Source organism: Trichomycterus rosablanca, chromosome 25 (assembly GCF_030014385.1).
Source record: "Trichomycterus rosablanca isolate fTriRos1 chromosome 25, fTriRos1.hap1, whole genome shotgun sequence".
Classification (NCBI taxonomy): Eukaryota; Metazoa; Chordata; class Actinopteri; order Siluriformes; family Trichomycteridae; genus Trichomycterus; species Trichomycterus rosablanca.
Window position 1 is genome coordinate 15,845,623 of NC_086012.1, and position 72,089 is coordinate 15,917,711.

Consider the following 72,089-nt stretch of genomic DNA (forward strand, 5'->3'; position numbering starts at 1 on the left):
GTTTAATTATTTTTTTTCCTTGGTTGCAAAATCTTAAAAAAAAAAAAATACAGAAATGAACATTCCTTTTATTTGCTGCATTTATTAAAAAAAAACCTAAATATATGCATTTTACTAGTCTAACTGCATGAACACTATATAAATAGAAAGACAATATTAGTCCAGGAAGTGTAATTTTAATGGCAAACAATTGCTGGAAGCTTAATGGCACAAATGTTTACAGCGTTTGATGAGATGTTTCCTCTTTTCATTTCTGACCAGTCTCTTCTTTCCTCTGATTAACTCATTATAACGTTGTAAGTGTCAGACTCCAGGGACCGCCCGCCTTTCATCTGCGGGCCGGTGACAGTCCTCGGGTTTGATTTTCCCATAGGAATCTGATTGTTGGGGATTTCCTGGGGGGCTCAGAACCGCCCTCCTCATTAGTGATCCGTTGATGGATAGCGCGGCTAATTGTGGACCTGAGGATCAGCTCCGGAGCTGCCCATCTGCTCCGACCCTGCAGCTGTGGACGCTTATCAGTTCGGAGGTCCTTCAGTGGAGTTATTCCAGCTGGGGTGTCTCTCTCTCTCTCTCTCTCTTACACACACACACAGCGGAACTAGGTGATTGCATTGTTGTGCACTGTAGCCCTGTCACGTCAGATGTTAACTGTTCTCACGACATTCATCCATTTATTATTCCATGTCACTAACAACTTCATACTGATCAGGATCACAGCGGGTCCAGCCCCACCATGAAACACTATGCAGCATTCATTCCAGGGCATTATGCACAAATTACTATCTAACACCAAGGGATGATTTGTAGATCAATTAATCCAGGGTGTGTTTCTGAGAGGAGAGGAGGAATACTCCTTTGCCCACAAGGAGTAACCAGAGGTAAGGTTGGAACCCTGGTCCTCAGGCCCACAGTGCAGTGCAGCACCCACTCTGCCAGCTGTGTCCCTGTGTTCCCCTTTCTCATGTCAGGGAAGGTGTCCATTATCATATATATGGTTCCTTTCTGAAATTTTCAGCAGTGACAGCAGGTAGTTTGGTTCCTGCACAGCACCGGTGTCCTGCGGGCTTGAGTTCCAAGCTCACCTCAGTCACCGTATGTGTGGAGTTTGGCATGTTCTCCATATGATTCATGGGTTTCCGAAAAATTTGCTACTTAAATTCCCCCTAGGTGTAAATGAATAAATGTTTATTGCCTGAACAGGGTGTTCCTGCCCTCTGCCTAAAGTTTTCAGGTGGTGCCGAACCACACTTCGAACTCTGAATGAAGTTGAAGTACACGTCTCTTACAAGTGCAAGGGTTCTTCAAAATGTTTCCGCACTTTTTAAACTCTATTTATTAAGAATTTTAAAAACATGACATGACTTTTCTACACAGTCGCCTTCTGATGTATTTTTCCTAGCATCGTACCAACTTTTTAATGCCATCAGCTAAAAATGTCTTTGGTTGAGCGTATAGCCACTGATGCAGCGCTGCCTTCACATCATCATCACATGAAAATCTTCGTCCGCTTAAAGCTTCTTTGAGCATCCAAAAAAGGTGGAAATTACATGCCGCTAAATCCTGACTATAAGCGTCTCTCAGTCCCTCAGACACGACCGATTACTTCTCCTTCAACAATAATGTGAAGATCCCTCGTATAACTAACAGAGGATGAGCACTCACAAAACTCAATTTTTGGTCAGAGCTTTACTATAATTCTACATTTTAAATAAAAAATGTGACTTCTTAGATATCCAAGAAACATCAATAATTAAATATGAATCAATCTATGCCGTACAGGCCTGAAGTACAGACGCGTTTTCTCCTTACGAGCTTTAAGCTCCGTCCATAATCACTTCACACCACATCAACTTCCCTCAGACGTAACAGTCTATAACACTAAATTGTTTTTGTTCTACAACGAATCTCACACCTTAGCAGATGAGAGATGTAAAGAAGCTAGACAAAACCACTGAGGTCTTTTTATTTGGCTCGTTTGTGCACCAGCCGAGGTTAATGGCTGTTAGCGAGAGTTGTTTGACGTTCTCAGGCCCGGGTGAAGCACTCTATCAGACTCGATTTGGACTCGGTCAGGGGAATCTTGCAGCTGAATGTCACTTCGCCCCTACGATCGGATTCATACTTTTCTCCCTCCTCTCCCACTCAGATACACGGAGAGGTATAAGAGAGAGAGAGAGAGAGAGAGAGAGAGAGAGAGAGAGAACACAGGGGAGCACAGCTGCACTCACATCGCTCACATTTTCTTTTCCTCTCTCTCTGGTTTGCTATTAATGCCTCACTTACCCCAACTAACACCAACACCATTAAACATGACTAGAAAAGGCATGTTGAAGATGATCTGGAGCTCCAAATAATCCTCAACATGCATTTTTCAGTCACATTTATTGACTTCATTCTAGGTCATTAAATGTGGAAGCCTAGGGGTTAAAGTACAAGACTAGTAAGCATAAGGTTGCTAGTTCAAACCCCACCAATGCCAGGTTGCCACTGTGGGGCCCTTAACTCTCAAATGCTTAAACTGTATACTGTAGGTCACTTTGGATTAAAGCATCTGCTAAATGCAAAAAAAAAAAAAGCAAAAATACGTATATTTACACTGACCAGCCATAACATTAAAACCACCTCCTTGTTTCTTTACTTACTGTCCATTTTATCAGCTCCACTTAGCATATAGAAGCACTTTGTAGTTTTACAATTACTGACTGTAGTCCATCTGTTTCTCTACATGCTTTGTTAGCCCCCTTTTACCCTGTTCTTCAATGGTCAGGACCCCCACAGGACCACTACAGAACAGGTATTATTTGGTGGTGGATGATTCTCAGCACTGCAGTGACACTGACATGGTGGTGGTGTGTTAGTGTGTGTTGTGCTGGTATGAGTGGATCAGACACAGCAGCGCTGATGGAGTTTTTAAACACCTCACTGTCCCTGCTGGACTGAGAATAGTCCACCAACCAAAAATATCCAGCCAACAGCACCCCGTGGGCAGCGTCCTGTGACCACTGATGAAGGTCTAGAAGATGACCGACTCAAACAACAGCAATAGATGAGCGATCGTCTCTGACTTTACATCTACAAGGTGGACCAACTAGGTAGGAGTGTCTAATAGAGTGGACAGTGAGTGCACTGAGCGCTGCTGTGTCTGATCCACTCATACCAGCACAACACACACTAACACACCACCACCATGTCAGTGTCACTGCAGTGCTGAGAATGATCCACCACCTAAATAATACCTGTTCTGTGGTGGTCCTGGGAGAGTCCTGACCATTGAAGAACAGCATGAAAGCGGGCTAAAAAAGCATGCAGAGAAACAGATGGACTACAGTCAGTAATTGTAGAACTACAAAGTGCTTCTATACAGTAAGTGGAGCTGATAAAATGGACAGTGAGTGTAGAAACAAGGAGGTGGTTTTAATGTTATGGCTGATCGGTGTAAGTTTATGAACTAAGATTAATACCTGCCCCTAGACTTCTGTTATGAGTGTATTTCAGTTCTGTTCCATTTTTATTCAAACAAATTGTGTAATAAATATAAAAAAAAAAGATCTGGCAGACTGAAGTTAGGTTGAAAGATGCTGGTACATCCATTTAATGTATGTGATGCTTTACTGTAAAGTAATCTCACAATACAGGTTATTTAAATGTACTTATAAAATATTTACACATAATTCATTCACTTTCCACGATTAAAAATCTTATTGCGAATAACAGAACAAATGCACACGTTTATTGGTACAAAAATGTAGAAAAATCCTCATCACCTACACTGAAAGAGCTCACTTTACCCTCTGCAGTAATTGAATCCAATACCAGAGGATTAAACAGAACCCTGCGGGAGCCGTGATAACAGTGTAGGATTTCAGAGGGGATTTAACCCTCGTTTAAGCCCTCCGAAACAGTACCAGTCTGAAGCATTTACTCCAGGATGTCGCTGAACATCTTTCTCTTCTTAGACTCGCCGGTCTGGAGCTCCAGCCAGGCACCGCGTCTCTTCTGAAAGTGCGTCAGCCCGAATTTCGCCCAGACGTGGCGCGCAAACTGATCCGACCTCAGTTGGGACTCACTGGGGACTGAGAACGAAGAGGTGCAGGGATTAGTCCAATAATCTCTTTGGTCAGCTACTGCATGTTTTCTAGATGCTGTATATTTTACGATTTATTAGTCTTGTTCACAGAGCAGTTTTTCATTTCTATTTTAAGCCACGATTAGAACAGATTTCCATGTTTCCAGATTTATTAAGCTTATTTATTGAGTGATGTTATACCTCATAGACGTCAACTGACAACTGATAGCTAAAATAGATTAAAAGCTGCAGGTAACTCACCCAGCTGCTCTGCAATGCTCTGCCTCTGACTAATGGGGGCGCTGTTCCACACAGCCTCTAACAGCCGACTACCATATCTGGAGCAGGCGAACTGAGTATACAACCCCTAATGAGGAAAAAAAGATTAAGAGATCAGGGGGTCAGCAACAAACTATTTTTTTCTGATATTTTCTCCACCTCACCTCCAGCTTTCTCAGGATCTTGCCCTTCCCCTTGTCACTGGACAGCGTAATGAGGGCTTGCAGGGCGTGGCTGCCCGTCTGTTCGGTGCCCAGGCTCACCAGATTGGCCGGGCTCAGGCCGTGCAGGCTGTTCATCAGGATGGAGCGATCTTTGAAGCGGGCCAGCGCTTGGACCAGACGCGAGCCGTGGTAGCAGATCGTGAGGGGGCGCTGTGGATGAAATGGACCATCATATCGTTCCACTCTAATCTCAAGGCCAGCTGGCTAAAAAAACAGGTGCAGGTGTTTGACCACTATGTGTTCCAGCACCCACAGACACATACCTCGTAAACAAAACACAGAAATCATGCAGATGTGCTTCATATATTTGTGGTCGGGGGTGAGAACATATGCCTTTAGTTTTTGTTTATTGTATTACCTAAATACAAATTAATACATTAATAAATGTTCAACATTACACAGCTAAAATCAAAAGTATACATACACCTGTAAGGTACATAACTGTCATGGTTTGTTTATTATTATTAGGATTTTAACATCATGTTTTACACTTTGGTTACATTCATGACAGGAACGATAGTTACTCATTACACAAGATTCATCAGTTCACAAGGTTAACGAACACAGCCATGGACAATTTTGTATCTCCAATTCACCTCACTTGTACGTTTTTAAACTGTGGGAGGAAACCCATGCGGACACGGGGAGAACATGCAAACTCCACACAGAAAGGACCCGGACCGCCCCACCTGGGGATTGAACCCACATAATTGTCATGGAAGTCTGGAACTCTGTAATAATTAGACATTTTAATTCAGTGGGTGCCTTCCTCAAACTGTTCTGATTAAGCATATATGGAAGCTTTTTTTTTTTTAAAATAGGTGTGTCCGAGACACTTAAACCGAATCACCTTGAGGTGCGTCCACACATTTTTGGTTATCACGTTGATAGCAGTTTTGTTTTAAGAATAAAACAAGATTGCGCCTCCCAAGTGTGTTTTTAATTGTACGGTTCCTCGTGCTCGACCAGCCTGACAGCATGACAGCACACAACAAGCTGCTTTTAATTTCTATCTGGATGTTCTTAATCACTTCATTAAGTTTTCTAAATTATAAACATGGAAAAAATGCTGGACTGTCACAGAACAATTCAGATTTCGGCAGATTTATAAGAATTCTGTCACACTATGACATGATGGCAGTAAAATCTTGGATTTACAACGTTTACATTTTCGGCATTTAGCAGATGCTTTTATCCAAAGCGACTTACAGTACTGGGACAGTATATTGTCTAAGCAATTGAGGGTTAAGGGCCTTGCTCAAGGGCCCAACAGTGGCAACCTGGCAGCGGTGAGGCTTGAACCAGCAACCTTTGGATTACTAGTGCAGTACCTTAACTACTAGGCTACAACTGTCCATCAACATAAGAAAAGTGCATTCTGCTTAAATCAGTCAGTGTAATCAGAACTTGGTAATATAAATGAATATAACATATCTGGGTTTTTTTTTTTTTTATTACTTTTATGTAATTTAAATCTCACCCCCATTTATCTGGCAGAATTAATAACCACATTTTCTTTACCTGCAGTAATAAATATAAGAATTTTGGAAAAAGATTAAAGTGAATGTCAGTATTAATTTGATATCCTGACTTTTTTATAATTCATAATAACTGAAGTCATATTTTAATGCTTAAATATTTAAAACACATTTATCTATTCTCTCTTTTTCCTAATAACACCACAGCAAACTCAAGACTTATGTAGCTTATTTTACACATTGGTTAATATTCTGTTGTGTGTTTCAGCAGTGGCGGTGAGATTCCTGTAGGTAATAAAGACCTGTGACCCTTGTGAGGGCGAGGTGTGGGGTACCTGAGGGGCAGCGTCACCCTCTGCTGCCTCTGTGTTGTAGTACACCTCATAGGTCAGTAAGGACAGGAACAGAGGAAGACAGGAGAGGTGTCGGCTTGCTGGTTCACTGCAGTGAAAAGCCTGGAAGAGGATCCAGTTCATATTATTTAGTAAACACACACGAATATTGTTAACATGTGTACACAATAGCAAAGTGTGAATCAGGCTTTAAAAGTTTGCCATCACATTCAATATTTTTTAGTTTAACCTGTTATAATTATGGTTTGAATTATAATTTTTTACAGTACTATCAATAACAATAATAATAACACTAATAAAATAATTCTATTATTATATTTATTAGTAGAAGTTTTATTTCTTTGAGTATGAATCTTAATATCCAAGACAGTAAGGTATACATCTTTATTCATTAAACCTGAAATAGGTGGTTACAAATTTTTTTTTTTTTTTTACATTTGTATGTAAAAATGCCCCCCAACCCCTCACCCATCATAACAGAGCCACTGAGACTGAGGTCAGTTCAGCCTTCCTGACGTTTATGAACACAAATCATGGTGGGATGTTAATGATTATATTATGCAGCTCTCTCATGGACACATCTGCACTCGTCATGTCTCTCTATTAATATGTTCAGGATGTTTCATCCCTTTCATCTATTACTTATCTATAGAAAAATTTAATTTCGTTTAAAGTTTTTGCACGACCAGATAAAATTTCAAATCTGTATCAAGATCCACTGTTTGGCACCAGACCTGAAGCACGAAGTGAACGTAACTAGTGACATCTGCTGGTGGAGAGTGGTAATGCATGTAACGCTGTAGACTGAGGGGAAAAGCTTGATTCTTTAATAATAATAAAAACATGGTAGAAAATAAGAAACTATTTACGATTTGGACTGACAGTGAAAATTACTAATGGCACTTAAGGTGATCAGTTCATTGTTCTTCATTCACATGGGAAACTTCAATATCGTTTCTGCCAGTGCATGGGTGGCTTAGTGGTAAATAACACAAGCCCACTACCGCTGGGACACAGAGATTGAATTCCCAGCTGTGCTGTCAGCCGATTGAGCGTCTACCTATATACATGATTGGCTATTTTTGGGAGTGGGGGGGGGTCCGAGCCCTGCAACTGATTGATGTCCTCTCAGACACCCTGACCCACCACAACCCTGACCAAGACAAAGCAGTGGTAAAACATGTCTTACGATAGGAATGTCAACTTAAACTGATAAGATTCACACCAGATCTGGCTGTTCAGACTGAGATCAACCAGCTGTAAATTGACTATGTGGCACATGTTTTATGTTTGGTGTCTAGTGACTGTCAGTTTACACTGTGATAAAAAAAAAAAAATAAAAAAAAAAAGACAGATTTGGGTTACATATAAAAATAAAACAAAATGCAGTTTGAACTCAGTTTTATTAAACTACCTGTTTAAGTGGTTGCAGAAGTGTGGTAACAAGGTCTCACCTGTAGGAGCCAGGTCAGCATGTCAGCCTGTGTTTCCTCTCTGTGTACACAGCTCTCCACTAGCTGTACCATCACCCCCATATGTCCCGCCGCCAGGATGGCCTCGAACCCGGGTGACAACTCATCAAACACCTTCAGGAACTGACAGAGGACAAAAAGAGAAAGACAGAAGAGTTTCAGGTACATCCATTAAAACTGTTTCCTGTTCCAGCATGACAGGACCCATAAAGGCATGGTTCGGCAAGTGTCCACATACTTTTGGCCAAACTGATAATGATAACGTTACTAGTTCGGGGTGTATTAATCTGCTTTCTGTATAAATCTGAGCCTACGTACCATTTTACAATTAACCGAGGCTGCTATTAATGACTGGACGGTGTAGTTTGCGAATGGATGAAGGGCCAAGGGCATCAGCTGGTTCTTCAGGTGGTTCCTGTAGGTCTCTCGTAATAAGGCTTTATGGGAGAACTGGAACACTGTCTGAATGAGTCGACTGCAAGACTGGTCCTTCAGAAACACCAAGAGTGGACTGCACAGAGAGAAAAGGAGCCAGATTGTGGACAAAATAACAGAAACACCCAGTGAAAATGCAGCTTGCTTTTATCCAAAACAACTTACAGTTGTGACTAAATACAATTCAAACAACTTAAGATTAAGGCTTTGCTTGAGGGCCCAGCAATGGCAACGTGGCAGCAGTGGGACTTAAACCTGCAGCCTTTTAATGACTAGTCTGGTGCTTTAACTGCTGAGCATCCACTCCTCTACAACTCTACAAATAATGCAATTTTCAACAGGCCAAACCACGAGTGCCCTGATTAGAGTTTCATCAGTCCCAAAAAACTACATCATTATTTCATTTGTTAGGAAAAGCCTCAAAAGTTATGACAGCAAAGGCCAAACACAGGCAAACAGCATCAGCCAAGAGGATCAGTGGTCACATGGAACTAACTGACAGGAACAAACTGCCCAAAAAGAACAGCCACATCGTAAACAGAGGGCCGAATAAGCACCACAATGACCCGGCATCAACACAACTGTACAACATGAGCTTCACCAAGCTGGAATTGATGGAGCTGATTAAAAAGATACATGCCTTAGTGTAAGGATGATAAAACCCCTGAACAATAAAAACAAAACTGAGATGCCATTTAATTTTTTTTTCTGCGTATGGATAGATTCATGTTTTAAGAAAGTTAAAGTAAGTGTTTATTCACAAATGTTTGCTGCCACAGTTTCGTATTGTGGTGATAATCTGCCATCTGGAAGAAATAATAGGCTTCACCACACGGTGAAATGAGGTCGCCGAGTACAGAACAGCAAAGGCATTTTGGAACACAGACGTAAATATCTACATCTGAGGAGGGATGTCCAAATCTGTGATTGACTGGCTCCCTGTATTCCTCCCTGGCGCCCAGTGTTTCACGGTGGAACTGGACCTGCCTCAACCCTGGACAAGATAAATAAAAATAATATTCTGCTGGCACACCAGCGCTGAGATTCTGAAAACTTCGCTTTGAATCTTGGCTCTGCTACAGGTCGGCTGGGCAATTGGCAGTGCCTGTAGCAGACAAAATTGGCCACAGAGTCCGCTGGGTGGCAAAAAGGCCGGAGTAAGTGGGCCGGGTCTTCAAACACTGTGCAAGGACCCTGGTTAGCAGACCTAGACACATGAAGCTCATCCACTTCTGCACAGTTTAGGACTGTGCATGTGTCAGAAAGGGTGTGGATCAGGCAAATATACCCTCTTCAAACACAATCAGGATTCCCAGCAGCGGAAGAATAATTGGGTACACTAAATCAGGAGTAAAAGGGAGAAAATGCAGAAATAAACAGATATAAATAAAATTTAGAGGTTCTATGACTCTCAACTTCAACTGACCTGATGCCAGGCGCTGAGCTGAGAGAGGTCAGGTATCCCATGATGCCCTTGTTCAGTTTCTTTCCGAGTATCGGCCTCTTCCTGTGGCAGACTGTCAGAAGGGTCTGGAGCACGGCGCTGGCGGTGGGATTGGTGGCACAGACTGGAAAACGACAGTGTAAATTATCATCTAAAGAACATGCAAAAGTTCTAAAAACAACTCACATGTTAATACTTGTTTTTTTTATTCCACATTGTGTAGCATGTTTTACCACTGCGCCACCTAAGTGCCCTAATTTTTTTCAATTTAGGAACGTAAATTAAACTGGTAAACAATGATCTGGACTCACCATTTACATTTTCCATCAAGGAGTCTGAAAGATATTTAAACTCCCACCAGAATGATGACGGTGCTTCAAAGTCTGTCAGCTCTGGTTCAGCTTTTTTCTGCTTTTTAGCTAAAAGAACAAGGTCATTTTATTTATATAAGAAGAACAAGTAAAAAGATGATTTAATTAATTTTTAGACTCTTTACTAGCTTACAAAATTGGGTCCCTGACCCCCATGGTGGCCAACAGCAATTTGACATAAATGTAGTCGCTGTTGAAAACAATTATGTGCAATTGGCTGAAGATGTGTGTAGGATCAGGCCTATAAAGTGTTTTCCATCTATTTTTTGTGTAAACTTTTTTTTTTTTTTTTTTTAATGCATTTTCTCCTCATTTAGTGACTCAAGTTTGTCTCCCGCTGCTGAGAGATACCAGATTGCATCCGAGGAGAGCACGTCGCTGTACACGCCTCTTCATACACGTGTACAGCCCTCCTCTTCTCGCCCATGCATTCTGCACAGGCGTCTCTTCCGCCAATCAGGGTCCTTACACAGCGTATAAACACCCACCCACCCACACATAGTCCGGCCCCCACCCTGCAGATATGGTGGCCAATTAGTATCTACTTAGTATATGCCTGCCAGATGGCACCCAGACATGGGGAGAACATGCACAGAAAGGACCCAGACTGCCCCACCTGGGAATCAAACCCAGGACCTTCTTGCTGTGAGGCGCCATGTAAAGACTTTTAAAGGTAAAAGTACCAGCGTGTGTAAAAGTGTTGACCCACCTGGACGTGTATCAGGCTGCTCTTGAACTGAACAGCCTGCGAGGACGTGTATGAGTGTTCGGAGCACGTGGGATCCATGAGGGTCTTTGATAAAATCCTCGATGTTTTCTCTCACCACTCCGCACAGAGTTAGTACCTGAGCCTCAAGAATCCCACAATCCTCAGCTTCTGAGTCCACTTGTTCGTTTTCACTGCTGCTCTTTTCAGACTGACCGGCCTCTATGGTGAGAGGTGCAAAAAGCTTCAGTGCGTTCTAAACTGTAACATCCACATTATTTATAGTGGGTTTGAAATGTCTCGTGCTTACCCGTCCACCTGGCCATCTGTCTGAGGGCACTTTCAACAACATGACCACCACATCGGTCACATGACACAGTTTTAAACTCTGTTCCCGATTCTCCACCCAGTTCAGCAAGCACCTCGCCAACCTGGTGGAGTTCGGCTAATGAGAGCAGCTTCTGGAGAGTCAGGCTACCCGTCATATCCATGCTGACCAGAGCAGCTTTTTCTCTCACCTCCGTCAGAACATTCTCCACAAACAGAACTGATATAAAGAAAAGAAAAAAGTCAGATCAAAGGGGTGGTGAGAAATGCTGCACTACTACAAAATCTACCTGGTGCCTAAGTCCATCTTACCTCGTTCCTCATCATCTGCGAATTCTTCACCGAGTCTGTCACTGACCCGGCGAAAGTAGCCCACCGTCATGGCATCCAGACGCTTCCTTGGTCCTCTTTCCTCACCAAGGCGTCCTTCTCCACCTTTTCTACCTTTATCAGGCCTCTTGTTCATCTTCTTCTGTCCTTTCTCTGAAAAATATCTCTTGTCCTTCGCTCCCATCTTCAACACCATCACTTTGGTTTAATCCGTCGAATACAAAAGCATGGGATGACTGCAAAGACCTGTACAGCTGCTTGGATGTGTTCAGTTACACCTGCATTTATGCTTCTTCTGGTCCTCCTTCTGAAAGTAACATTTACATTTTATTAGCATGAATACACTTGAGTGGATACGAACATACACAGCTGGATGGAAAAAAATGCTAGAATGGCATTATAAATTGCAACTCAAGAGAGTTCAAAAGAGGCTTTATTGTCATTTCAGCTCTATACAAGTACATTTTGAAGAGAAACAATGGTCCCCCAGGACCAGAGTGCAACAGAACAAAAAGTGCAAGACAATATGATATACACAGTGCAATAAAACACAGTATGATAAATACAAAAAAACATTTCTAATCTAAAAAGTAATTAAAGGAGACAAGACTAGAGACAGATGTAGTGTTGGCCAGTACATGGCCAGCAAGGCTGATGAGATTGCATCCTGGAAAAGGCTTTAACCCCAACATAATATTACTGATCTTAAAACATTCTGCTAGTCTGTATGACCTCAAGGTGGGTTACTACATGATTAAACTATCTGAAACTTAAAAACACTCTTAATCAGCTTTATTTTTGATATATAAACACCAACCAGAGATGTGTTCAAGATTTGTTGAACCATTGGTAAAGACTAAGGAGATCCTGACTTAAATCCTTATAAAAATAAATGTAAGACTTTGACATTTTGAGCCACTCGGAGTGACACTGGGAGAATTAATATTTGGGTCAAAATAAAAGCTAATTATTACTCACTATAGAAGTCTGCAAGCTTTAGATGTACACATCAGCTCTGCAAAACTATTAATGTTATTAATCTGTAATCTTTGAATGTTTGAACTTTTAAATACTTTTTTTAATAACCGATCTGTTATTGTTTATGAATACGCAGTATTTTCTTAAATGTACTTATTTAATCCAAATTCAGACCGTATGTGTAAATAATTAGTACATACATGCACTAAAGGTCGATAGAATAAACAAAATAAGCGCTGTTAATGATTTACTGAAGGATCTCCTGATTTAAAAGTACATTTTTACTACTAGTTTTGTTATTTTAACCAATCTCAGTGTGTAGATCACTAATGCGATTATATAAAAACAATCAACACATTTCCTGTAGCTTTAAATACAGACTGTTGTGTATAAAACCGAATAAAATAAAACTGAACAATCACCTGAATTTTACACTCATCCCAGACAGGAGCTGCTCACATGTGCAGCGGTGAAAACTGTCGCTCCATGATGACGATGATTTTGATCTTAACACAAACCGGCGCAAAAACAAAATAAAAGTTTCTACAAAATAAAAGACTCAAATCTTAACATTCACTTTAACCATCTGTTAGATTTATATGTAAATTATATAATGCAGTTAAACAGTTACATATTTTGTGTTCATTACAATTGCTAATAATGTCGTCTCTAATGTTATATTCATGTTTTATGCATGATTATTAAAAAATACAAAAATAAATAATGTTATTTATCATCTTTATAACCTGCTTTAACATCCAAACATTAAAACAGTTTAGAATTCTTGAAAAATTGAAATTATATTTACAAGCTGCAGAAGTTAGAAGTTACTTGTCAAAAGTGGCTTTGCTTTTGTGTGTGTGTGTGTGTGTGTGTGTGTGTGTGTGTGTGTGTGTGTGTGTGTGTGTGTGAAACTATTTAACGTTTTGTTTTTTGTTCCAGTGCAAAGCAAATACTGTATTTTGATTGTATAGATAAAAAAGATAATTTAATTTAAAATTTTTTGGGTATAAATGTTAATTTATTTGAATAAAATGCAAGTGTATGTATATTCTCAGTCTGTATAAACAATCTCAGTCGGGCTACACAAACAACGATTGGCTTATTTTTCATACAGGGTGGGAAGCGATCTCTGCTGGCTGATTGATGGTGCCTGCACAAGGTCGAGGGATAATGTGTTGATCAGGGTGTGTCTCTCTGTACACAAAGCTGATCCACATATGAACTCGCCTTGTGCAGGTGAAAAGAAACACAAACAAAAGGGGCGTGTGTCAGTCTTGGCTCTCCTCAACCAGGGTGGAGATCAACATCAGTAGAGAGAAAGCGTAATGCAATTGTGTAATTGGATACAACTATGTTGGGAGGAAATTGGGAGGAAAAAACAAAGACACAAGACCTTCATACTGTAGTAGACATAAGTAGGGATGTAACGATTCACCACAAGACAGTTAATAACCGATTGAAAAATGTACATGTAAAAATGACATGTAAAATGAATCAATATTCACTTTAAACAGCAGAGGGCGCTGGCGCTATACATCTCGCCTGGTTGACGTAACTGGCGCTATATGCCTGGTTGCCAAATTTGGGGTTTTTTCAGCCAAATCGAGTTTAATTCAAAATTGTTTTGCATAGTTTGCACCTACCTCATAAATAAAAGGGAATTCCTTATTTAGATAAATAAAAGATAATCACAAATACAGTATTTTATTTTATTTTTTAAGAGAAATATTAAAAGGAAACTTAATTTGTCTTCAATTTCAGATTAAAAAAATCGGGGAAAAATCGTATCGTGAACCCAGTGTCGTGAATCACATCGCATCGTGGGTCGAGTGTATCGTTATATCCCTAGACATAAGACTGTAGAGTATCTGCTTTGCTTTTCATACTTTTAAAGAAATCTCCCACTCACTTCAGACCAGCTCCAAGTGCTCTTTAATATATAATGTAATATTTTCTTCCTGTCTTAGAGGCCTCTATGGGTCACATCCCTTTCCTCTTTTGAACTCAAGAGAATAATGCAATATCCTGAGGCTTGTTTTATTAGGCTATTGTTAACAAGTTATGATGGAGTCATAAAGCTGTAATTACAGTGTAAGTATTATGAGGAAAGTTGGGTAGTGAGGTATAGCTTAATGTAGACAGTTCTGAAGAGGTCTTCATTTTATTGGTGTGCACTATGACATTTGTCCTCAAACACACACACACACACACGCACGCACATGTACAGTTACTTCTGGCAAGCAGAGCCTACACACACACACACACACACACACGCACATGTACAGTTACTTCTGGCAAGCAGAGCCTACACACACACACACACACACACATACATGTACAGTTACTTCTGGCAAGCAGAGCCTACACACACACACACACACACACATACATGTACAGTTACTTCTGGCAAGCAGAGCCTACACACACACACACATACATGTACAGTTACTTCTGGCAAGCAGAGCCTACACACACACACACACACACACATGTACAGGTACTTCTGGCAAGCAGAGCCTACACACACACACACACACACATGTACAGTTACTTCTGGCAAGCAGAGCCTACACACACACACACACACACATACATGTACAGTTACTTCTGGCAAGCAGAGCCTACACACACACACACACATACATACATGTACAGTTACTTCTGGCAAGCAGAGCCTACACACACACACACACACACACACACACACACACGTACAGTTACTTCTGGCAAGCAGAGCCTACACACACACACACACACACACACACACATGTACAGTTACTTCTGGCAAGCAGAGCCTACACACACACACACACACACACATGTACAGTTACTTCTGGCAAGCAGAGCCTACACACACACACACACACACATACATGTACAGTTACTTCTGGCAAGCAGAGCCTACACACACACACACACACACACACGTACAGTTACTTCTGGCAAGCAGAGCCTACACACACACACACACACATACATACATGTACAGTTACTTCTGGCAGTAACTGTACATGTGTGTGGGGGGGTGGGTGTGTAGGGGTGTGTGTGGGTTTAAAGAGCACCACACAGATCGGACTGTTCAGTCAAACCCACTTGGTGATCAGACTGTGTGCAGCAGAATTAACGGAGGAATCACAGCAGATTGCGGGTAAAGTTTCTCGTTTTATTTATTTGTCGGCTTTATTATTTGGAAGTGAAGTTTTTGATATTTTGTGCACACATGGAGACATTCAGCTGTAATCACGTCTCAATTTCCAGATACTTTCCTGGTATTATAAGAGATTTAGACTTTAAATAAGTTAAAGCCGCGCAGTAATGTTTTCTTTAAAACCTCTGGATAAGTTTTGCGCTCTTTCTAACTTCTTAAAGTTGAGTAAACACGCACAGGGAAGGAATTTGTGCAGATTTAAATGCACATTTACTGTTCATTTCATTAATTCGCTTTCATGTTCGTCCACCGCGTTATCCTGGTCGTGGTCGCGGTGGGCGAAACGCAGTTTTATTTATTTATTAAGATTTTAACGTCATGTTTTACACTTTGGTTACATTCATGACAGAACAGGTAGTTACTCATTTCATCAGTTCACAAGTTTAATATCAAACACAGTCATGGACAATTTGGACGTCTTTGGACTGTGGGAGGAAACCCACGCAGACATGAGCAGAACATGAAAACTCCACACCTGGGGATCGAACCCAGGACCTTCTTGCTGTGAGGCGACAGTGCTACCCACTTGCACGTCTTTGGACTGTGGGAGGAAACCGGAGCTCCCGAAGGAAACCCACGCAGACACGGGGAGAACATGCAAACTCCACACAGAAAGGACCAGGACCGCCCCACCTTCTTGCTGTGAGGCGACAGTGCTACCCACTGAGCCACCCTGTCGTCCACGCTAATGCTGTAGCACATCCCGTCGAGGAGCCTCGATCGTCACCTTCCAGACACAACCAATCATGTCTGTCTGGCTGATAGCACCACTGGGCATTCGAACCCTGGATCCCAGCAGCAGTGTGATAGCACAATTTACCCCTGTGCGCCACAACTGTTTATTTGCACAATGTAACATATTGGATGAAATAAAACATAACCCCAAAAAATTTTTATTAAGAAATTGAAATGTAAACAGTTTTGCCTTTATTACATAGAAAATAGGAACTTATTTTCACTTTCAAATTCAACAAAACATGGAATTCACCCAGAGGTGCCCAAACGTTTGCATAAATCTGTACTTTTTCTTTTTTTTTTGCACACCTCACTTTTCTTACACCAATTTATTCAAAACGATTTGATTGAATCAGCTTTTGAGGTGTTCCATCAATGTACACCATGTAGGGTTTAAATCAAAGTCATTAAAAAGAAGAACACTGCTTGCTATTTTAAAATACTACCTAGAACATTATGTGATTTGGGACCCAGCAACTACAGTACATAATAACACAGGGAACTGGACAGTTTCATATAAACATAAATAGTTTTTATACTTTATTAAATTATTAACAGGGCAGCACGGTGGCTAAGTGGGTAGCACTGTCGCCTCACAGCAAGAAGGTCCTGGGTTCAATCCCCAGGTGCGGAATTTGCATGTTCTCCCCGTGTCTGTGTGGGTTTACTCTGGGTGCTCTGGTTTCCTCCCACAGTCCAAAGACATGCAAGTGAGGTGAATTGGAGATACTAAGTTGTCCATGACTGTGTTCGAAATAACCTTATGAACTGATGAACCTTGTGTAATGAGTAACTACCGTTTCCTGTCATGAATGTAACTAAAAGTGTAAAACATGACGTTAAAATCCTAATAAACAAACAAATGATTAACAGTGCAACATATTGTATGTGACAGTAAAATGAACAAAATCACTGAGCAGAATCAGATTAACATTTGATTTTAATAATAGCCAGTAGTGTACAGTTAATTCCAAGTGCTAACTAAACATGCCAATCATGCTGATTATAATTAGTAGAGATGCAGTCAGTTTAACAAAGCATTTCCTGACAACATGTGTGTGGTTATTATAAAATGATCATCACAGTTTTACTGGTGCATGATGCAAAATATACTCATTATCAAATCATATTAAATCACAAAGTTTTAGTGTTTGGATAAGAATGGCAGGGCTTTTTTCTAAATGTGCTTGAACACAGGCGCTGCGCACTGTGGGTATGAGGGTGCTTCTCAAATCAACAGTCTGAACTTTAACACAAGCTCCTCTCTCAGTTCAAATCAAGCTTTAGCTGTGAAATTTTTTTTGAAATTACATTTTTAACCAACAGTAAAAATCAAACAGTGACTGTCGGTAAGGTAACTAATCCTTTATAAACATCATAGAGAAAATGGGGCTAATACCACTGGTGTAGCATAAATGTAGTAAAAAACACTATGTAGTAAAAACAATGTGCTTTACTGAGAAGAATTAAAGGCTACACGGAGGGTAGGGAGTGCAAAAGGTGGAGTGTTTTTACTGGGACTTATCTCTACACCCAGCCGTGCTCTCACAGATTCCAAAAACAGGAATGGAGCTCAGCTGACCAACATCAACACCCACTGGATAAGACAAAAGGCAGAAATCAAAGATTAGAAGAAAAGTTAAATGACGGAATTAAAAAGCAGAACTGAGGGGTTGCAGAACATAAGGAACTGTGGTAGCCTGTTTGTTGTGGATCTGCGCCTATGACCAGGTAGTTTAGATATATCCAGATGATGGAGCAGAAAATATAGGGAGAAAATAAAGTGTGTAAAGATTTCGACTGCATGTGTTTTCGGTGTAAAGCTATTTAGATCTGAGCAGAGAGGTAAAGGGCAACAAAGAGGTTAAGATTAACAAAAAAATGGACTGTCAAAATCAGATGCAAAGCACAGAAGTCTATTATGCTATGGCTTAAATATTAGCTGTGCTATCGACCAGCCAGGCGACCACACTGACATGATTGGCTATGTCTGAGGGGGATGGCCATTTCACCATCTATTGTACATAATATTGTAAAAAAAAAAAAAAAAAAAAAATAAATAGATTCAGGGAAACAGAAAGAGGGCAAGAACAGAAACCACCGCTTGTGCATGTGTGTGACCTTCAAGCCCTCAGATGGCTTTGCATGAGAAACTGTCCTGTTACTGTGATAAATATAGCCTCATGGGCTCTGGAGTGCTTTAAAAATTGTTGTCACTTAATACAGTCGGTTGCTGCATCAAGAAATGCAAAATGCAACCATGAGTCCTGCATCAGTTCTGTGTTCTCTGTGTCAGAGCTCAGTTCAGACAGACCAAGACACAGAGTAAATATGTGCTCATCCTCATTTCCCAAACTATTAAAATGTGTTATTAATAGGAAAGGTAATACAACACAGTGGTAAACACGCCTCCGCCCCGGAGTAATAGCACAGATTTCAACACACATCCTCGTACACCCCTTGTACCCATGCAGCAGCTCCGTTTGCAAGCTGCATTCAAAGATTCTGATGCAAACAAGCAATTTTGCATGAATTTATATTATTTAGGTAATATTCATTTATTCATTTTTTACCACCACTTTATTACAGTCATGGTTACAGTGGGTTCAGTTTCCACAGAATCTCTGGGCTCAGTGCAGTAACACAACCTGTACAAGATGCCAATCCATCATGGGGCCTCCGCCAACCTCCCTCCCTCAGACACAGCCAACCATGTCTGTATGTAGATGCCCCAATCGACTGATAGTATCTCTGGGGATTCGATCCACGGACCTACTTTCCCGGGTTTTTTTTGTTTGTTTTAGTATTTATTTATTAGGATTTTAATGTCAGTTTGGTTCCATTCATGACAGAATTGGTAGTTATTGGTTACACAAGATTCATTAGTTCCCACACAGACACGGGGAGAACATGCATTTGTTTAATTCATTCATTTTTATTTTGTGTGTGTGTTTCTTCATGTTCTTTTTGAACCCCCCTATCTTTCCTGTGTCCATTTAGTTATATCCACATGTGCCCCCCCCCCCCCCCCCCCCCCTACATGTGAATCTATCACAGTGCTATTTAATCGTGGTTAGGTAAGCTTACTAATCTAAGTTAGGCTTTGAGAATGTGTAGCATGTCAGTGTGTGTGTGTGTGTGTGTGTGTGAGTGAGAGAGAGAGAGAGAGAGAGAGAGAGAGAGAGAGAGAGAGAGAGAGAGAGAGAGAGACCTGGCACTGTAGCAACTGCAGTCAGGAGGCAGAAGATCAGCCAAGAACAAGGCATAGATATTTAACCCATAATGCACCTGGTTTCTAACCTTTTTGTGGCAAACTGGTGGTGGAGCTCATTGATCTTTGTGTGCCATTAGTGGACTGCAAGTGTTTTCCAGCTGGTAAAACAATGGCACCATAGAGGATTTAGTAGCTGACAAGGGATTCCCCAGATTGAGCAGTAATGGACCAAAGGAGGGTCAAGAGTCAGTGAAAAAAAGGTCCTCTGTTCAGTTTCACTTTTTGTTCAGCCGTTTAGTCACAACACTGGACATACCTAAGATTAATGGTGCTATCCTGTAGGGATTATAAAATTTTTTTCCTCTGACATGGTGCAGGTGGAAGCAGTAAAGATTTGTAGCTAACTGTCATGTTTGAGTAGGTGGTACGTATTAAAGTTACATCCAGACAAATACCAGGAACCTTGCTTTTCCAGCAGAACATTGACCCGAGCATCACACCACCTCCCACATTCTTCCCCAGTGCATCCTGGTACCAGCTCTTCCCCAGCTGAGCAGCACACATCGTCCATGTGATATAAAAGAAGACGTGATTTAACTGACCAGGTTCGTCGACTTTGATTGCTCCATGGTCCAGTTCAGACGCTCATGTGCCCATTGTAGGCTTTTTCGGTGATGGACAGGGGGTCAGCATGGGCACTTTGATTGGTCTGGAGCTGCATGGTTTCATACTTGATGTTCCGACACCTTTCTATCATAGCCAACATGAACGTTTTCAGGGCGGCACGGTGGCTAAGTGGGTAGCACTGTCGCCTCACAGCAAGAAGGTCCTGGGTTTGATCCCCAGGCGGGGCGGTCCGGGTCCTTTCTGTGTGGAGTTTGCATGTTCTCCCCGTGTCTGCGTGGGTTTCCCCCGGGTGCTCCGGTTTCCTCCCACTGTCCAAAAACATGCAAGTGAGGTTAATTGGAGACACTAAATTGTCCAAGACTGTGTGCGATATAACCTTGTGAACTGAAGAACCTTGTGTAATGAGTAACTACCGTTCCTGTCATGAATGTAACCAAAGTGTAAAACATGACGTTAAAATCCTAATAAACAAACAAACATGAACGTTTTCAGCAATGCATGCTACAGTATTCCGACAGACTAGGGTGTGCTTCCCTTTTGGGTGGGCTTTTGGCACCTGCCGCTGGTCACCGGTTCTTCCTCTTTAGACCACTGGGAACACCCACCAAGACCTGCCAATTTGTAGATGATCTGACCTAGTTGTCCAGCCAGTTCATAATTTGGGAAGAGTGTGAGGGGTCAGGACGCCTCAGCTAGACTTCTGTTCTCTGAGTAATATAAACTAGACTAGTCTAACTAGTCCCAACTTCATGCTTGCTTTACGGTCTACACAGGAAATCAGCTGGTCAGTGCTGTATAAAAGGCGGCCAGTTCTGAGGGGAATTCTGTTTGTGGATTACTGAAGGTATTTAATAATTGCTCTTTGTTCAGGAGCCAAGAAATCTGTTACACAGCCACTGCAAAAACACTCTTTACCCAACATGCCCAACCTTTGCTATGCAATAATTCAATTCAGAGTAAGTAGTTAATTATTGTTTGGATCTACTATGGGCATGGTTCTCTGTGGTCAAGGTCACTAAGGGAGCAGTTTAAATCTGCATACCAGGACTCTCATAAATCATGACGTGGTCATAAAGACACACAAACATGGACACTCCTCAGACTCTGCTCCTCTATAATGCAAGAAGTTGAATTTCTCCACTGAAGTTGCACTGGTCAGTTTTTGAATTGTTTTGCTGTTTAGAAAAAAAAAACAATAAAAGAAAGAAAGATATAAAACATATAAAATCGAGTGGACCGTATTACCCTTGTTGGACCCCTTCTGTGAATCACAATGTTGACTTGTTCCCAAAAGCCCTGCATTCCAGCAACTCAAACATCCTTTACTTCTGTGCTAAATGGTCAACGTCAGCGGAGTAACTGAGGGTCTTATGTACCCCAGTGCAACTAAAATTAGACCCAACATGCCCAAGTGCACCAGATACATCACAGCGAATAAAATCCTTGTTACTTTGTGGAAGAATTGTATTCTATTGATCAATTCACAATCTGTCTGTCTGTCTATCTCTATCTATCTGTCTGTCTGTCTGTCTGTAAAGATCTATCTATCTATCTATCTATCTATCTATCTATCTATCTATCTATCTATCTATCTATCTATCTATCTATCTATCTATCTGTCTGTCTGTCTGTCTGTCTGTCTGTCTGTCTGTCTGTCTGTATTTACATTGCATGTTTGGCATTAAGCAGACACCTTCATCCAAATACTCTGACAGAATATAGTCTACGCAATTGAGGGTTAAGGGCCTTGCTCAAGGGCCCAACAGCAACAACCTGGCAGCGACCTTCTGATTACTAGTCCGGTACCTTAACCACTAGTCTACAACGTCCCTATATGTGCTGTTATGCTTAGTATTATTTTACTGTGCATTCCTGTTGATTTGTAAGAGGTTGAGATCTGTTTGGAAAAACTATGAAAATACAGGGATTGTGGGAAAAAATGTTTAGAGAAAACACACAAAAAACCCCAACAACAGAAACAGAAATGAAGGGATGTAGAAGGGTGGGAGGTCTGTCTGGAGAGAGAGAGGGGGGCAGATACAGGCTGGTGAATGGAATACAGAACTGTGGACTGAACTGGCACACACACATGGTTCTCATTAGCCACAGTTTAACCACAGTTCTGATCCCGTGGCCTCACGAGTCCGCTGAGGTTTAATGAATGGCGTATCGGTACATCAGCGTGTTTTCTTTCATGGTGAAATGCATCATTATGTGGTGAATCAGATATTTACTGATTATTTACAGATAAACACTGTGTTGACCATACTCTTTCTAGGGTGTAGAGACTTTTTAAGACACACTTGTTAAAGTCTGTAAACACCCCACTGTTTATATGAGTCGACGCATGAAATCAAGTTTATAAGTCGCAGGGAAAAAAGCAATTATGTTCGAAACTGTGCCGAAACAGCAGCTGCCGATCGGGTTCGGTTTAATACTGGCAAAAAGTAATGCTTTTGGTTTCATTTTGCTTTGTTCTGCTTTTATTAACAATAACATTGAGGCACGTGCTTAATGTAATCTGTGGAAATAAAACTGCAAATTCAACAGGACGGAGATCAAGTGATAGTTTTACTTGCCTCAGCCATTGGTGGCCAGGAGTCCTAGGAAGCACAAATTGGCATGTGTATTTAACATGCCATCTCTGTCTTATGTATTGATCGGTGCAAACCTGGACAATCTCGGGTATCTGTGAGCTCATATTTTTAAAAGAGAGTAGCAGGTTTCTGTAGTTTTATCAACAGGGTTAAGAATCTAGTCACACATCGTATAAGCCATGGTGGCTCAGTTGTTAATGGACTAGCTTAGTAATCTGATGGTTGCCGGTTCAAGCCACATCTGATCCTGAACCTCAATTGCTGGGATTGTAAGTCACTGAATGAATGTGCCCATTAAATAACTCTTTTCCAAGGATCCAGAACTTTCTATCTTTATAGATTTGTACTCTGCTTAGATCATTTCCCATATTGGTTATCATGGTTTGACCCACAGATGCTCTTTAGGCAGGTTTGAGAACGTTCTTTCCTTATATAGGTGCTGGCTCCACACACTCTTCTCACACAGTTTCCAGTACATCATATTCACATACGGGTGTGAATAAAAACCTTACACATGTATGAAGTACACATGTATTCACCATCAAGTTATGTTTAGCCAAATATAGTCCTTCAAATGCCATGAAAAATGTAATACTGGACACTGAACAAACACTTACTGTAGTTCTTTGTTCTACCTTCAGAATGCCCAGCTCCAGGTCATCAGTCAGAGACGGTTCAACCATTGGGCGCTTTCATGGCGCTGAAGCGAGCAACGGACGAGCAGAGAGAGACGACGAGGAGCCAGAGAAGGACACGCCCACCAATACCAAGAAGCAGAAGGGAGGCTGGTTATGTTGCTGTCGGCGACAGAGCAGCTCATACGAAGACACGAATGAACTGAACCCCGAAGTCACCAGAGAGAAAGAAATACTGGTGCCGACCCCAAAGCCTCCTCCACCTCACACAGTTAATGAAGAGCTCAAGGGTGAGAGCTGAGTTTAGTTCCAACGAAACCATTGTTCAGCTAAACCTCTGTATAAAAATGGTTATATGATAGTAATTACAAGCAACATGACCGCTTCTGTTTATTATGACATTATAAATGTGGTGTGGTCAAAGTCCAGACAAGACCCATCCATCATCAGTGTCTTAGATCTCAATGCTCTTTGACTAAATAGGCACTCGGACACATTCCAAAAATCTCAAATAAGCCTTTCTAGAAAGTATAAGGCTGATATATGCTCAAAGGGGGGGCCAGCTCTCAATTAATGGCCATGGTTTTTGAAACAGAATATCTGACAAGCCCATGGTCAAACGTCCTCATACTTTTGGCCATAAAATGTGTAGGTTATGCCAGGGTTGTATGTATCTGCATATCTACAACACCTGATAGATACACTATTATATTTGACTGTAATAATACTCTACCCTAATATCCAATTCTCATACTTGCGTTTCTTTCAGAGTTCAGTCTGATCGTGTGCTCTGTGGATCTGCTCAGCTCAAAGGTGGGTCAGAATCGTACGGAGCACCACACCGACCAATACCACGGAGATGAGCTCATCATCCGACGAGGCCAGACCTTTCAGATCGTGCTTGACCTCTCCCGCGCTTTTAACGTCAACACAGATAAAGTGCATCTGGAGCTGAAGACAGGTCAGTATGAGGCATTACACACTTTATTAAGAACATGCACATCTGTGAAGAACAGCTACCTAAAAGAATCCATTAAAATGTCATGGAAATTCAGCTGGGTCAAAAATGTACACACATTAACTAGGATTATTCATTTAGTGGGGTAAAAAAAAGTCTATAATTTCAATTCCCCAATAAAGCTAGTGATTTTTTCTGCTCATATGAATATGGGCAGTTTGACTGCACCCATTATATTCTTCATTATATTCTTTATTGAATACGAGTCTCTTTCCATGGTCAAGGAAAAAAACCTCCAAACGGTCTCCTTATGATCAAAGGAAAATTGTCCAGATAGTCAGAATATAAGCTAATAATACAAGTAATACAAGACCCACCTGAAAACAGGCCCTTTACTATACTGAGACCGCTGAATCATGAGTGACAGTGTCCACAGTCAAGCTTAACATTGGCATGTTCTTAGAGGCTATAGATGTTTCACTTCAAATTTATTTTGTACCTTATTAGTTTACATTATTAGAAATTATTATTAAATTACATGGGGATTGGTGGTTCCGGTTAGATCCTGTTAGTAATTCTACTTTGCCTAGTAGTTTGAACACTTAAACCTTCAGCAAATCAGGGCGTCTTTGTATAAGTTAAGAAAATAAATATTCCTGTCATCAAAGCTTTTGGAAAGTACAGTGGGAGACAAGGGCGGTATTCTTTGCCTGATAAGGCCCGATAAGTGCGTGCTTTCAATCGTCAGCCTCTTGAAAACTTTTATTCCATGTGATACACCCTAATGCCAAAAATAATGCTGTCCTGTCAGAATAAAACAGTAGAAAAAAGTTCACGGTGGTTTCTGCTGGATGACTGTAATTCTAAGCTGTGTAAACATACAATTTGCCAAGGTGGAAGTAGCCAAAACTGTACTTGATTAGAAGCAATTATCCAAAACAACTTTAATAAAAATAAAAAGTACATTATTTAACAAAAAAGTATGTATAAACACCTCTTAATTAGTACGTTTGTCCATTCCAGCTGCACACACTGCACATTTTTTCAGTTTGGGTTCAGGTTGGACTTTAAGAATAGATTTCCTGTCAGTGAGTGTGGGGAAGTGGAGAAAGGAAGGGTGGTGAACTATCCCCTTTCTCTCACTTGTGTAATAGTGAGGCGCATGTTGTGTTAAACTTGACTCATTTCCCACACAGGCATAAATCACACTACTACGCCTTGATGCAAACTGGAAATGATGCAACGATTCAAATATTTAGCTGCATTTATTGCATTTGGTAACACCAAGCTGCGAATCCAAGTAAATCAGGTATTTGAGAATCGAACTTGGCACATTTGTAAGCTGTTCAACAGAAGCAGATTTATAGAGAACATGTTTGCTCCAAAAAATCAAAAGATAAGATAAGATAAGATAGCCTTTTATTATCCCTCAGGGGGAAATTTGTAGAAAAGTAGAGAGTAGAAACGTGTTTGAGCTTCAGGCTGTAAAAATTATATGAGCTCAGTGCATTTACACTTGGGTCTCACTTGAACCTTTTCCTTCAAAGGATTGCTGCCGCTGGTGTCGAAGGGCACGCACATAATCATTCCTCTGGTGGAGGAGCTGGAGGATCTGTGCTGGGAGGCCAAAGTTGTGGAGCAGAACGCCAATCAGATCAAGCTATCCGTCAACTCTCCAGCCAATGCAATAATCGGCAGGTTTAAGCTCACAGTCGTAACCAGGACTTCAGAGAGCGAGTCCGTCACCACACATGACCCTGGAAAAGACATCTTCATGCTTTTCAACCCCTGGTGTGAAGGTAAAACATGCTGAGAAACTGGAAATGGTAATCAGTAATGGTTTGATTAGAGGTAAACTACTGTATACGGCCAAAATATTTGTTTACAAAGCAAGGCCTATAAAGACCTGGTTTGATAAGAAAGTTGACTTTGACCCTACTTTTGGTAAACATTTAATTGTAAACCAGGGCTTCTTGCCCTACATCCACCTCACAGATGCTGAATGGGCACAGATTCACATAAACACAGTCCAATATTTTGTGGAACGTTGCACAATCCATATAAATGGTTATGGTTTTGGAATGTGCACAGAGCTATAGTAGCTATAGAAATATAATAACACTAAATAAGAAGGCCATGCAATCAAGGATGCCATGATACATGATACGTGTCCTTTACAAATGTACACTGTATGTAATGCTGTCAGATTTAGCACTGTGTGCATCTCTCATGGTCTTGTCTATTTCTTGTACACCCTAAGTGCTAAACCACAGTATTTATCTTTCACACCAAACCCTGTGGTTCGGGGTCTATGTAGGTCTCTATCAGGTATTTTTGTATTATTACTGCCAAATGCCAGAGTAGTTAGCTAACGAAAGGGGACGCTGCTAAATCTCAGGGGGAAAAGCCCTAATCGGCACATCCACTGCATAACCTTTCTGTACCGTCTGATTTCTTTCACTTCTTTCAGCACTCGTGTTTTCCTTGAATTAAAATCTCCCTCTCTGCCTGTTTTCTCCTCTAGATTTCTGTTTCTATTCCCATCAGAACTCTTGTCTAGCTTCCTCTAAATGTGCCTCTTCCTGTCTTAGCCATCTGACTTCACTTAGTAACTTTCACTCAGCTGATTTCCCAATTGTCCTTTTTTTTCTTTAATTTTGTCATATTTTTCTCCCATCTCCCATCCCTCTTTCTTTTCCCCCGTGCTTTATGTTTGGTACAGTACCCAACATCTATAAAATATGGACAAATACATGTGGAAACCTGGCCGTGAGCTTGTTGGACATCTCATTTGGAAACAGTTGGCTTGATTTTTTGCATTCTTTGCAGTAATAAGAGACTCCGATCTTCTGGAAGGCCTTTTTTATAAGAATTTGTAGAAATGTGTCTGTAGAAATCTGTGTTCATTTAGTCAAATGAGCTCTGAAAGTCCATACACATGTTTTATACACAACAACTTAATGCTCAGGTAGGGACTGTGGCATAAAAAATACGCCAATGTCGACCTAATGACTTAGATTTTGATATTATTATCCTGTCTCCTTCTAACAACTTATGGCATAAAAAATACGCCAATGTCGACCTAATGACTTAGATTTTGATATTATTATCCTGTCTCCTTCTAACAACTTATCTTTTATCAACCCTTTGACAGAGGACACAGTGTATATGGACGACGAGGACGAGAAGACGGAATATGTGTTGAATGACACCGGAAAGATTTACTACGGCACTGAAAAGCAAATCGGTGGTCGCACATGGAACTTTGGACAGGTACAGTGAGCGAGATTAAGCTCTGGGTTAAATACAGGTCCATTACAGTAATCTAAGTGTTTGAACTGCAACTGTTTTTAGCTGAACATTTTGTAATATTAAGTAAATACGTGTGTGTTGCATTAACTGGATGTCAATAGACAAAACTGTTACTTACTAAACTCCAAGCTGTTTCTAGCTTTAGATAAAGTCAGTGTTTATGACTCCAGAATATGAAAGAGATTAGGTGAAAAGGAGACGCATGGAGGAGAATCAAGGAAGAAACCACTGCCAACCAAGAGAAACATCAGAGCTCATCTGACATTTGTGATAACGTTCTATGGATTGACAATCTGTGGTCTCATTTTGTCTGGCAAAAGTAAAATACAGCAAATCATTTTCAGTTTATTAAAGGAAACAGGAGTAATCAAAAGAAACACATGTTGACAGAAAATATTATATATATTTTTTTAAATACAGAACACAGGAGCTACAGTAATAAGCAACATTTTGCTTTTGAAATGATCTACAGCACGTAAAATGTGTCACATTCCTCTGTGTGTGTGTGTTTCTCAGTTTCAGGAGGACATTCTAGAGGCTTGTCTGTACGTACTGGAGAAGAGCGAGGTGCCTTCATCAGGCCGAGGAGACCCAGTAAATGTGGTGCGAGTTATCTCAGCTATGGTAAGTAATACAGAGCTATAAGCTATGTAAGTTACAGAAGTTTGTACTTCATCACTGCCAAGTTGTCACTGTTGGTCCCTTGAGCAAGGCACAACTGACCAGTTGAACCCCGTGAAGTCACTGACCGATTTTGTTTATAGGCTTAAACCCGCTATCATGTAATTGTAATAGGAATAATATAAACCCTTCATGCTAGATGTAAACTGTCCTGCTTTTTTATACTGCCAACTGTGTAAGACAGATTATACTATGCCCTCTGTATTCCTTTACCACTTGTGCTGGTGCCTTAACAAGACAGTAGGAGCTGCAGTTGCAGCAGCAAGATGGTGACACCCTATTCGACCTTTCCTCCTTCAGACATTAATCATGGTGTCCAGAGACAAACCTGCATTTTGTAAAACTACACTCATCATTTTAAAGAGTTGGTGTTCGGAGTGAATACTAATGTAATTAGTAATGAGTAAATACTCTTACAAATTTGGTGTTTACCACTTGCTTAATGACACTATAATATGATATATCATTGTTGAAATTGATCAGAATATATAACAGAGTACTGCATTTAAAGATTAAATAAATCTTTTAAAAAGAAACACTTTTCACACTTAATGCTCCAGATCAATTCGCCCGATGACTGCGGAGTCCTGATGGGGAACTGGTCAGGAAATTACCACGGTGGGACATCTCCTACGGCCTGGAGCGGCAGCGTGGACATTCTCAAGAGATATTATAAGACTGAAGGTGTTCCCATAAAATACGGCCAGTGCTGGGTCTTCTCTGGGGTCACCACCACAGGTGTGTGAGTGTATGAATGTGTGAATGAGTTTGGAAGCTCAGGGCTGTATCACTGCTCAGGCTGACCCTGGCCTATGAGAACATACCTTACAGGACCCTGCTAGCTTCTGTCCTAAAATACCCTGACTGCATTCTAGCCATTCTGTCCTGCTGTGGTACTGACTCATGTGATGTTGGTGGTGGGTGGGTGTGGGTGGGTCTACCCTCTGTTAACCCGTGACAGCATCTGAGTTATGTAATTATCTCATTAACTCTGTATTATATTAACAATCTCAACTTCTCTCTCTCTCGTCCAGTATTGAGGTGCCTTGGTATCCCTACCCGCAGTGTAACAAATTTCCAGTCTGCCCATGACACTGATGTCTCTTTGACCACTGATGTGTATTTCGATGAGAATATGGACCCGATTAACTCCATGAACTCTGATTCTGTGTGGTGAGTCTTGTGTTTATCCCATCGCTGGTCAAGAATATATCGCAAACACTGAACTTACTTTTACCACCTTCTCATTAAGAGGTTTTTCTTCCAAAATGCTAAACTTACTTTTACAGTGTCTATTAAACAATAAATGGAACAGTGGTCTCTTCTAAGATTTGGGGAAAAAAACAAGTCTGTATCTTTATGCTGAGAGGAAATTAGTCCAGTTGGTGTTCCAATATTTGTGATATTCCCGCCCACCACTAGCGGGAACAGCAAACAAAGGAGACGCTGATAATGGCATGCTCAAACAAAGGGAGACAATAGTAAATAGTCCAACACAAAATTATCCTCAGTCTTAGGACTGGAAACGCTCCTTTAACTAAAATGTTTGTTTTTTGAGAAATAAACCTAAAGACAGGGAGCTGAACCCTGTAAGTTCAGCTCACACTTCTAACACAGATTTTCTATACTGAGTTTATACCTCAGTTAGTCCGTCTATGTATTTTTCTGTTTCAGCTTTCTGTTCTTTCTCTCCCTTTTCTTGTACTTGTTTGTTGTAGCTTTCTTTTCTTTTTCTTCTTATCTTTTACTTTACTTTTACTTTTCTTCACTTTTCTTTGGCTGTTCTTTGGCAGATTTACACTGACATGGGCTTGGAGATTTTGTATTAAACTTTAAATTGAATATGGACCCTCTAGTGGAAGAATCCACCACTGGCCAACATCAAGAAGTGGCTGTTTACTTCACTTGCTGAAAGGAGCGAGTGTCAGTCTGCAACCCTTCTTGGCCACTGAGAGAAAATCAACAGTGACTAAATTGGAATGAAAAGAAAGTAGTCTTGGCTTACAAGCTTTTCAAAACAACAGTGAAAGAAACCATAACGATCCATTTCTTAACTCCATTTTTGTCCTTTTTTTCCTTCAGGAACTTTCATGTGTGGAACGATTGCTGGATGGCACGTCCAGATTTGCCACCCGGTATGGGAGGCTGGCAGGCTGTTGATGCCACCCCGCAGGAAACCAGTCAGGGGATCTACCGCTGTGGCCCCGCCTCTCTCATGGCAATCCGCACAGGCCAGGTTTACCTGAAGCACGACACACCTTTCATCTTTGCAGAGGTGAGATACAGTCATGGCAACTGGAAACTAGGTTTGGGCACTTGAATGCTCGGATGAAGACGTTTGTGTTCTAGTCATTCAATCACAGAAAATCAGAAGAGATGAAGCAATTAGTCAAATCCTACAACAAGGGTATATAAACCTTTGATTTAAAGACAATGCTTTTCTTACACCACCTAGGTAAACAGTGATAAGATCTACTGGCAGCGGAACTTGGATGGCACCTTTTCTAACGTCCACATTGAGAAGAACGTTGTGGGACACTGTATTAGCACTAAAGCTGTTGGCTCTGACCAGCGTGCTGACATTACCCACATGTACAAACACCCTGAAGGTAAAAACACAAAGACAAACATCATAAAACACATGTACATTATTATGAAAACTGTAAATTTGTCTTACAATTATAACAAATGCTAACATTTAACATCCTACACAGGTTCTGAAGAAGAGCGCATTGCTGTTGAGACCGCCTGTCGGTACGGTACCAAGCCGAATGTGTACCCGCAAGCAATGGTGGAGGATGTGATCGTGGAGGTGAAGGTGGAGGGTGAGGGGCCGAGCATGGGCGCAGATGCCCATCTTAAGATTGTTGTGAAGAACCAAAGTTCACAGCCACGGAAGACCACGCTGCACAGTCAGGTGGCGGTTATGTACTACACTGGTGTTTTCAAAACTGCAGTAAAGAGCGAGAAGCTTTCTGTGCAACTGATGCCTGATGAAAGTAAGTCAAGTACCAAGCCATCAAGATTTATATAAGACTTCTATAAACAGAAATGTGTGATAGAAGTATGAATGACTTTGTGGCTTTGTGGTTCAACTCTAACAGAGAAAGTCATCGACTGGGTGCTGCCATACCGGGACTATCAGAATCAGCTGGTGGACCAGGCATCTCTGATGCTCACTCTGTCTGGACGGGTCACTGAGACCAATCAAGTTCTGGCCTCTCAGACCACCTTTAGATTACGCTGTCCAGATATTCACATTGAGGTGGGAAAACTTTTAATATCACTTTCATGTCATTAGCTTTAATCCCCATATAAATATACAGAGCAAATATATCATTCTTTGTACCTTCTTTTGGTTTTGTTGGTTTATTCAGCCTCTTGGAGAGACCTATGTTGGGAAAGAAGCTTCGGCCAAGCTTACTTTTACCAACCCTCTACCATGCATGCTGCAAAACGTGGTGCTCCGAGTGGAGGGTCTCGGACTAAGGAACCTCCATCCTATCACAGTGGGGTAAGAAGCCAAAAATGTGCACACAATAAAACTGTTAACTTCTTATATGGTGCCATAAAGCATAGAACAATTTTGACTCATTTTATTTGTATTACAAATATTTTAGTATCAAAATATTATAGTTTGAAAGCTAATTTGAATAAAAATTAACATCCATATAAAATATATATTTTTAGTATATAAAAGCTATAGCATCTATACAAAAATGTATATTTTCTCAAAAAGCTGTATCATATTATATCCAAACAATAAGAACTGTGAGCTAATATCATTTTTGTTTCTGGCAGTGACGTGGGAAAGCATGCTACAGTGACGGTGACTGAGCACTTCATCCCAACTATAGCTGGGACGAAGAAACTGGTGGCCTCCCTGGACTGTAAACAGCTCACATACGTGCATGGTGTTGCCGACATCATCGTACACGAGAGCCAGTGAACGCGCCATGTCCAGTGTTTCCAGTGTATCCCTTATATTGTAGTCTGCTGTCCTGTCTTGCTATTACACACAAACATACCACTGAAGTGCAAAGTGTTTATACACTAATGGACACTTTTGTGACTGAATCACCAAACAAACACACAAATTAAAGTTATTTTATAAGCTTATTCTGGATTTTCTACTGGCTTATTGAACACATAGTGTATCATTATGCATACAACTACTTTCATTTTTATTGTGGCCCTGTAGAACGTTTTATAATGTTGTTTTACTCTGCGCCCTGACCTCATAATTCCTTGTGTATGATTATCATTGACTACAGCTGATGACTTCTAGAAGTAGAGGGGCTTTGTGTGGTGCCCCTGGAGCCTTTTCATATTTCAGCCAGTGACCCATCATCTCTAAACAATCTGAGCTTTAATTAGGCTGAATTGTTTTGATCTTTAATTAACCCAAAGCTCTGCCACCACTGCCCTCTAGTGGAACTTAGAAATACAATTAAAGACATTATAGAGGAGATACAGCATACAAACCTGGATTTTAATATTGTTATAAAATACAATTAAATCTTACAATCGAGGATTATTTAATAAATGAGTGAAGGACATACTGTTGGCTAGCAAATAAAACATCAATAAAAATAGTCACATGCAAATCAAATCAAAACAGACTGCAGACTCAAAGATAAATACAAAATTAAATTAACATATTAGAAGTCAACCTTTCTTACATTTTTAAATTTCTTATAAAGCAATTGAGAATTGAGCAATTATGGCACAAAATAAGTAAAAGATTTTACAGAGCAGAACTGTGTTTAAAAATGCTTCTTAGTCACCAACAATGTGCGTCATATACAAGTCCACTAAAACCAAATGTGAGGAAGGAAAGATGTGAACGTTTGTGCGTAAATGAAGCATGAGAACAAATTTTGCTTTAAAGTAGATTGTGTAGTTAGTATAAAATGACAGGTCTGTTTTAATTAATGGAGCTTATTTACAGCTAAAGAGTAGTATACCTCAGGATGGGCATACACCCCAAAACTACTACGGCAATATTACAAATAAAAGGAAATAATTAGATGATTTATTGGCTTTTCTCCTAAATGGCATGAACAACCTCTCCCTGCCCTCTCACTGTTTTTTTGCACCAGCTGTCGACCAAAACTGGCAATTATAATGAAAAACTATCTTTACACACTGGGGCAACAGAGACTTTGACCCTAAAGTCACTCTTTAGTGATAACTTCAGCAATGTCAGCTAAAGTGACCTTAAGCACCGATTTTTGACTGATTCTAAAAAGTTGGTGGAACAGATTTGTTTAAGCATAAATGTGGGAATCTTGAAATATTCTTTTTTTTTTTTTTTTTTTAATACAGAGGTCTCAATATGAAACACTCACAATCTAGACTGGCACATTTTTTTTTTCCTGTTCTTTCTCTCACACTCAAACAGACAAACGATCACGATTAGACGTGTAGTTCAAAATTCATTGTTCAGTGTTGCAGATGTTCTCCACTACTTGGTTGAACTTGTCAGGTTGGTCTGCATATACGTGATGAGAAGCATCATCGATCAACTGGGAAAGAAAAGAACAGAATAAAAATAGTGAGACCATTTAGCTTAAAAGAAATTAAAGTAAAAACATTACATGTATTAAAATGATTTGGGATTTAATAATAAGAAATAATAAAAATAAATAGGCCTTTTTTGTACGTCTATTGTGAGTTTTCTTGCTTTCGTGACTTACCACCACCTGTGTGGGGCTCTGCCCTCTGATGTTGGCAACATGTGTCCCGCTGTTGCTGTCCACCCAGGAGCGTGCACCATAAACCAGCGTGATGGGCATCGAGGGCGGCAGCAGGTTTACTCTTTTTATCATGGGTTTCTTTGCCCAGCCCAGTGATTCACACATGGCTCTGAATCCAACCTCACCACTGAAAACCAGAAACAATGTTTTAATAAATCATTTAAAGTGAGCTTGGCTCAAAACCTTATGAATTTGCAGCTACTTGTACACGATGTATAGTATTCAAAATAAAAAATGAACACCTATGCATCTGTATGTAGGAATGTTAGTGATTTCCAAACCATGGCTATTAATATGGTGCTTCCACATTTCTGGGAAGATGTTCCACAGGATTTGTATTTTCAGAACTCTTGTCTTTAGGGTTTTGTGAGGACAGAAAGTATATTCCTCCTATATTAGAGTTCCTCCTATAGCTAGTCATGTAAATGATGATTTCTATATGATTTCTAGGATGGTAAGGGGGTACAGAGGGTAAAGTGTATGCTGCTCTAATGAATACAATTTCTTTATATGTCGAATATACGTTTTATATATTAATACACTGGACAGGGTGCCAATCTACTACAAGGCTTTTGCTAAACCCCCCTCAGACACAGCCATTAATGTAATCTTTTTTTCTCATCATGAAAGACTTGTAATGCCAAAGTGAGGTGATTTTCACACCTTGATGTTTGGCAAATGTGAAGATTTTAACAACCTACTAAATGATTTTATTACTTTTTGTTTAATATGTTATTATAAGTCCTAGTGGTGCTTACCTGGGTGTTTGAGCATTACAGTGATACAGATACTCCGCCATAGTGTTATCATCAAACAGGTCCTCAAACTTGCTTCTAAAATCAGGCCGAAATCTTTTTACAAGCCCTGGACCTGCAGGATAAAAACAGAACGTTTCAACTGTAATTAATTAAGAAAATGTTCTTATTGTTTCTAATAATACGACTCATCTGTTTGGTCTGGTCCTCACCCCACGGTCCTGCTAATCTGACGATGGCCAGAGGGTTGAAATAGCTCAATACAGATGCGGCTGCTTTCACCCAGCGTGGAGGACCTGGTCTTTTGATTTCTGAATTCTGACCAGATGACCCATCCTGCTGAACCTGAGGTCTCTCTGGGAAGCCCCAGGGATCTACCAGGATGAGGTGACTCACTCTGGGGAACAAGGTGTAAAAGTCCTGTATATTTACTGAATTATTAAAGAGTACAACTGATATTTGGGAACGTGCAGCTTTTTTTTTTTTTTTTTTTTTTTTGAAAATATAAAAACAAGACCCTCCCTCACCTTTCAGGGTACTGGATGGAATATGATGATGCCAGGTAACCTCCAAGGCTGTGGCCCAGAAGGATCATACGCTCCAAACCCATGCTTTGCCTCCATTGCTCTATAGAGCTGACAAACTGCTCTTCGGCTAACGAGGCATCATTAGGAAATGCAGGGCGGGAACTCCTCCCAAAACCAAGCAGGTCGAAGGTGTAGACGGGCCGTGAGCGACTGAGTGCGTCCAGGTTTCGGACCCACAGACCAACTCCTCCTCCAAAGCCATGGACCATCACAAGAGGCATTTGAGAGGCTAAAAGACAGAACGCATTGAGAATGGATTAAAGACTTCTACAGACTATTCGATTTTTCCCACTCCCTTTTGGACATACACCTAAATAATACCCCCAAATGGTTTTGGATCTACGTGGCTCTAAAAAAATGTTTATATTGCACAAAGAGCTTTAGTCACAAAAAAAAAACTCAACATACGACCATACGACATTGCAAAAGCTTAATTCTGACTTTAAACACCACTTTAACAAATCTTTTGGGACCCTGTCCTGCTGTTTTTCTGACCTTGGTCTGAAGTTTTGTGTGCTGCTTTGTTGGTCACAGTGAGGGTCCATATTCTGTTTTGATTGGGCAGCGTTACAAATCGGGACCACACGTCATTCTGTATACCTTAATAAAGACAAAAAAATTTGAAGAAAGTTATACTATTTATTTATTTATGTCAAAAGTACAACATGACAAGTACAACAAAGATAACAACCTGACACTCACAGGCAAGAATTTTGGCTTCACAACTCTTCAGCAGAGACATAGATGTCGGCCGCCAAGATGGCCACCAGGACCAGTTTTCGGAGTTTTGCCTAAACAAAGAACACAGGTAAGATGGATAAATATTAATAAGTTCATGAGTCATGAGGTTAAAGGCACACCCAAAATTCTAAATCATGCACTACACATTCATTAGTATGTACATTTATACATACTTTACACACCTAGTCCCACTCTAAATGTAAACAGTGATGCATTTATTTGATAGCAGTCTTGCAAACACTGGAGAAATGGCCAAGCATCACACTTAAAGGCATTAGTATTAGTAGTATGTTTAGATTCAGCTAGATTTCAAAATACCTTTATTACTACATATATTATAATTTGTTGTTGATACTTAGTCCATAACTAAATTAATGTCTTTGAGTACAAACACTGAGTTGTCTGTTAAATTCACCAAGATTTTACCTAAAGTATGTGGACACTTTTCTTAATGCACATAAGCCTGGTAACATTTGCCCTACAAAATATGTTGGTAGCATCTTTGTCAAAAAGATTCACCTGGAAAATAAGTTTAAGCTTACTGACCACTTAGTGTGGCTTAGATATTGGACTACTGGTTGACAGGTTGTAATTGACAATTGTAGGTAACTTTGGGCTAAAGTATCTGTCAAATGCATTCACAAAAATGGGAGATGATTGTCCTTAAGTGGCCCCAAAAGTGTTCTGACCTTAATTCTATTAAACATTTATTGTTATAGCTATAAATGTGAAATTCTTGTACATAATTAATTACTACCCAACTATCCTGGCAAAATTTATATAGAGGAATGACTAAATTAAATATTGACTAAATGACAGTTACTAATGGCTGTTGTAGATCTCAGAGCTGGAAACAACCAAGTAATAAACAGAATTAAAGAGGATTGTAAAACTTTTATAACTTATTCTTACTTGACATCTTTCCCACTTAAACTGATAGAAATCCCAGACACTGACAATCTTCTGAATGTAAGGTAAATCTATACCATACTGAACTATAGTTAAACATCATCATGACTCAGCACTGGATCATAACTAAAACTCCTACTATACTTAAGGTGCACATGGACATTTAATTTCATTATTTATTTCCAACAAGGCTGCCAACAGGTAACAACACACCTGGTAAACAGTATAGTGTATATAGGTGAGTATCAGAATAAAAACAACAATGTCAAATACTTAAGAGTGAGTAATCATAACTTACTCTAATTCATTCTCGTCCTGCATTTCGTCTCTTAAAGGACTGATTGGCAGCGACCGAAGACAAAATAAAGCATTCTTATATAAATTATATAGATAAATAAATGCACTATACAAGCTTGATACTCTCTCCTGCTTTCTAAACTGTAGTTTGATTATTCAACGCGGTAGTGCCACGCTTCTGTTTATGTAATCCGGGCTTTGTCCAGAACCACACTAAGTTCACTATATAGTGCACTACTTTTGAAGTTTTGCTGTCTTATAAATCACCAAATAAGCAATGCACTTAATGTTCAGCCTACATTTAACATTACACAGCAGTATGATATTTAAATGAGCATATCAAAATACATTAAACGTTTATAATATATTTTTAAGTGTGTAGGGTTTAGGGTGTGTAATGCAAATAAAGATACAGCCCAGGACCTTTAACGTCAGTTGACTACAAAACAGTCTTGCGCATTCCTTACTGTACACTTGCGTAAACAATTAAGTAACACATGTACGCCCGTTTGTATTGCTAAGAATATAACATATTCATTAAATTTTTCAAAAACACCACTATTCTTATTCCAGGAGTAGAACGTATACAGTATTATTTGCACCCGGAACTTATAATCCAAATACATTTTCGTTAGGAACTCTTTGGTAGTTACACTAAAGCTGTATCCGATTACAATAAAAAGTGCACTAAGTAGGGTAGGGTTAGTGTATCTCAACCCTAAGAAGTACACGTATGTAGAGTTTTATTGCTATTTGAAATACGGAACAGTATTTGCATGCCTCCCTACGGCAGGTAAATTGCTATGCTCTATTCACAAGCTCCTGAGATTGATGTATAAAAAAAGAATATAAAATCTCTGCCATTGTAGTAAAACAACGAAATGTAAATGCTATTTCTCTATTGCATACTTTTGGTAAATTAATATAATAAGTGTATGCTCAGTAAAGTAGTGTACAGTTTATAATAATTATTAATAAGTAATTATTTAAAAGCCAGCATATTTTAATAATACTGTAAAAGTGATTTAATACTATGTTTTGTAACCTAAACTATGATTTTTGAATGGCATAATTTAAAGTGATATTTTCACTAATTGTAAAGACAATTTATTAAGTTACCAAAGTAAGAAATGTAAATCATTGTCTGTCTTTACAGTTAACTACTACAGGCTGGTGTTTAAAACAACATAAAGATGAGGAACGAAAACTAAATATCATAAACTCTTGAGAAGTCGAGTATCAAAACTGCATTCAAAAGGTCAAGTATTCTTAACTGTTGTAACTATTTTAGAGACTGTTAAGCCGGAATTCCAAACATCAGGAACGCGTAGTTACACTATTTCTGAGAGCACTTGAAGGGAGCATAAACGGTCGCCTGTACACCGGGAAGATGTTGAAGTCAATTCTCGCAGTCTTGTCTCGTTTAATTGAGGAATATAAAACGGGAACTCCGGCAAAAATCAAACTCATAGATGCATATCTGCTTTATATTTTAATAACAGGAGTGGTTGAGTTCCTGTACTGTTTACTGGTGGGAACATTCCCATTCAACAGCTTTCTGTCGGGCTTTATTTCCTGTGTTGGCTCGTTCACTCTGGCAGGTGAGTAAGTGCTGAGGATTCATGCTTAGTTTGACATGTAAACAGATTTAATAATGTAAGGTTATAGACATAAGTTATTACACTATTTAGCCGTTCTAAATATTAATAAAGTTTAACAGTTTATATTGGTGAATGCGAGTTTTAAGGCATTTTACACCTGCATCAATACTGCCGCCTAGTGGCCAGGTGCAGTTCCTACATGTTAGTAACAATGGTGTGTCTAACATTGATACAGGTGTAGCTGGAACAGCAGCATTCCTTAACTTTTTCAGTGTCAGTGATAGGTTGAAAATAGTCCTCCGATTACCAAGATTTTACCTAAAGTATGTGGACACTTCTCTCAATGCACATAAGCCTGGTAACATTAGCCCTATATAAAGTATGTTGGGAGCATGTTCGAAGCAAGAAGGCTCACCTTTGTCAAAAAGATTCACCTGGAAAAGAAGTTTAAGCTTACTGACCAAATATACACTTAGTGTGGCTTAGATATTGAACTGCTGGTTGTCATTTTGTAATTGACAATTGTAGGTCACTTTGGGCTAAAGTATCTGTCAAATGCATTGACAAAAATAGGAGATAATTGTCCTTAAGTGGCCCCAAAAGTGTTCTGACCTTAACTCTATTAAACATTAATTGTTATAGCTATAAATTTGAAATTCTTGTATATAATTAATTGCTCCCCAATTTGTATAAAGGAATGACTTTAAATTACATTTTAAATTAAATATTGACTAATTTAAAGTTACTAATGGCTGTAGTAGATCTCAGAGCTGGAAACAACCAAGTAATAAACAGAATAATTTATTCTTTCTTGACAACGTTCCCACTTAAACTGATAGAAATCCCAGACACTGACAATCTTCTGAATGTACAGTAAATCTATACCATACTCAAAGAATATCCAGCAAACAGTATCCTGTGGCATTGAACAGACACAGAAACGGTATAGTCTTTAACTTTACAAATTCAAGCAGTACTAACAAGGTATGTTTAAATAATAAAGAATACAGTATGTGTAAATGGTGTGTAAAAGCCCTGCAGATAAGTGGTCCATCACCCAGTCAGACTGGCCGATAGATTCGAGCTCTGGATCTCGGTGGTAGTGGGCTAGCATGATTCCACCGCTGCATCACCAGAGCATTTATTTTAATCTGTCTAATTCTGTATAAACTGCTCCTTTAAGTATCTAACCTGCTTTCGTGTTCTTGTGTTTCCCTTCTTTTCTACAGTATGCCTACGCATCCAGGTCAACCCTCAAAACAAAGATCAGTTCATTTCTGTGTCACCAGAACGGGCCTTTGGTGACTTCCTGTTTGCCAGTACCATTCTCCATCTGGTGGTGGTCAATTTTATTGGCTAAATAATGACCACCGTCTCATCTGGTGCTGCTTGTAGCAGGTATGTGGTGCAAGATCATGTCTGTACACACAAATGGAGTTCATCAGGTTGTATGTAGACCATCAGTGACTGTAGCCAACCTGTTTCCACATATCATGCCAATACCATGATGCTTGATTCCATATTATTGTCTATATAATAAAGCTGCAAATCAAGCATAATGGTTAAAAATTATGAAAATTGCACCAAGAAATGTTTCATTAATCGGAAAGAATTAGTGGGACACAGAGCAGTCATGGTAAGATGAGATGAGATAAGATAGCCTTTTATTAACCCACAGTGGGAAATTTGTAGTGTTACAGCAGCTTTCAAGAATATAAAAATAGAAAATTACTAAGTGTTTACACGTATGTACACATTAAAAAATAAGAATATGTAAAAAATTACAAAAATATAAACAGTATTTATGAAGGAAGTTATGAACCAAATATTGCACAGTTATTAAAATGTATTGCACAAAGTGCAGCAGGTACAGCAGGTATTGCATTATTTTAAAAAGTAATTGCACAGAGAATATTAAAAACAATGTGAATTATTGTGATGGTGATTATCTACGTTTGGGGCGGTGCTGGTTGTATAGCCTGACAGCAGAAGGAAGAAAGGAGCTGCGGTATCTCCTTTGAGCAACGCGGGTGAAGAAGCGCGTTGGGTGATCAGTGTTCTCCATTAAGGATGACAGCTTGGCCATCATCCTTCTCTCCCCCACTGCCTCCACTGAGTCCAGGGTGCAGCCCAGGACAGAACTCGCCTTTCTAATCAGTTTGTCCTGTTTCTTCCTGTCTGCTGCTGTCATGCTGCTGGCCCAGCAGATAACACCGTAGAAAATGGCTGACGCCACCACCGAATCATAAAAAGAGTTGAGAAGGGCCCCCTGCATTCCAAAATGCAACTCCTCAACAAATAGAGTCGGCTTTGGCCCTTCTTGTACAAGGCCTGTGTATTATCCGACCAGTCCAGTTTATTGTTAAGGTGAACACCCAGGTACCTATAGGAGTTAACATTTTTTAATGGTAAAAGTAAATGAGCTTATAAAGTTCTCAGCAATGACATAATTCTGTTCAGTCCTCATAAATGTGCTGATATCTTTAGTAGTAAATGTAGCTGTTTTACTTTTTCAGGTGTGAAGACAGCACACGGAGGCCTTAGTGACCAACAGCTGACAATCAACTACGTTCCACACCATCTAAATGCAGATAATCTTTAATAAAAATAATTTTGTACTATTTTGTGCTTGTTGGTCTCAAGAATAAAAAATAAATACACTTTTTCTAAACTGTTTTTTGTCACTGAAGTACAAATACAGAACATGGAATTATAAATAAGTATAACGGTGTTGTTGTGTACCTTTTTAAATGTGTTATAAAATTTTTAATGTTATTTTGTTTTTAAAGAAACCCAAATATCAACATGACAAATTAAAGTACAGAGTACATCAGAGTCGTGATTCTCTAATGTAACTATCAACACCATTGCACCAAATACAAAATCAAATATACTGTAATGCAGTCTCCATGAACATTCATTAAAGGAAGACGGACGGAAATAAGTGCCCACTGACTTTCACTGTGACCTCACTATAGGTCTGCTTTACAAGAGCTTATTGTGAAATGGAAACATCTAGGAGCAACTACAGCTCAGCCTCAAACAGGCCACACAAACTTACTGAGCTGAAATTCAGAGTGCTTAGGAACATTGCAGTATTATCTGTCTTTGGTTGAAGTATTCACTACCGTACTTCAAACTGGCACAGAAAGCAGCATCAATACAAGAACTTTTTGTTCTTTAATTGAAAACTAGAATTATTTTGCTCATTGCCAATGTTTGACTGAAGAGCACACCACTGCTGGACTTCGGAACAGTGGAGACCCATTTTTGCTGTCTGATGGAGAAATCTTTGTTTCACAGATGCTGGAAATATGTTACATTTCTAGCAAATAGTTTCATCTTTATAGTGTGATTTAGTAGGAATAATAATCTAGGGATGTTTTTATGGTTTTGGTTTGTTATTTATTTTTTGGTTTCAGTAAAAGACAACAACATTAATTTCATTCAGCATCTTCAGGATAAATGAGAATGGTAACTGGGAGCCAGATCTTATTAACTAACATCTGCCTCTGACTTGATTTAAACTTGACATTTTTTCAGTTTAGGGAAAACAGCTCCTACTGTGGTTTGCAGGAGTCCCAAAGCACTACAAATGGCATTTCAACACATTTCAAGCTTGTTTATTTCAATAACTTTCTCATCTCTGTTGGAATGTCTATAAATTGCAGCACTGGGTGCTGCTTGTTGAGATAGCTAAGCTACTTCACATTGCCTTGTCGCAATAATCCAGGTCCTGTGTTTGTCTAGTTATTAATTATTTATTTATTTATTAGGATTTTAAAGTCATGCTTTACACACTTTGGTTACATTCATGACAGTAACACAAGATTCATCAGTTCACAAGTTTAATATCAAACACAGTCATGGACAACGTCTTCGGTCTGTGGGAGGAAACCGAAGTTCCCGGAGGAAACCTACATGGACACGGGGAGAACATGCAAACTCCACACATAAAGGACCCGGATTGCTCTACCTGGAGATCAAACCCAGGACCTCCTTGCTGTGAGGCAACAGTGCTACCCACCGAGCCACCCAGTTATTAATTAAACTCGGTTAATTGGTTGAGGGGAGCAATTACTTTTACACATGGCCAGCTGTTGGATGTTCATTTTTAATACTGTTTATTTAGGATGTCTATGGCTTTTGACATGCAAAAAACTAGGAAAAAGGGAGAAGGTCAAATACATGTTGTCCTTTAAACGTTTATACAAACCTTCATGCTTCACCATGGTTGATTTTTCATTGTGGTCTGGAACACAAAGGGTTACAGAGAGCTTGAGAGCTTCGTATCTGGAGCTCTGGAGGAGAAATGAAAGTGAACACAGAATTAAACCCTCCTGTAACTGTTCTGGGCAAGATTTCACAATGAAAAACGCCTAAAAATGACTCCACTGCTTATTCTCACTGTTCTCATTCCTCAACTTCCAGGTGAGATTTTAATCATTTTTCTTAAGTTTAAGTTCTTTTAGAGCAGTTTAGGATTTAGAAATAGCCTGAGGTTGTAAAACGCACTTATTTATTTAGCAAAAAAGTGGGCCTGGACTGTTGAACTTGTTTATTCATGTGCATGTAGTTTACAGATCTGAAACATGGTAAAAAGGTTCTTGATGTCTTTTTGAATGCAGCGTCATTATTTTAACTAACGAAAACGTTTATTAGTAGGATCATCTGTGAAGAAATCGCGGGATTCCCCATTTCCCATACTTTACCCCATTCCTAAAATATGACTAAATCAATAAATAATTCATATAAATATTAAAAATCAAGCACCAACTTCTAATAGCACCAACATAAAACTTAATCCAGCAATACTGTTCCACAAATACATTTTCTCCTCAAGCAAAAGAAGAATTCTAACCCACATTCACAGTCACTTTGGTCAGGGTAATATTTAGATCAAAACAAACAAATAAGGCTAATAAATCAAATAATAAATCTTTCAATTATGTATAGAAAGAAAGAGAGATCTTAATGTTTTTTTATAAGGCACAACAGCAATATATGTATTATGAGTACTGATCAATAAATCATTTTATTAACACTTATTTAACACTTATATAATCCAGCTCATAGACAGAGTTTTTTTTTTTTGGTGACTGAAAATGACTGAAAATGAAACTCAAAATGTCCCCACCCCACCCTAAATTACCTCGCAAGTGGGTAAAAACATTAGTCTGCAATTCACTGCAATGGTCAGTGTATTACTTTAGGAAAGTCCGTGTTTTTAGGACAGTCTGCAGTTCTGCCCTTATCTCTGTTTAATGTCTGGAAGGATTGTTGACATCTCCCTGTTTTAGGTTTCCAAGGACATGGGTTTGATTCTCACTTTCGAGCACTATCTGTGTTGAGTTTGGCATGATTTCCACATCTATGTGGGTTTTTTTCTGGGTACGCTAGTTTTCTCACATTTCCCATTGAAAATCAAGCCAGTAGGTGGATAAGGTGTAAGTGAGTGTGTGAAGAGTGTGTGCAAGAAAGCTGGGGGTAAATACTTTTGCTCAAATAGGTGATTGTGTGTATGTTAGATGGTTGCTAAGGTATTGCTTGGCAGATGCCAATGTTTTGCTTAGTGGTTTTGCTTAGTGTATGCATTGGTTGCTTAGGTAAAGCTAATCAGTTGCTAAAAACAGATACTTGATAAATAAATAAGTATGCCAATAACCAAAACAAACCTCGCTAAGATGTCTGTGATGTGATGTGAAATGTAATGGCTTGTTCTTAGCACTGTGTTATTACTGATATTGTGCTAATATTTTTTTATTTGGCTTTAGGTGCTTTTTCCACTGTGACCACAGTGGGAAACCTGGAAATCTTGGAGGGTCAATCAGTCACTGTCCCCTGCCACTACAACTCTCAGTACTCTCAGAATGTGAAGTACTGGTGCCAGGGCTCTACGTATGATTTCTGCAAAACTCTGGCACGAACTGACGACCCGGGCTCATCTCCGTTCTCTAAAGCCAGTGTGACTATCTCTGATGACCTATCGCAGAATGTGTTTACTGTGACCATGCATGAGCTGAAGGAGGAGAATTCGGGCTGGTACTATTGTGGGGTGGAGATAGGGGGCATTTGGAAATCCGACAGCACTGCGTCTCTTTATATCAGTGTCAAAAATGGTGAGTAGGGGAAGCTGTTCATTAAACAACATTTATACACCATGCACCAGGGTATGTACATTTTTTAATCTTTTGGGCACTTTAGGTATTTCAGTGGGAAACGCTGTCATGACTGGCGAGGAGGATGGCAGTATCACTATCCAGTTCCTCTACAGTCTAAAACACAGGTACCGCACCGACCGGATGGCCACCTGTTATTTCTTTTTTGTCACTATTTAAATCTACATATTTTTTTCATGTGCACTATTTGGACATCTCATTTCTGTTTCATAGTGTTTCCTTACATTTAAATAAATATTCATTCACACTGGATTTTTGTGAATTTCAAAACACCATGTTCTCATCAGGTGGAGTAAAAAGTGGTGGTGCAGAAGTGGGCACATGAACTCCTGCCAGTTTACCGACTCCTCTGGGACCTTCAGCAGTGAATCTCTTCTTATCAGCGATGACAGGAAGGACACAGTTAACGTGACGATAAAGAAGCTGGAGATGCGGGATGCAGGATGGTACTTGTGTGGAGTCGGCCAGCAGCAAGTGTCTGTTCAAGTGCTTGTTAAACCAAGTCTCACCACCACCAGTACGTACTTCAGTCAGGCATTCTGAGAAGATTGATGTAAATATGTGAAATAACACTAAAACCCAGTTGCCACTTTATTAGGTTTATTACTGTCAAGTTTAACTATAGCAGATGGCTTCTCAATGCCCGTTTACATTTGGCTATACCTAATTAAAGATAATTGGAATAGTGGTCCATGAGGCTTCACACAAGAGAACATTCAGTAAATGTGATTTATAAATTAATCTATAAAGTAACATTTGACCTTTTTTCCTTACAGCACATCCACTGACTCAGGAGTCCAACAGGTCAGCAGTTTAGCTTCTGTCTCTCTGTTTAAATCTATATATCTCATAAAGGGTTCTCGGGTGGAGTTAAACCTGATATCACAGTTCCCTGATTATACTCCATGAAGTACACTGATTTACACTGTCCCAATTTGAATACACCAAATTTTCCTGTGCACTTCTGCAGCTGGCTAGCACATGCTTGAAGTTGCCTGTCACCGCTTTATACAGGCCAGCAACAGATTCTTGTAAAAAAAAATCCACACAACTCTTATCAGCTTATTGCCAGTGATGTCTGTGCCTTGACCAGACAGTAGGAATCGCTGTTGCAGCACCATGAAGGTGATTCCGTATATGCCACCCCTTCTCAAACCTGGCACACTGTGTCTGATAAGTGCCAGGCCAAGTCGAACATGGTGGGCTAGGGTATTAAACTGTTGTTTCACCCTGTATCCACATTATTCAATGTTTGCATTATTAATCAAACATTGTTAATTACTCTTGAGATTGATTAAAATAACTGTTTATTTTATTTCAAAGTGTAACCTGTAACATTCCAAATAAAATTGGTTTTACTTTATGTACTGCCTGGATAGAGAAGCATAGAACCTTGACCTCTGTTTGTCTATTACAAAAAAAAGATGTGCTTAAAGCAGTTACCATGTGTTGTTTCAGTTACCCAGTCTGGCAGTCTTCATTAATCGTGTGTGCAGTCCTACTGCTCCTGATGACTGCAATCTTTGTAACGTGGAGGATATGGCAACAACATAGTAAGATTTCCCATGTCATACATCATGTTTTATACATTTCATATAACAGATGAGTTTAAATGTTTACGTAAACCCATATGGGACATGTATGTCATCGCAGCCTTGAGGTTGAAGTTTTTTACAACTGAGCGATTGGAACATCCAGTTTATTTATAAATGTGTTGTTAGCTTTCTTAAAATATGATATGATGACTTCGACTGAATGTAAACTAGTCAACATTAACAGTCATTGACATAACAATGAGAAGGTCATAGATACATGAGAAGGTCCATTAATACAAAGTAAATGGAACAGTGTCCTTGGTGGTGTAGAACATGTTGTTATTTATCTTAAGATACAGATTAAATAAAGAGTTTATTTTGTCTGTCATTCAACCAGAGCTGTTTAAGAAATTTTTTATGTCAATTAAAAGCTGAAAGGATCTAAGAGACATGTATTAGGTGTGCTGTATGTAAAAACTATTATTTAAAAACCCACAGTTAACTATGTTTCAGTCATTTAGTTACAAGCAAAAAATATATGTAATGTAATGATTTGACTATATCTGTACATCAAAAAGAAATGTCCTTGTTTTATTACGTCTTAGGCCATTAGATGCATTTAAATTCAGTATGGAGTTGCATTACATTAGCCGACCTGCTTTGTGCTTATAAATATGCCGAGACCACAATGATTTCGAACCTCAAAAAGAGAACATAATGAGTGCAGATGTTTTCTGGAAGATGTACTGCATGAAACGATTGTAATATGAACATGCAGACATGTTCTGTAGCATGTTTTATATTTTATTAGATTTACTTTTTTGCACTGTCCCAATTTGCATATAACTAATTTTACAAATATGAGAAGCCTTGATTCCTTTCTCCTTGTTTCCTTCCTCTTCTAGAAAAGAGGCACTACAAATTAATAAATAAGTACGAGTAAGAATCATCAATTTGCAATCAATGCAAATTTAAAGAGGCATCAACCAATGTTTTCTGAGGCACCTGATATCTGGGACTTTCCTTCATTTAGTCTTATGTTCATAGGCAGGTTCAGTTTGACCAGATGAAACCACTGATGATTATGTACAGACTCTGTTTGGTCTTGTTTCATTTCACAGAAAAGAAATCTGAGCACAGATGGCTGGATGAAACTGAATCTGCACTCATGGTTTGTTCCTGATACAAGCACATTTCATTTCTGATGTTACAGTTCAAGTCAGAACTTTACATACTCTTATGGAAGGGGTTTAAATGATTTCAGCAACAGCTTCTTATTTTGTAACTAAATTATTTAAATGTATATAGTATATGACTAAATGTATGTAAACACCTGAGCTTTTGTGCCATTACTTTTTTGATTAGGCTTTTCACAAAAAACACTTGTAAGGTCATTCAAGGCACTGATGTAGGAAGAGAAGGCTTTTTAGCAATTAATGTCCCAATTCAATGCCCCAAAGATGTTAAATAGTCAAGGCTTCATTAAGGCAAGTGCACTTTTACACCCAACTTCTCAAACCATGTCTGTAGAGCACTGTGTGGGCAAAGGCACGGTCACGCTGGAACAGAAAAAGGCCTTCCCCAATCTATTCTCCCAATTTTTTTTTTTTTTTTAACTTTAATTTAAAAAAGTCAAATACGCTAGCACACCAGAGCTGGGATTTTAAATACATCGTATCGAATCTTAGCTCTGCTATCCGGCTGGGCTGGGAAGCTACATGAACATCGATTGATACATGAACAAAGATGCAGTCGGTACAGCACACATGTTGGAGGTGTCTGCTCACCTCAATCAGAATTGGAGATCAGCATCAGTAGAAAGGAAACGTAATGCAATCGGGTAATTAGACACGACTAGAAAATAATGACCTTTACACCTTTAGAAATTTTATACACCTGGTAGCAGTGGACACAGCTAAGAATTTTAAGTAATTTGGAGGTGTGTCCACATACTTTTAGCTATATAGTGTCCATACCTCTTAGGAGTGTATGCAAACTTTTGATTTGAATGAAATGAAAGGATGTAATTTTCTGACATGCTTTGTTTTAAACCGCAGGTTTGTTCCCGATCTGGAGGAGAGTACAAGAACGATTCCATCCTCTTCCTTAACATTTAACCTGTTACATTAACATGCTTTCTAAATCTTTCTACACATCTTCATTGCTTTTGTCATCTGAACACATCTGAATTGTGAGGATTAGAAATATCAACCCCCTGAAATTAGAATTAGAATTTTACATAAATATTCTCAGTGACAGTAATGGGCGGCATGGTGGCTCGGTGGGTAGCACTGTCGCATCACACCAAGAAAGTCCTGGGTTCGATCCCCAAGTGGTGCTGTCCGGGTCCTTTCTGTGTGGAGTTTGCATGTTCTCCCTGTTTCCGCATGGGTTTCCTCCGGGTTCTCCAGTTTCCTCCCACAGTCCCAAAACATGCAGCCAGGCTAACTGGAGACACTGAATTGTCCTATAGGTACCCAGCTGCTAGGATGCATAAACCAGTGCATTGTAGTGCCGGTCCCAAGCCTGGATAAATAGGGAGAGTCGTGTCGGGAAGGGCATCCGGTGTAAAAACTGATTCAAATGCTAAATCAATAATGTGGATCACGATCCGTTGGTGACCCCTAACGGGAGCAGCCCAGGAAATAGATAGGTTCTATTCTCAGTCACAGTAATATAAGAAAATTGATAACTATAATTTACAGATATAAATTCATAATATCATTAATTTTGTACATTAGCAATGGGTGTGGCTGAAACGCTTTAACTAAGTAATTAGAACAACAGGGGGAAGCACTTACTTTTGGCCTAGAAGTGCATATTTAAGTTCTTCCACTGCTTGATACAGACTGAAAGCACTTCGAAAAGCACTGACATTCCATAACATTTGTCTGTTTAAAAAACGCCAAACATGATTATATTCCTTTACAATGATAAAACAGTTTAACTTGTTTCTTTAACTAGATTGTTCATGTGTGTAAGTACAACTAATTTGAGCCACCTTACTACACCTTACCTGACTTAGGGTCAATGTCTTGCTAAACGTCTTCACTAAATTGTCACATCCTTCTGCTAAAAGGATCCCAATGTAAATATGTAACCACTTTTACCACAAAATATACAGATAGTTTCAGCGGTTTAATATGTTTAAGGTGGTATGTTACTGTACTGTACACAATACAGTTATTCTCTGTCAGTTTCTATAAACTTTTAATGATTGCACGGTTAGTAGTCTTTATGCTTGTGTGTTTGGCTTTGTAGAATGATAATAAGGGAGCCACTGTCTCAGCTAACACAGCATCCAGTGTTAAAAACTGTTGCACTGTTTTAATAAAATGTCTAAAATGTCTAAATGTCTCTGTGGATAATGACATAGCTGTTCCAGCTTATGATTTATGAATATTCATGAGATATGGCCTGAGCTTTAGGTCATGAACTGCTGGACAGACAGAGATAGAGAGTAGAATTCATGGTTCCATTAATTAGGACAAGTGTCCAGGTCCTGCATATAGTAGGGTCTGACTGCAGACCAGGTCTGCAGTCAGACCCTACTATATGCAGGACCTGGACACTTGGCCTAATTAATGGAATCAGTCTGGGACTCGCTTCATCTGTAGATGCTGGTGCAAAGCAGGAGATCTAGACCTTTCTGTCCAGCTCAGCATTGGTGCTGCACATCCAGGTACTAACTCAAGTCCATTCCAAATAGTTTCATTTTCATCAGCCGTACGGAAATAAAGGTCTGGACCTTCAATGATCGAGCCGTGGGAAAAAATGAGGAATGAACTTCAGTCATATGAACTAGGAAGAAACTTTTAAAGGAGCCAGGCTCAGAGGGAACATATTGTAATAGTTACTCTTAGTCCTTGTATTTAAAACACAGAACTGTCTTTTGAAGGATACTTCAGGTAGCAGAAGATTGTTGAAAAATGAAATGCTGCTGATCAATCTCATGACACAAGTTTGTTCATTCTCTGACTACAGTGCTTGGTACTGAGAAAACCACGTGGTTCTAAACAACGACTCTATTATATTGTGTTGTGAGTCATGTTTGGCTTGTTGTTACATGAAGCCGTTGCTGCTCTTTGCAGTTTAATCCAGTCATGAATCTTTTTGTATGATTAAAACATGAACATTTGTCCTCACTACACTTGGACAGTGTATACAATTCTTTTGCCTCTGGGGGGGCTGGTTGTTTTGCTCCTGGTGATTCTGGTAATCATCGTCGTCTGCATGCTACGAAGGAAGAACAGTAAGTTAAGAGCATTTTTATACAGTATAATATTATAAGCAATATCTACTAATCCAGTATGATTTATATGAGTTGTAGTGGTTCTTTCTGTTTTATTCCCTTTGTCTTACTTCCAGAAGTAAAAAATCGAACCAGGATCAGTGAGGGGAGCAACGACATCACTGCTCTTACAGTTAGTGTTTTATTTCATGCCTGGCATAATACAATCCAAAACCATTTAATCAAAACTTGTATCTATTACCTTATTACTGCTTAATATGGATGTAAGGATACACTCTACCCACGATACTGTATTTGTGATTAACTTTTATTTATCTAAATAATGAATGCCCTTTTATTTCTGAGGTTGGTACAAACTATGCAAAACAATTTTGAATAAAGCCCGATTTGGCTGAAAACCCCCGATTCTGGCAACCAGGCGTATAGCGCCAGTGACGTCAACCAGGCGAGGTGTATCGTGCCAGCGCCCTCTGCTGTTTAAAGTGAATGTTGATTCATTTTACATGTCAAATCGATTTGAATTTAACTGTCTTGTGGCGCATCGTTACATCCCTACTGCTTAATGAATTAAAAAAGGCTGAACGTTTCGTTAATGTGAGTTTTCTTTTATATTTCTTGTAGGCTGAGACTGAGCCATCGTTCAGCTCAGTTATTTTCAACTCCGGGATGAAGAAATCAGAGCGAAAGAACTTGAAGCAGGTTTGCTTTTGTTCATGACACTTGTTGCTGTAGTGTACATGCTGGTTGAATGTTTCAGATCTTTTACAGCAGGATTTTTCCATATAATAATTAAATAAACCTGTAGACAAACGCCCCCTTGTGGAGGTTTTATGTTGCATCTTGTACAGAGAGAGTAAGATGCATTGTTTTGGTCTGGGTTGCATAAAAAAACATGGACGAAATGTGGGTCCTTAAAACGTACTGTTTTACAGTATACCATAACTGAAATAATACAATGCTATCTGGATCTATGGATAAACACTTAATAATAAATTCTGTCAGCCGTCTTCTTTGTTTTGCATTTTCCTCTACAGGGTGTCCCTAAAGTCTGGACACATAAATTTAAATCAATTTTTCAACAACATTTTATTTCATTACAATATTTATCAATAACATCTTCAATGTGTTTCCACTATTTGTGATGCACTATGTATGATTGTGTATTTAGTGAACACATAGTTAGTTATATTTAGTGATATTTCCTGTGTGTCCAGACTTTACAGCCTTCAGTGTTAAAAGATCATGATCGAGATGTGACCTACAGCTCTGTAACATTTGCTTCCAAAACTAAACCGGTAAGTAAAACCACATCAATTTGTCCTTCATTAGAGAAATAAAATCACTCATTTAAACTCATGGCTGCAGTACAATCTAACCTGAGGATCTCTGCAGGCATTTTTAATGCTAAATCTTTACCGTCACTTTTGCATGTTCCAGGTCTCTCCAGCTGTTGATGAAGGAACGATCTACAGCTCCGTGGTTTGCCACTGAATCGTAAGTTATTTAACACACCGGTTAAACCCAATTACAGTATGAATAAAAGTGTGAAAAACTGTGATTGTGTGCCTCAAGGCTCTCTGCTGGGGCCAATCATCATTCTTAATGTTACTAATTAATAATGTTGGTCTGATAAATAAATGACACAGTAGCTGGAATGTAGTTTTCTTGTGTACTGAAAATATGCAGCTTCAGTGCTGTTTGGCAGTAAATCTGTTTACTAAGTGTGCATTAAACATGTAAATTATAACCACTAAAGTTACCCCAACCTATTTTTGGTATCTGACATAGTTCCTGTTTACACAGTGTACACCAGTCCGTATACAACATACCAGCCAGAAGACCGTACACGAGAATGTGTGCAGAACCATTTTCTGTTTATTATTCCTTTATTTATACAGAATTACTGTGAACATCCAGTGTGTGACCATTAAAATGTCTTATCACTACATAAATGTAACTTAATGTAATAATGTCAATTATTAGTGTTTACCAATAACCTATAAATGTAATTATTGTTAAATATAACAGAGTGTGTTTGGATGGATGTTAGTTATTTTGATTTATTGTCAATGTATTGTAAAATCTTTTTTTACTTAATTTAACTGATTTAAAAGTCATTAATTTACCTTTATAATTTCTATTGTTATTATGGTTATGTGGTTGGCCTTAATTTGACTGACTGACTGATTTGTTGTCTTGTAAAAAAAGATTTTATATAAATAAAGATTATTCTTGTCCTCTTCTACAGTAATCATTTTTTAAAATAAAGTATGGCTTTGAAATCCGTGAGCTAAAACCAAGGCCGCAACCGTGAACTGAACTTTGGAAAGGGACCAAATCTACCTGGGGTTGGAATTCTGCAATTCTGATACATTTCTGCCATATCAACAACTGATGAAACACTGACCCATCCAAACATTATGCAAAGTTAGTGAGTGGCACATGTTAATTTCTAATTTTTATATCAGTATAGTGGGGGGACATTGTGAGCACATCTACATAAATCAGAAATTATGATTTTGGCCTTGGCTAAAGCTAAAATTTTACATGGATCTCATCAGGTTGCTTAACTTATGAAATAATGAACCTTTTTACATAAAACAATGTAAACCATATGGCCAAAGCTATGTGGACATCTGACCACAAGTTTATTAGACATCCAGATCTACAGGACCCGACATCAAGTCTACCAGCTGTGCCATCACCATCATTAAACATTATTTTTATGAAAGAATGATTGATTAAACCTTTTAGTACATTGACTTGAGAACACACACAAGTCCTTACAGAAAATAATCAAGGGTGAGGATTAAACCCAGGTCCCTGGGATCCTAGTTCTGTGCAAGCACCCACCATGCTGCCAGCTTAAATTTGTTACTATATGTATTGGGTGCAGAGCATGAACACACCCTGAGAACATTTACACATTCGACTTACACATTCACACATGCATGCTTAAAAAAACTGAGAGCAGCATCTCACACCATGGTGAGAGCAAACTGGTGTACATGATAACCACACATATTCATGAGGAGAACATGCGAAACTTCTCACACTCAGTTACTTAAAGTGAGAAAGGAAATCAGCAATTTATTACTTAACTTTTAATACCCCATTATTTTTGTGCTGAGGAGAATTATGTCCTAATATTGGAAATTTGAGTTTTTTTAGATAATAATTGGTTATTTCTTTTATTCAGTCTTTTAGTATGGTTCAGCCCACACTTCTCTTCACTGTGGTTATTTACAGCATCTTGTTTACAGGAAGAGGAACTACTTGGGCTAAAAACACCACACCAACTATACAAAGTAGGTGCAAGTACCAAAATCCCCTCACATTTCAGTCAGTATCAGAATAACATGCCGATCTTTTTGATTTTTATTATTGTCGCCTCAGGTAAGTGCATTTTAAATGTTTTATGTTATTATACAGATATACATGCAGGTCAGCTCCAGAATCGGCACCTTCATAAAAATGTTTCAAGTTATTTTAAGAAGGTGGTAAATTAGCTTTTCTCACACAAAATGTCCATACAGATTTATTTCAAGTGAACATAAAGTTTAAGTAAATTAATGCTATGAAAATAAAAGCCACACATTTAAAACACAAATGTTACATTTACATGTATTTTGAACTTGTAATTAAAATTTTTTATAATATTATTGTGTGTTTTCTGATAATCTGCTGACTAAAAAACAATCACAAACCAACCTGGATTATTTAGTTAATATTTAATTAGATGATAAGATAAAACAAGATACGTAGATAAGATAGATAAAATAGATTAGATTAATTAAATTAGATACGATAAGATAAGATAAAATAGATTAGATTAATTAAATTAGATACGATAAGATAAGATAATCCTTTATTAGTCCCACAGTGGTGAAATTCTTAGTGTTACAGCAGATAAGAAATAGCAAGGCACTCAGTACAAAAAGAACAGTACAGTATAAAACAATATATACATTATTAATAATAAAGATTGAGATGTACATTTATTTAAGATGTAATGAAAGATATTTAACATTTGATCATTTCTGTCAATGATTTTTATGTTGTGCTTATAATTGTGGAGCTGACTGTTATTTTATAAAGTTATAAATTGATATATTAGTAACAAATAACATAAAAGTATATGTATTAATCAATATTGGTTTATGTAACTTAACTAAAACAAGAATATTTCTACACTGCATAACAATAGTACTTGGTTTGTTTTTTATCCAGGCCTTAATAACTGGATTTGGGCATCAAGGCAGTTAGAGCTTCAAACTGGAACATCCGTCACCATCCCTTGTCATTATGATAAAATATATAAACTACATAAAAAATACTGGTGCTATGATAGAGGTTCAGCCTATAATTACTGCAAGATTCTGGCTTATGCCAATAATACACGTGAGAAAGTGAGAGTGATTGATTACCCAGCTGAGAGTCTCTTTACTGTCACTATGAGAGATTTACAGGAGGAAAACACTGGAATGTACTGGTGTGCTGTGGAGATCGGTGGAATCACTGAGTGGGATGAAACAGAAGATCTTTATATTAAAGTGAAATCAGGTATAACATTAGTAATGGTAAATAATGAACATCTGTTTCCATTATATTTCACACACTGTATGTGCTTTATTGTGCAAATTATGGAACTTTGTGCAGATCCTGATGTGTCAGTTTTGAAGAGCAATGTGAGTGGTGAGGAAGGGGGCAGTGTTACAGTCCAGTGTAAATACAATTTATATCAGCATAAAGAGAAGCAGTGGTGCAGAGCCAAGGGCCAGTGTAACACAGCTGGGAAATCTGGGAAATCCCAGAATTCTAAAGTGCTGATAAGGGATGATGGGAGATCCTTCAGTGTGCAGATGACTAGACTGAGCAAGAGTGATACTGGCTGGTACTGGTGCATTGCAGGAGCTCTGCAGGTTCCTGTTTATCTCAGTGTCACTGATCCACCAGGTATTATCAGAATCACTTCTTTACAGATTGGTCAAATGATGCAATTAAAAAAATCAATGAGAGTGTTTTTATTTTCAGTTCTGACAACTGTGACAGTAACTACTCATCATCACACATCCCCCGTGTGAGTACAAAAGCTTTCATTTTGTTTTTTAGGGGCCGCCATAATAGATTATTCTGGTCTGCATATCTGACTTGGCACAATTTTATGCCCAAGTCTGCTATAGCCTACATGTTTGCTAGTGTGTTCATCAAGTTTATCAAACAACAAAAATATAAATACTTGTAAATAATACCAAGCAATATTTTGTAACATTAGTATTTAACCACTTTTGCTACCCATAGAAAACCTGAAGTGCCGACAGTGACTCGCCATAAACCTGATTACTCGTAAGTGTAAAATGAACTTTTTGTTTGTAAATAAGCTTTTAATTTACAACCATTTCTTATTATATATATATATATTTTTTTTTTTTATCACACAGATCTTTATCAGAGGAAATATCAGGTAACAGAGGATGTCAGTGTTACTAAGAAGTGAAATTAAATAAATCTTCTTGAGTTTCTTACAGTCTGTTAACTCTCACCCACAGCATCTGTGACTGCAGGCTCTGGCATGAAGGAAACCACGTAAGTAAAAACTGGCGCACTTATGAAGTGTGCTGAAGTTCAAAACCTCAGGCTGTAGAGTCAATTCCACAGTTCTGCAAAAATATCATTTTAAAGTAAAAAAAACGGTGTTGCCTGTAAACGTAGTTTAACTGATCATAACAGGAAGAAATCTTTACTTGCCTGTTAATCATGCAGTGACATGGCTGCTAATGGAGTTTCTCATTATGATGGTTTATTAAAGCAGTAACAGGGTTTTTATTCTTTTTACTCAGATAACTTTATTTCCTCAGTGTTTTTTAATATTATATGGTAATATACAATGACCGTATAATAACATTAAAACCACCTCCTTGTTTCTACACTCGCTGTCCATTTTATCAGCTCCACTTACCATATAGAAGCACTTTGTAGGTCTACAATTACTGTAGTTAATCTGTTTCTCTACATACTTTGTTAGCCCCCTTTCATGCTGTTCTTCAATGGTCAGGACCCCCACAGGACCACCACAGAGCAGGTATTATTTAGGTGTTGGCTTATTCTCGGCACTGCAGTGACAATGACATGGTGGTGGTGTGTTAGTGTGTTGTAGTGGTATGAGTGGATATACTTTATTTGTCATATATACATAAACAGTTGTACAGTACAATGAAATTCTTTCTTCGCATATCCCAGCTTGTTTGGAAGCTAGGGTCAGAGCGCAAAGACAGCCATCATACAGCGCCCCTGGAGACAGGGTTAAGGACCCAACAGTGGCTGCATAGCAGATCCTGGATTTGAACCTCCAATCTTCCGGTTGATAGCCCAAAGCTTTACGAAACCACTAGGCTACCACTGTCCCACACATGATGTTCCACACACTGATGAGTGGATCAGACACAGCAGCACTAATAATAATGTAATAAATCAATTATATAAAGGAAATTATATGCTTATTATATGCAACTATTATCAGCAGTTTAGGGAAGCCCCTTTGCAGTTTCAGGATGACTGTGCCCCTGTTCAAAAAGCACTGTCCATAAATTCATAAAGAAAAAATTAAACTGTCCTGCATAGAGCCCTGACCTCAGCCCCTAAAGCTACTAAACAACTTAAGAATGAACTGGAACACCAATTGAGGCTTTCTTGACCAACATCTATGTTTAATCTAGAAGCATAATTATAAATAATGAAATAAGAAGGATTTACTACCTTACTTTTGGTCTCCGCCTCTGATCAAAGGATCCAGGCTGTAGAGGTGCAATAAAAAATGTTTGTACACTTGTACGGGACATGTAGGTTATCGTTACTGTTTTTATGACTATAGATTTTATAATAATGCAAAATACACAAGTCAGTCTTCATATTTGGCCAGTGTGTGCTAACAAAAGTGTTTTCCCACAGCAGTCCAATGTTGTACACTATTATTCTGCCTTTAGTGGCTCTTTGTCTCCTGGGAATTCTCATCATCATCATCATCATCTGCATGCTACGAAAGAAGCACAGTAAGTGAAACTTGTGTCCAGTGTGTTTATTACTCTCATTTAATCAGTTTATGTAAAGCCTATCAATAAGGGTCGAATTCGGGTTAACAACAGCAAAATTGTCTCCCTCCATGTAACTTGCAGAAGTGAAAAATCAAACCAGAACGAGCACAGTAAGTACCATGTTTAATGTTCAGCAAAACGATTTTAGAAGCAAATTTGCTGGGTATGGTGATTAACACTGAATGTTTCTTTCAGGCTGAACCTGAGTTAACGTACAGCTCAGTTACTTTCAAGTCAAGAAAGAAGAAATCACAACAGAAGAACTTGGAGCAGGTTTGCCTTCATCTCAAAGCTTCTGGTTTAGTTGTTTAGTGTAATAATACTGCTGATGACGGGGCCGGTCATTTACGAAACCTGTTATAGACTTTGTATAGTATATATATATATACAGTATATATGACGTGAAGCTGTAACCATGTGTAGATCTGAAATAAAAAATTTACAAACAGTACAGATATAAATGTAAAATGTAAATGTAAATAAAATTATATGTTCTTCTTTTTCCAACATGTTTTATGTTCCAGCTCTTACCAGAAGTTGCTGACAGTGACACACTCTACAGCACTGTGGTTCACAAGTGAGAGATTTCTAACATTCAACATTATCACATCAGTTTCATTTATTTTCTGAACCATTTCATGAGTCCAACCCACCCGCATAAAGTTCACCGGTTTAACCACCAATCACATCATCTGTTAAGCACAACAGGATGTGTAACAGTGTGTAAGATGTCAAGTTTTTCCTATTATTTTATCTTAGATGATTTCCTTTCTTTGTCAGTCTGTAATATTCATGTTATATAATGTTAATGATATAGTTTAAATAATTTATTGTGGTCAGAATTGGGATGGGGGATGGGGGTTTGGGGCATCGGCCGAGACCCTGTGACGAATTGGAGTCCTGTCAGGTTATGTTAATGCTTTGAGGAGGGTCAGGAGAAACAGGACCCACTATGACCCTGACCAGGATGAAGCAGTGGTAAAACATGAAAATTCAATGGAAATCAAATTAACATTATTAATATTCTTATCATCATCACTGTTATTGTTATTATTATTATATGTGTAACTGATGTTTGTCAAGTGTGAAGTGCTGACACCCCTCAGACATATTTACTCATTAAAAATGCTTAGAAAAACTTGATGTAGCTCATTTTATGGTTGTATTTTAATAACTTTTAAGATATAGTTATTGTATTAATAAGGTGTGTAGACGCAGTTGTGTAAGAAATACTGAATGTTATTGTTCATATGTAATCAATGTTTTGGCTATGAAATAAACTTAATAATGCCTGGACTCCAAAATGACAATTTCTGTGCTGTACTGTTCCATATAAAACATTACACTCCTTTGACCATGACATGACTTCTGTTAAATATGTACGTGTTTTAAAAAGTGCACCAGGATGACAGTGGGGTGAAAGGTGTTTCTGTAGCACACTGGAGTAAGAGAACAGCTTCAGTGATGGAAAACTTTGGGTATGTTTGTATATTTGGTATTACAATTTATATATAATTAATTTAAAGACAAACAAAATTAAAAAAAATTATAGATTGTAATAATAATATTATAGTTGCAATCAATCTCTTATGTATGAATCACTCACTAAAATTCAGACATTATTATTATTATGTATTTAATCATGTTGCTTGTGGTTTTCCATATGATGTAAAAGCCTGTAAATCTGAGAAAGAGAAGAAAAAAAAAACAGGAACTAAACTGACAGGCTTTTTGTCTGGAGACAGGAAGATGATTGATCATTTAAGTCTCTCACAGAAACATGAACCTTTATACACTGGTGGGTTTATTAACTCTGTCTGGGCTTTTCTGCTGCATGTCAGGTCAGTACAGCACTGTAACATTTCTCCACACTAGTGAGATTTCAGGTTGAACAATTACTACCACAGTTATTTTTTATTAAAATGGTATTTTAACATTTTTGTATTAATGAAGTTCCAAATCAGTTAAAATAAGTTAAAGATTAACACTGTTCAGTCACATTAGAGAGCTAGTTATTACCCCGTTTTCATAGTTCAAGAGCTTTTTTCTCAGTTCTACTGACTTATAGGCTGGAATCTTGCCTTATAGTTTTTAATTTATACCATTTTTTTACAAGAGCGGCGTCTCTGCAGCTAAAGCTTGTGCAGTGAACTACTAATAGTAAAGTTTCTTTCTATTCTATTCTATGACTTTCCTACAAAAGTGATCTGAATGTAGACTAGACACACTGAAATAAGTAACAAAAATAGGTCAGTGTTTTCTTTGTTTAATGTTATTTGGTGATCAATATCCAATAACAGAGACATTCAGACAGAAGGTAATGACCTTTTACTGCCCCGTACATTAATATAAAAGTATAAAGTTTATCACAGTGACAGAACTTGTGTATAACATGTGGTTCACTTTTGCAGGTGTGGAGTGCATGAGGACACTGACAAATGTAGTTGGAAAAAGTGGAGGATCTGTCACTATACCCTGTCTTTATGAAAAACAATACAAATCAAACCGTAAATACATGGTGTAAAGGACTTTTCTGGAACATCTGCAGCAAAGTAGCTTATGGAAACACAACTGGACGTACATCAGTCACTGATTATCCAGATCAGAATATGTTTATCGTACAGTTAGATAGTCTGAGTGTGTCTGACTCCAGGCGGTACTGGTGTGCTGCTGAAATTGGTAATGAATGGATACCGGATGATCGTGATTCTTTGTTCCTGATGGTCAGTCCAGGTAAGAAACCTGCATGATTTACTGTCACTAAGGTTTGTAATGGATTTTTGATAGGAACAGATGCTTACTCCCCTGTATGCTTCAAGTTTTCAGATCCTGTCGTATCTGTACTGGACAGCCGAGTGAGGGCAGAAGAAGGGGGCAGCGTCACAGTCCAGTGTTTCTACAGGGCAGCATATAGAAACAAACAGAAGCAGTGGTGCAGAGCTAAAAATGGGAACTGCTACAATGTTGGGAACATGAAAAAATCACTGAATTCTCAAGTGCAGATCAGTGATGATGGGAAAACTTCATTCGCTGTGCAGATGAACAGACTGAACAGGAATCATGCTGGCTGGTACTGGTGCGTTGTTGGAAATCAGGAGGTTCCTGTTCACCTCAGCGTTGATGTTTCTCATAAAGGTATCAACATTGTTCTTTGATTTTTATAAAAAACAGAAGCCATATGATTGTTTTGTTGACCTGATGGTGCATGTTTCAAATGAGATAAAATGTTATTTGTGTATAGATAAAAATATAGATAAGCAAATTTTGGTGGCACTGTGGTGCAGTGGGTAAAGCTGTCACGTCACAGCAAGAGGGTCCTGGGTTTATTTTCCTGGCTGGACGGCCAGGGTCCATTCTGTGTGGAGTTTGCATGTTCTCCCTGAGTCTGTGTGGGTGCAGTCAGGTTAACTGGAGCTACTAAAATTGCCAAAGTGTGTAAATATGTGTGTGTGTGTGTGTGTGTCCTGTGATGGACTGGCAACCTGTCTGTCTGGATAAGAGTGTAAGTAATAGAAAAGGTCACTGGTTTTATCAATTAATTTTAGTTAACCAGCTGATTAAATAACAGGGGAGCAATTACTTTTCACAGGTGATATGGGTGTTGGGTAGCTTTGTTCCTTACATAAATACTATAATAAATGTTGTATGTTATGTGTTTTAACTTCATTAAGTTAATTTGTGTAATATCATGTTTTGTTTAATAATAACAATAGATAATCTTAAGCTTGATCTACTTTAAGTTTGCATCGTGTTCCTTATAGGTCTGCCTGAGCAAAACACTGAAGTCTCACAGTTGTAAGTACAGATCTTTTGATTTATCTTTAATTTCAAATCATTTACACTTATTGGAATATAATATTAAGGGAAGCGTGCAATTTTAGCATTTGAATTAATGCAGGATAAAATAACAAACTCAGATTTATGCATGATTTACTTATTAATGTGCCTAATTGTTCATCCATTGTGTCATAATAATAAACATAATAGATGTTAGAGGTACTACAGTAGAGCTCAGATGAAGCAGTAATCTTATACACTAGCCCACTCTGATGTATGAATTTCAGCGTCCCTGTTACTGGTTATGATTGGCCACACAGCTTCTTCCCATTTCCCAAATACATTCCAGTAGGGTGCATGGCTCATCTAAATTTCTCCAATATTTCTCCACAAAGAAAGTTTTTGACATCTTGTGATGGATTGACCCCATCCAGAATGTGTCCCACCCTGTGTCCAGCTTATCAGGGAAAGATCTAACCCCCTGTGACTCTGGATGAAGTAGTTATTAAAGATGAATAAATTAATACATGGTTGACAGAATCAATCTACAAAAACAAAAACTTAAATACTGTAAACATCTTCCATTCACCATATTTTGTAGTAATGCCACCAATTTGGTTCTCTGGATAATCTTTGGGATCTTACTGCTGCTCATGGTGGTTGGTGGGGTCTTCTGGAAGCTCAAAAAGAGACAAAGTGAGTAATTTGCTCTTACATTCTAAAGGGTCCATATTAAATGTTTATTTTTTTATTATTTTATTTAAAATTGCCTTGTGTGCAGTAACTCTGAGAGTTTGGAGCCTGTATTGGTTGTAAAATTTAGATGTATGATTTACGAATCTGTCGTTTTGTTTGAATACAAAACAATTGTGGGTTGTGGTTTCTTAACCTTTTTTTAAACAGCGAGCCTATTGTAAGGACCCAACCTATAGATTTGTACCAAATGTAAAGTGCGTTACAAATCAAATGTATTATTATTATTATTATTATATTATTGATTAAAAGAGCTGGTTTAAGGTGTTACAGAGTCAGTCCCACATGTTGCATGTTTCCAAATTCACAAAACACCAAATTCTACCTTTGGTTTGTAATTGCTTACATTTACATTTGCAGCATTTAGAGGACAATTTTATCCAAAGCGACTTACAATTATAACTGAATACAATTTGAGCAATTAAGGGTTAAGGACCTTGTTCAGGGGTCCAACAGTGACAGCTTGGCGGTGGTGGGGCTTGAACCAGCTACCTTCTGACTACTAGTTCAGTACCTTAACCACTGATCTACCACTGTCCTATTGCTGTATTTTGCTTTTTAGGGTGGCTTGTAAAATGCAGGATTACCCGAATGTTTTGTTCTAGGTTCACAAACTACTTTCTGTTTGACACAATGTGCTTGGTGGCACAGCTGGTAATGTAGGTGCCGCACTTCATTGATTATTAAGTGTGTTTAGATGCTGTGGCACTTACAGACATAAAAGAGGGGTTTAATCAGGTAAAGAGGCTCAGAGCTGATGTTTATTGGCTTTTACAAAAACAAACAACCAAATATGTCTGCCGCAATCATTTGTCTCCTCAAGTGTAGCACCTACCAGACAGGAAACAGCTGTTTAAATAGGCATCCAGTCACGCAGAGGTAAACCTTATTACGCCTTATCTGCTTAATATTCACCTACAGGTCACCTTATTAAAAAAACTTGCTAATTCAATCAGCCAATCATGTGGCGGCAGCACTTTTAAATAAAATTATTAGGATATGGCTCAAGAGTCCACATCAAACATAAGAAAAGGCTGGAGATGTGATTACCTTGTCATGGTTGTTTATGTAAGACGGCTGGTTTAAATATCTCGGAAACTGCTCTCTTAGAACAGCTTGCACAACAGTTATTCTTCGAAGATCATATCGGGTTCCACTTTTTTCAGACAGGAACAAGAAGGCCAAATCCAGACCTATTTAGATTGTTGGCGCAGTGGAAATCTAGATTCATCACACCAGTTAATATATGACACAGTGTAATATACAACTATGAACCTGTACCCACTGTAGCCTCAGGTTTCTGACATTCATGTATATTTTTTACCCAATATATTTTTAGAAATCTATGATACAACGTAATATTGTGAAGGGGTGTATTTTGATAAAGAAGTCTGCTTTAATTTGACCCTGATTTTTACAATAAAAGGAACATAATGCAATAACATAAGCATAAGCAATGCTAAACTATAATTTGCAACTTGAGCACTTTTTGTCTTTTGCAGAAGGAGCGTTGGACCTGAATGAAGCAAGAATCTGCAGTCTGGTGTGTTTCATAACTGTGTCTGCTTACTCATGCAATATCCTCTAATACATTTAGGAAATATTAGGAAGTGGTTATGTGGTTACGTAGACATTCTATTTTTTACTTGCAAGTAACTTAAAAAAAGAATTTACACTACATGCATTCCATTATTATTTGAAGTTCTAGGCATATTAACCCATTTTGTGTAATATTTTAAAATAATAATAACAACTGAATGGTAACATTTTTACTGATGAACTCTAATGTCACTTTAATGTGTAGATTGACGTGAGTGTGTTTTTAACAACAGGTTTATGATGATCCACTGACACACGAACTAGAAGATGGAAAAAGCAAGGTGCGTTCACATGTTCTCTCTATGTCTGTTTCCTCTTGGCATTTTGTTAATTGTCTACATTCCCTAAAAACATGGCAGTAGAGGGATTGGCCACTAAGCCATTGACCTCTAGGTGTAAGTAACTAAATATGCGTCACCTTGAGATGTATTTTGCCTTACTCCTGACCCAAACAAAGGTAAAGCAGTTGTACAAAGGAGCAAATAATAGTAAACAAAAATTACAGTAAGAACACATTGTGTCCAGAACAGCTTTAACAGAGAGAAACTGAGGATGTGATTTTTTCTTTTTTAAAGAAAACATGTGAAGCAATTCTAGACCTGCCATGTAACACACAAATGGAAAATATTATTACTATAGTGGTTTTGTGTGCATCAGGACCAGACACACTGTTTTTTTTTTAATTATGTGATTCATTCATGTCCAGTTTAGTCATGACTGAGATTTATTTTAAGCATTTAAGTTTCTATCTTATATGATACATGTTTTAGTCGTTTCAGGTATTTTTGGGAGACATTGTGTATGAACGTGGGTTAGGAAAAACGTTACTCAGAAGTCTTATGCAAGTTTTGTCTGAAGTCCCCACATATTTAAAATCACCTCTACATCACTGACCACAGAAGGAAGTTATAAATCTGTGTAACTCAGCAGAGCTTGAATTAAATTTAGGTTCATGTTCTTTGCAGCGTCTAGCTTCTGGAGAAGAAGTGACCTACAGCTCAGTCAAGATCACTCTCAATCCAAAAGTAAGACTTTCTTACATGTTATAAACAGACAGCATTTTTAACTTTTACTCTTCTATGGTGGTAAAATGTCAAAAAAGATTCTGTGATCATTCTGTTCATTCGGCATCTGTGTAGCTTCATAGACACAGAGCGTGTGTGCTTGACTGGCCTGTTTGCATTGGAAATGTAAGGCAATTCATGAAAAAGAGAATCAGGAACCACATAGTGTTGAGCAGCTGAAGTCCTGTTGTATCAAGCAAGAATTGGCTAAAACTGTGATGCAACATAGTGGTGAACATGCCTCAATGTCCCAACATTTGTTTATCTTTACAAAATTCAATTAAATTGGTCACGGAAAACGCTGGAAATCTTTGCTTTGCTTTTAAATAAATGTAATTAAGAGAATTAACACATTATAAAATGTTCTTTTCCAGAAATGGGTTTGTAATTGTTGTTTTTTTTACTTTGAATTGTTTTGCAGTTTTCACCGGTTCACAATGACAGAGTCATCTACAGCTCAGTGAAACATAAACAGTAAGAGGTGAGAATATTAATCAGTTCTACTATTACATGCTTATTATTTACATGCTTGCATATACAGTACATGGTCCTTCCTACTAGTGGGTTCATACTCACTGTTAAAAGTTACGCAAACACCCATCCAGTCTCTAATACAAACACTGCCAGTACTACTGGTAACACTAAACAGCTTTGAACTCTTTGTTTCCCATTTCTGTTGTAAAGTGTAAATATCTAGGAGCACCAACAGCTCATCACTTAAGTGGCTCTTCACACATGCTTGTTTTGAGGTGCCTAGAACTGAACTGCTGAATGCAGAAGCAAATTTTTTTTTAAATTAGAAATCGCAGCATGTTTTCATGCTGTAAAATAATAGTTGGGCATATAGTAGAAAAAATTACAATCTCCAAACTGTGCATGTTAATTCTAAGTCTACCTTTATCATTATTTTCATTTCTCATCCTCTTAAGGTTACTAAAAACAACCTGAAAGAAAATTCTCTGGACACAATGGAGATGCAGACCTCACTCGTCTGTATTACTACTGCATCATGTTATTATGAAATGATTTAACGTCATGTGGAATTTGAAGTTTAAAATAACTACTATTTCTACACTCTTCCTGTGACTGTGCACTTTCTAGGAATGTATGGTGTCATATGTAATATGCCATATGTAAACCACAGTGGCGAGATGGTGGTGGTGAAATATAATGATATAATAATAATATAATAATTTAGTGTAATGAAGTGTAATTTAGAAATTCCTAAAACAGGTCTGTCTGATAGTTGTTCCCTTGATCTAAAAGATCAATGAAATGAAATTTCCAGCCTATAGTTTAGCTCTGTACAAACTTTTATTTTTGGACTTTAATCTAAACATGTAGTAACGGGGTGTTATGGGGACACCAGTCATTTTTATGACACTTTTAATTGAAGATAATAGTTTTGAACCTCAGCAGCTAATTAATTTCACCCCCTGCCTTCAGCTCTGTCCTGACAGGCAGGTCAGACTTCATTGTGCTGATCTATTGGATTTTTTCTGATACCTGTTTTCTGTTTACACAGCCTAAATTTAATAAATCGTTCCACCTTCACCCTTAAATGCTTTTATGTAACACTGTTTTTTATGTTAACATCATTAGTAGCCTATTTTTGCAACATGCCAGGGATGTTCAACAAGGTTAAATAGAAACTAGGATGTATGTAGTATTACCACTAGAGGACGCTGTTATACACATACTTCGACCCCTAAGCCACAGACATGTACTTCAAGAGCATCAATGCATTGTAATTCATCCTCAGTAACTCCTTTATCCTGGTCAGGATCACGGTAAGTCTGGAGTCTACCTGAAAAAAAAAACTGGTGCTTACACACAGGGGGAATTTAGAGCAGCCAAGTTTGCAGGTACCTACAGGTATTCAGGTTTTAGATGGTTCGGAGGTAATCGACATTAGGAGAACATGACAAACTCTGTACAGACAATGACCAGAGGTGAGCTTACTACCCACAACCCAGAAACCGCAGCACCTGCACCACTACCTGCTGAAAAACCTTCAACCATGGTCCTTATCAATATTGTAATTGTAACTAGACATGGAGTTAGCACAATGCTAAACTGAAGGCCATAGGCTTCCCTTACATATTAGCTACATTAGCCATGTAGCTCCAGTGCAAAATAATAGTTATTTTTTATAATAAAAGCCACACGCCAAGTATTTCGAGTGGTCTGCTGAGGTGAATTAAGTTTTCCCTGTACACACACACACACACACACACACACACACACACACAGTTTAGCAGGCCTGTGCCAGCAGGTGCACCCTGTAACTTTTGTGTCAGCACTGCTGCATTGCTGCACGCTGGCAGGAGAACTATAAAGTCCTAGAAATTGCTTAGTTGAATTTTAAGCAGAGCGCTTGCTATTTTAGTCAAAAGACTGAAGCATGCAGCCTGATAAACAGTACATATAACATACATATAAGTTTTAAGAGCGGTAAATCACATTGCTTGTTTTTCCTTACTTAACCACCATAGAGTTGCAGTAGCAGCACAAAATAACTCACGTTTTAAATGTGCATCATTTAGTTGAATGAAAATAATTTGTAGTTTTTGTTTTGTTATAAAAAGACTCCAGACCAGAAAAGCCGGGTCTGTGTGTAAAATACAAACTGAATTTACTTAAAACTGGTACAAAAACATGCGCATTCCACATTGTACTCTTTAACTGAATGAAAATAATGCCATTTTTTTAGTTTTTTTGCTCTGCATTGTGAAAGAAAACAGATTTAAACTTGTTTACAAAAGATACTTTATTTTCTTCATTAAGACAAAACAGAAACTTCACATTTATTGGACACTGAATGCAAACGGGAACACACACTGATTCATACTAATGTACTAAGCGGAGGCTTAATACCTTTAGATGTTCTCACCAGCGTGACGGATGTTCAGATACTCTAAAGTATTCACTACGCTTCTTCTGTACAAACCCGGCAAGATTTATAAAAGCAGAAATTAGCCACGACTCTGAAGGACGAACTATGCTACTCAATTATAGAGATGTTGAAAATGATGAAGAAATCTAACGTACAGAGCTTTAGTTCACAGTGTCATTCATACACAACAAACCCCAATTCTGGAAAAGTCGGGACATTTTGTAAAAGGAACAGAAAACAAGAATCTGATTGCTTAAATTTGAACTATTAATAGGCTGATAAAAGTATAAACAAATTTTGAATTTGATGCACTTAAAATAATGAGGGGACAAAAGCATGTTTACCATCGCATTAAATCATTTTTCCTATGAATTGCTGTTGAACACTAATTGATGCCAATTTTCTTCTCTTGTTAATACACCATTTTCAGACCTGGACTGTTGTAGTGCATACAATTCACCCATGTAATGGGCACTGACGATCCCTATACCATGACAGATGTTGGCTTCTGGATGGATCTTTTCATCTTTTTACAAAATACAATCAAGTTGGCAGTCAAAACATTAAAAGTAAATAAAATAAAATACTTCTGACAGGTAAATAATTTGTGTTTTTATTGCATTTTACAAAATGTCCCAACTTTTCTGGAAATGGGGTTTGTATGAGTGAGAAAAATGCAAGAACACTGTTCTAATTAAAGACGTTAACTTCAATTGTTTGGTAGCCAAAGCCAAGTAGCCAAAATGTGATCCGACTAGAAATAATCATACTAAAGATAATTACTTAAGTAAAAGTAGGCATCCAAAATACTTTTTTAATACATTTTGTTTTGGACAGGCAACCCCAGCCAACACTAAACTCTGATTAGCACTTATATAAGGCTACCAGCTTTGTAATTGAAACCAAAACTGCCACTGTTAAACCATGTGATTGTGTTTTGGCCTTTTTAGTTCTAGTGCTCATTGGTGGATCTCACAGGCAGTTTGGTGTGAAGTCTTTCTGGGTTTGGCAGCAGACCCCCAATATCCACTTTTGGGGGCTTGTGGGGTCCAATCCTGTCTTGTTCTTGGAGGGGTCTGCAGTGTGGTCATGTGATAGGGCTGTCTTTATGGCCAAAATATAGAATATTAAGTCATTTTGACAGTAACAGAGTGTGGGTCAGACTGTGACGTTCATTTCTTTAAAGACACTTTAAACTATGCTTTTAATCAAATAGCAGTAAAAAAGAGGGGGACTTTTGTGTGGTAGTGTGGGGGGTTGCCAATGTCAATAATGCCAAAAAGCCTGAAGACAAGATTGTATTTCTTCCTACTTTGTATACGCTCATGTAAACAAAATATACATATACATACAGTGTATCACAAAAGTGAGTACACCCCTCACATTTCTTCAAATATTTTATTATATCTTTTCATGGGACAACACTATAGACATGAAACTTGGATATAACTTAGAGTAGTCAGTGTACAGCTTGTATAGCAGTGTGGATTTACTGTCTTCTGAAAATAACTCAACACACAGCCATTAATGTCTAAATAGCTGGCAACATAAGTGAGTACACCCCACAGTGAACATGTCCAAATTGTGCCCAAAGTGTCAATATTTTGTGTGACCACCATTATTATCCAGCACTGCCTTAACCCTCCTGGGCATGGAGTTCACCAGAGCTGCACAGGTTGCTACTGGAATCCTCTTCCACTCCTTCATGATGACATCACGGAGCTGGTGGATGTTAGACACCTTGAACTCCTCCACCTTCCACTTGAGGATGCGCCACAGGTGCTCAATTGGGTTTAGTCCATCACCTTTACCTTCAGCTTCCTCAGCAAGGCAGTTGTCATCTTGGAGGTTGTGTTTGGGGTCGTTGTCCTGTTGGAAAACTGCCATGAGGCCCAGTTTTCGAAGAGAGGGGATCATGCTCTGTTTCAGAATGTCACAGTACATGTTGGAATTCATGTTTGCCTCAATGAACTGCAGCTCCCCAGTGCCAGCAACACTCATGCAGCCCAAGACCATGATGCTACCACCACCATGCTTGACTGTAGGCAAGATACAGTTGTCTTGGTACTTCTCACCAGGGCGCCGCCACACATGCTGGACACCATCTGAGCCAAACAAGTTTATCTTGGTCTTGTCAGACCACAGGGCATTCCAGTAATCCATGTTCTTGGACTGCTTGTCTTCAGCAAACTGTTTGCGGGCTTTCTTGTGCGTCAGCTTCCTTCTGGGATGACGACCATGCAGACCGAGTTGATGCAGTGTGCGGCGTATGGTCTGAGCACTGACAGGCTGACCTCCCACGTCTTCAACCTCTGCAGCAATGCTGGCAGCACTCATGTGTCTATTTTTTAAAGCCAACCTCTGGATATGACGTCGAACACGTGGACTCAACTTCTTTGGTCGACCCTGGCGAAGCCTGTTCCGAGTGGAACCTGTCCTGGAAAACCGCTGTATGACCTTGGCCACCATGCTGTAGCTCAGTTTCAGGGTGTTAGCAATCTTCTTATAGCCCAGGCCATCTTTGTGGAGAGCAACAATTCTATTTCTCACATCCTCAGAGAGTTTTTTGCCATGAGGTGCCATGTTGAATATCCAGTGGCCAGTATGAGAGAATTGTACCCAAAACACCAAATTTAACAGCCCTGCTCCCCATTTACACCTGGGACCTTGACACATGACACCAGGGAGGGACAACGACACATTTGGGCACAATTTGGACATGTTCACTGTGGGGTGTACTCACTTATGTTGCCAGCTATTTAGACATTAATGGCTGTGTGTTGAGTTATTTTCAGAAGACAGTAAATCTACACTGCTATACAAGCTGTACACTGACTACTCTAAGTTATATCCAAGTTTCATGTCTATAGTGTTGTCCCATGAAAAGATATAATGAAATATTTGCAGAAATGTGAGGGGTGTACTCACTTTTGTGATACACTGTATATTGTCCTCGTCTACGCTGAACAGCCGGACTATTATTCCTACTTTCCAGTTCCTGGGAAAAAAACAAAATGGAAAGGATCCAGTACTGTGACCCCTTATTTAATAGCTCTAGGTGCTTAGTCAAACCACAAGATTAAAAAAATTTTGTATTGTGCTGTTCCATCCCAGCAACTGTATCTATTAGTGTGTTTTTGTTTCATCTAAAAAATAACAATAGTATCTCAAATGTGGTGGGAAATTAAACTGTTCACCAAGTTGTGGGAAGAATCTGGTGAAATCCTGATCATTTTTGACCTTCTGTAGCTGTGAGTCAAAATGGGGGTGGCATTTATATCTCCATAGAATTTATCCCTAGTAAACACATACAAAATAGGTAGTTGGTGCTATTCTATAATCCGGATCAGATGCCCTGTAATTTTGCTTTTCATTTTCTAAAAAATAGAGAAACATCCGGTGCTCTCACTAGGTTGATTTTACCTTTAAAAGGTGCTGAGGTGTCAGACGTTTATGTCCAGAGTTTAGTGAAACCACAGCCATGTCTGTAACATCCAGTCCTGTGCAAGCTGCTCATGTGCCAGTAATTTTATCCTTTTAAAGAATTGTTCTTTTTATTCTTTAAGCCAATAAATAAGGGGGCTCTCAATTGGCACAACAAAGAAGTGTTTACCCCTCTATTGGGTTTGGTGTCAAGTTTGCAAGTTTGAATCTTAATACCACTGCAACTTGTGGCCCAGAGTCCAACAGAAAGAATAGCTTTCCTTTCCCCTTGTATCTGTTAGCTCATGTACACAGAGTTCCTTCTCTCCTCCAGGCGTTTCCAGCTGCCCTATAACTTGAGTGGAATTTTAAAAAAGATGTAGCGACTAATTTAAGAAAGAAATTGGGTTCCACTGCTGAGCACGGCAGACCTCA

The 72,089-nt window shown here is 38.7% G+C and overlaps 4 protein-coding genes and 1 pseudogene across 4 annotated transcripts; 3 read left to right on the top strand and 2 right to left on the bottom strand.

Annotated features, from left to right (window-relative positions):
* Positions 1-3,575: 3,575 nt before the first annotated feature.
* On the bottom strand, positions 3,576-12,936 carry LOC134302499 (nucleolar protein 9). Its single transcript, XM_062987617.1, has 12 exons — positions 12,889-12,936; positions 11,471-11,795; positions 11,142-11,378; positions 10,835-11,053; positions 10,066-10,173; positions 9,737-9,878; positions 8,194-8,386; positions 7,858-7,998; positions 6,386-6,505; positions 4,513-4,722; positions 4,331-4,436; positions 3,576-4,076 (listed from the first exon to the last, which is right to left on the bottom strand). The coding sequence occupies exons 2-12, from the start codon at positions 11,682-11,684 to the stop codon at positions 3,922-3,924; spliced, it is 1,845 nt and encodes a 614-aa protein (XP_062843687.1). The 5' UTR covers positions 11,685-11,795; positions 12,889-12,936; the 3' UTR covers positions 3,576-3,921.
* A 2,567-nt stretch (positions 12,937-15,503) lies between these two features.
* Positions 15,504-32,555, top strand: tgm1l1 (transglutaminase 1 like 1). Its single transcript, XM_062987445.1, has 14 exons — positions 15,504-15,617; positions 23,492-23,775; positions 24,255-24,446; positions 25,991-26,242; positions 27,598-27,716; positions 28,272-28,379; positions 28,997-29,174; positions 29,471-29,609; positions 30,519-30,711; positions 30,892-31,045; positions 31,151-31,435; positions 31,541-31,701; positions 31,814-31,950; positions 32,238-32,555. The coding sequence occupies exons 2-14, from the start codon at positions 23,493-23,495 to the stop codon at positions 32,383-32,385; spliced, it is 2,349 nt and encodes a 782-aa protein (XP_062843515.1). The 5' UTR covers positions 15,504-15,617; position 23,492; the 3' UTR covers positions 32,386-32,555.
* Positions 32,556-32,907: 352 nt separating this feature from the next.
* Positions 32,908-37,606, bottom strand: abhd4 (abhydrolase domain containing 4, N-acyl phospholipase B). Its single transcript, XM_062987446.1, has 8 exons — positions 37,486-37,606; positions 36,240-36,328; positions 36,033-36,137; positions 35,478-35,766; positions 35,163-35,347; positions 34,954-35,065; positions 34,136-34,322; positions 32,908-33,964 (listed from the first exon to the last, which is right to left on the bottom strand). The coding sequence occupies exons 1-8, from the start codon at positions 37,506-37,508 to the stop codon at positions 33,875-33,877; spliced, it is 1,080 nt and encodes a 359-aa protein (XP_062843516.1). The 5' UTR covers positions 37,509-37,606; the 3' UTR covers positions 32,908-33,874.
* A 1,239-nt stretch (positions 37,607-38,845) lies between these two features.
* Positions 38,846-41,756, top strand: LOC134302637 (dolichyl-diphosphooligosaccharide--protein glycosyltransferase subunit DAD1-like). The gene is made up of 3 exons (XM_062987802.1): positions 38,846-39,085; positions 40,315-40,483; positions 41,602-41,756. Exons 1-2 carry the CDS (start codon positions 38,875-38,877, stop codon positions 40,443-40,445), a joined length of 342 nt encoding a protein of 113 aa, XP_062843872.1. The 5' UTR covers positions 38,846-38,874; the 3' UTR covers positions 40,446-40,483; positions 41,602-41,756.
* Positions 41,757-43,416: 1,660 nt separating this feature from the next.
* LOC134302240 (uncharacterized) lies at positions 43,417-66,557 on the top strand (annotated as a pseudogene).
* Positions 66,558-72,089: the final 5,532 nt, after the last annotated feature.

Excerpts from the sequence above, each read along its gene's own strand:
- LOC134302499 (XM_062987617.1), bottom strand. The coding sequence starts at position 11,684 with ATGGTGTTGAAGATGGGAGCGAAGGACAAGAGATATTTTTCAGAGAAA. Across the intron at positions 10,174-10,834 it reads GCAGCCTGATACACGTCCAG|CTAAAAAGCAGAAAAAAGCT; the intron begins GTGGGTCAACAC and ends TTGTTCTTTTAG. Across the intron at positions 6,506-7,857 it reads TGCTGACCTGGCTCCTACAG|GCTTTTCACTGCAGTGAACC; the intron begins GTGAGACCTTGT and ends ATCCTCTTCCAG.
- tgm1l1 (XM_062987445.1), top strand. The coding sequence starts at position 23,493 with ATGCCCAGCTCCAGGTCATCAGTCAGAGACGGTTCAACCATTGGGCGC. Across the intron at positions 26,243-27,597 it reads TTTCAACCCCTGGTGTGAAG|AGGACACAGTGTATATGGAC; the intron begins GTAAAACATGCT and ends ACCCTTTGACAG. Across the intron at positions 28,380-28,996 it reads TGCGAGTTATCTCAGCTATG|ATCAATTCGCCCGATGACTG; the intron begins GTAAGTAATACA and ends TTAATGCTCCAG.
- abhd4 (XM_062987446.1), bottom strand. The coding sequence starts at position 37,508 with ATGCAGGACGAGAATGAATTAGA. Across the intron at positions 36,329-37,485 it reads CAGGACGAGAATGAATTAGA|GCAAAACTCCGAAAACTGGT; the intron begins GTAAGTTATGAT and ends TTCTTTGTTTAG. Across the intron at positions 35,767-36,032 it reads ACACAAAACTTCAGACCAAG|CCTCTCAAATGCCTCTTGTG; the intron begins GTCAGAAAAACA and ends TCTGTCTTTTAG.
- LOC134302637 (XM_062987802.1), top strand. The coding sequence starts at position 38,875 with ATGTTGAAGTCAATTCTCGCAGTCTTGTCTCGTTTAATTGAGGAATAT. Across the intron at positions 39,086-40,314 it reads TGGCTCGTTCACTCTGGCAG|TATGCCTACGCATCCAGGTC; the intron begins GTGAGTAAGTGC and ends TCTTTTCTACAG.